General features: G+C 34.6%; 2 protein-coding genes and 1 long non-coding RNA gene across 5 annotated transcripts in view; all 3 read right to left on the reverse strand.

The window, feature by feature from the left end:
• Positions 1-4,041, reverse strand: part of LOC113285816 — a 4,872-nt gene extending 831 nt beyond the window's left edge. Inside the window, exons 1-2 of one of the 2 annotated variants that reach the window (XR_003328961.1) lie at positions 3,897-4,041; positions 1,128-1,523 (exon numbers count right to left, since the gene is read on the reverse strand). This is a non-coding gene — a long non-coding RNA (uncharacterized LOC113285816). Of the gene's footprint in view, positions 1-920; positions 1,524-3,896 lie in introns of those variants that run through there. The other variant, XR_003328960.1, reaches the window with a different exon arrangement.
• Positions 4,042-24,944: 20,903 nt separating this feature from the next.
• Positions 24,945-30,245, reverse strand: LOC113288208 (C2 and GRAM domain-containing protein At1g03370-like). 2 transcript variants are annotated; one of them, XM_026537168.1, is made up of 10 exons: positions 29,289-30,245; positions 27,892-29,115; positions 27,576-27,758; positions 27,130-27,413; positions 26,912-27,028; positions 26,511-26,773; positions 26,261-26,432; positions 25,911-26,183; positions 25,472-25,787; positions 24,945-25,380 (listed from the first exon to the last, which is right to left on the reverse strand). In XM_026537168.1, exons 1-9 carry the CDS (start codon positions 29,635-29,637, stop codon positions 25,593-25,595), a joined length of 3,060 nt encoding a protein of 1,019 aa, XP_026392953.1. In that variant the 5' UTR covers positions 29,638-30,245; the 3' UTR covers positions 24,945-25,380; positions 25,472-25,592. The 2 variants fall into 2 exon arrangements, with proteins under 2 accessions (XP_026392953.1, XP_026392952.1); XM_026537167.1 differs by having other exon boundaries at positions 25,478-25,787; positions 29,289-29,637.
• Positions 30,246-31,294: 1,049 nt separating this feature from the next.
• On the reverse strand, positions 31,295-35,416 carry LOC113288209 (farnesyl pyrophosphate synthase 1). Its single transcript, XM_026537169.1, has 12 exons — positions 35,182-35,416; positions 34,238-34,262; positions 34,027-34,142; positions 33,818-33,904; positions 33,554-33,670; positions 33,370-33,458; positions 32,845-32,896; positions 32,474-32,569; positions 32,338-32,382; positions 32,138-32,227; positions 31,976-32,047; positions 31,295-31,668 (listed from the first exon to the last, which is right to left on the reverse strand). Exons 1-12 carry the CDS (start codon positions 35,314-35,316, stop codon positions 31,540-31,542), a joined length of 1,053 nt encoding a protein of 350 aa, XP_026392954.1. The 5' UTR covers positions 35,317-35,416; the 3' UTR covers positions 31,295-31,539.
• Between the last annotated feature and the right edge of the window lie 36,673 nt (positions 35,417-72,089).

Below are 72,089 nucleotides of genomic sequence, written 5' to 3' on the forward strand. Positions count from 1 at the left end.
CTATTTTTTTTTTAAATTATTCATTTTCTGCACATAGTTCGGTCACTGGAAAGTCTTGTCTTCTTTATCGGTGATGAAGAACCATTGTAAAAAACAATCCGCCTTTTATACTCAGTATTGATAATTAAGTGATTCATAATCCTGAATTACAATAAATAAATCTCAACTTAAATTACAATCAAGACATGTGTTTGCTAACAGTATACAAATAGATTGTTGCAATAAATAAATCTCAACTTAAATCGCAATCAAGACATGTGTTTGTTAACTGTATACAAATAGACTGTTAATGGCTTGCTTATAAAAAGAATAACACTAGTCAATGTGGAAGTGTTTCCTCATGGTACCCCATCCAATCAAAATCCCATGACTATGATGTGGTCGGGCTACTTATTTCTCTTTTTAGTTTTTTGAACACTATGTAAATTAGTTTTTAATTAAAAAAATCCGTATAAAGAAGAAGTTAGTTTTGTCCTTAAAAATTTCCCTCTCTAAATTCTCTTGAAAAGAAGAAAAATAATCGAGTTTCAAAATGTGTCAAAAAATTAAGAGGGAGATATGTGGTCCGATAACATCGTAGCTGCGCAATAAAAATTCCAGGCTCCTCTAATGTTGACAGATTAAAACTAGTAACAATTAAAAAGAGGACAAAATATCTAGGATCAACCTTATATGTTTTCACAATATTAATTCTCAACATAGCCATGAAACAAAGTCTCCCAATCCTTATTATCCATGACATTCACCTCATTAAAATCTATGTTTAGCCAAATAATAATCTTGCATAAATCACGAACACCACTTTCAAAATTAAATTTAGTGCACAAGCTGCTTCATAGATCCACACGGTCTACATAAAACTACGATATGCACAAATTTACAATGAATATTTTGTAGAAGCTTGTAACTATGTACACACATGGCAAGCAAACTAAGAAGTTTATTTATGATCAAAGGCTTTTGTTTTGGGAGCAAATAATGGTTCATTTTGGGTAGATAATTTGTGAGAGAATCTCAAAGTCAGGTTTATGACACAAGAATACCACATAAAATGATTTATTTAATCACGGATTTGATGGTCTATAGAAGAAGAGACGTAGAAAATATCCAAGTAACAACAAGTTTACCATTAGCTATTGAGCATGAAGGGTGTCACTAAGAGGAGTAGCCTTATCAGTCACATGAACTAGTTCAGAAAGTTTAGAACCAATTGAGTTTCCACTTCGACTCAGCTCAGAATTCCTATGAAGTCTGCACCTAAATGATCCGGCATGAGTAGTCGGTGAACAAAGACAATTAGCCCTAACACTTGCTTGCTTTTGTAACCTGTTCCTCATGGATGGCGATGAAACTCCCATTGGAGATGATGTTCCCGCCCTCGGAGATTGAGACTGCGATGATGATCCCATTATTCCCATCGGAGATTGCTGGCGTAGCTCTGCAATGTCTAATTTTGGCACAAGTATTTCCGCGGGTACTATTACATTATGTTTTCCAGCCATCCTTAGCTATATATTCAATCCCTGTGCATAACGTACATTGAAGGTTGATCACATTGAGTAAAATAAATCATAAAAAACAAAAGAGAATGTAAGATTAAGTCATATGCCACAGTTGACAGTTTATCGATTTTGCATTCCCTACGTGACATTGAATTCAAGGATATTTATCAGGTTTACATGTGTTAGAATCACCAGCATGTCCCAATTCCAATTCATCTAAGAGGCGACCCAGAGGCTTGAATTAAAGGCCGCAGTGTATGGCCATTACGGAGGCTAGTTTTTGATGCATGGGTAGTATTAATGTTAAGACCCCGACACATATCAGTTTTGCTATTTATACACTATTGACGTTTTTATCACGATATTGTTGGAATTAATAATTCAAACTCATTTAATTAGGCATATTAAAATTTCTGAAATATATCAAAGTTATTGAATTCCAAATATTTATTATTTGATGGGGTAAGATTTGATATTTGAGAATGGAAAATAACGTGTAATATTTTGTTCCAGGTAATTAAGATATGTAGTTGGATTTAGTCTTTAGAAAACATGGGAATAGTCCTAGTATTAAGGAGTTAGTATGTTAGTTGTGAAATAAAGGGTAAAAATTAGGAAACCTGGGTCGATTGTGTTTAAGAATTTCTCTTGTGTAAAGACTATCTAAGCCAAACTTTTATTAATGAAAAAGTGTATCAGAGTTTAGCAATGTAGTCTCATGTGTCTCATAATTTCTGCTCTTTAAATTTTCTACATTTGGCATCGAGAGTCAGGTGATCTTTGGGCAATGGCGAACAAAAAAAATAGGAAACGTGGGCCGGTAGCGTTTAAGAATTTCTCTTTTGTGTAAAGACTATCTAAGGCAAACTTTTATTAATGAAAAACTGTGTCAAAGTTTTAGCAATGTAGTCTCATAATTTCTGCTCTTTAAATTTTCTGCATTTTGCATCAAGAGCCATGTGATCTTCGGCCAATGGCGAACAAAAAAAAAAATTGATTGTTTTTTGTGGGTTCAGAGTTTCTTTTTTTGAAATTTTGTTTTTAATATTTTTAATTTATTTATTTGTTGAAACAAAAATGATGTTAAAAAAAAGTCTTTTAAGTTACAAAAAAAAAAAGGAAGAGAAAAACAGGTTTAGAAATGTTTTGATTTCTGTACGAGTGAAGAAAAAAATATGAGAAGAAAAGTTATTATGTTGATAAGAAAAAAAAACGATTTTGGAATAAAATTTCTGTGAAAAAAATTAACCAACATTTGTGAAAAATATACAGAGGGATTCTAGAATTAGATTTTGTTCAAAAAAGTGGGCTAGTGTTTGATATTCTGTTTGAAAGAGAAAAATATGAAGGTGCAAATATTTAGTTTGCTTAATATGTTAGGTTAGTTGAAATGATGCATTGCGTCATGTTAATAAGCTAATAATAATTATAATGAGGATGAGGATGTTGATGATGATCCTGACGACGATCTTGTTGATGATGATGATGATGATGGAGGCAAAAACAAATCAAAAATATTGCTGAAATACATGATGATGGTGGATGGGTGTAAGGATGAAGACAATCATGAATTAAACGTGTTTGAATTAAGGGAAGGTGTAACTCATTTAATTAGGCATATTAGAACTTCTGAAATATATCAAAGTTATTGAATATCAGATATTTAGTATTTGATATGGTAAGATTTGATGTTTGAGAATGAAAAATAACGTGTAATATTGTTTCCAGGTAATTAAGATATGGAGTTGGATTTAGTCTTTAGAAAACGTGGGAGTAGTCTTAGTATTAAGGAGTAGTATGTTTGTTGTGAAATAATGGGTAAAATTATGAAACTTGTATCAGTAGTGTTTAAGGATTTCTTTTTTGTGTAACCAAATTTTTATCAATGAAAAAGTGTATCAAAGTTTTAGCAATTTATGCTCTTTAGTGGGTAAAATTTTTTCTTGTGCTCTCATATTTTAGCTATCAAATTTTTAGCAGTTTCTTATGCTATCAAAAAATTTCTTATGCTATCAAAGTTTTAGCAATTTTTTTACCAAATAATGGGTAAAAAAGATTATGCTCTCATATTTCTCATAATTTATGCTCTTTAAAATTTCTACGGATACTGTGTTCTATAATCGGCAATTATTTAGAGGATATTTCTATAATCTAAATCAATATCAATCAACATGTTTTACAAAATACGATAAACAAAAGACGTGTAAATCTCCATAGTTGCTATCTGATCACTGGTTCTCTATTCATCGAAGCAGCAAAAACCAGTAATGTTTTCGCAGCCAAACAAACAATACATACATATTATGGTATTTTCTTAGATATGGATTTTAATTCGAGAAAAAAAACGTTAATCAAAATCAATTCTACATTGTAAAATACAAGAACAATGTGCACCTGATTAATGAAAGATGAGGACCTTGGCTCAATACAAACAATTAGAAAAGGTTGAAACGCTAAGACTGAATTTCTTTTTTATGAAACTTGTGAGGATGACAAAAACATTTTGAATGATAGACAAAATAGAAAGAACTTAATGGCGGAGACGTTTTTCAGTTTAATGAAGAAGCAAAGACTCTGTCAATAATTATTTGAAACTCTTCCTCCTTTTTCGGTGAATTTTTAAATCAATCCCATATTTTTCGTAACCATTTTTATTATGAGAAAGTTCTTATTATGGTAAATGGATAAAAAGATTAAATAATTAATCTTTGGAGAACGATGCTTGATATGGGGTGATCTAGGATGAAAGCAATCAGTACCCCAAGCACATCTCGCACTCCATGACGTGCACGATGCAATCATGTTAAGAGTTGTGCTTATCCTTACTGGGTGGCGACGCAATCATTACTTCTGATTAATGTTCAGAGTTGAAGTCTGGGCATTAAACCGCAAAAGTTACTGGATTAGAGTCATAAATATGTATCTAATAAAAAAATTGAGGTAAGAATATTTACATATAACATATTTTTTATGTGGTTAACATATAAATATCTTATGGATGAAATAAAATATAACACTTTATCATAACATATTTTTATGTGGTTAACATATATAAATATCCTATAAATGAGATAAAATATAACATAAGTCAGTAAAGTGGTTAAGTACTTCGATTTTTGCTCCAAGAAAAAATAAAAAAAACTACTTGAACTTTGGTTTAATGGATCATAAGTCAAGTTCGATTCTCCCACCACCTAAAACTTTCTAGGGACAAAAAAAAAAAAACTACTTGAACTTTGATTTAATGAGTCACAAGTAGGGTTCGATTCTCTTACCACCGAAAACTTTCTAGGGACATTTAAATATCAACGCGTTGAATCAGTCTAGACAGCATTGGGTCGTATGGTTCACCGGCAGACATGCTGGGCCACATGGTTTACAGGATAGAAAACTATTTTCGAACAATTTACTGGGTGAATATGAACCTAACCGGAAATGTGACTACTGACCAGTTCATCGGTTGGAGCGGATGATGTGTGCCGTTATCGCAATATTTCTTTTGATCGGCTTAGAAATAATATATTCCTTTTGTATTCCTATCTGTTGAATTTTAAAATTGATGGTCTCGATTGGTGTGGGCCGTTGAGATTTGATTTCTTATATTTACACCACGTTTACATCTTATTCTTTCTTAAATCCCGTAGCTTCAACTTTTTTGATTTACTCGCATCATCAATCTTACGGGCATAGATGTTAAGACCTTCGTGCCACATCAATTTCATGGTTAAAATATGGTAGTTTATGGTTCCCTCCCTTGGTGGTTAGAATTTGGTAGTTTATAAGTCTATGGATTCCCTCAATTTGTAGGCATGTTTTAGAGTTGAGTTTTCCCGTGAACTTATGACGACTTTGGTTTGTTACCCTAGCATTTTTTATCAGAACCAACCACCACTCCAAGTTCGTTCCACTGAAGTAGAACCACCAGAAAGAAAAGGGCTATCGTCGTGCCGATTTCAATGCCAGGACAGTAATTCGTCCTGGAAGTGTGGTGGAATTTTAGGGCCTTAACCCCACATAACTTAGATGGTTTATAATTGAGTAGTTTATAAATTTATGGGTTCCATCAACTTATATATCGATTATAGAGTTGACATTTATCCATGCACTTATGGAGAATTAGGGTTAGTAGCATAATAACAATAAGCGACCACTGTAATGGATCAGATCGGATAAACTCATTATTTCTATTAGTATATAATATAATCTTTACAGAAAATATACTGAAGTGATATTGATATCTAGAATATATGAAAATGATGGACAAAATTTATGAAAACATGCACAATTTTTGGAGTTACATAAATAAAATGAGTAAAAGAAAATTACAACTATTGGATGGAAATAATTTAACAAATGACAAACTTGCATGAAATACAAAACAACTAAGGTTCAACAACAACGAATCTTCGCATAGATACACTTACAACATCATTATGAAAAGCCAAATAAAACAAAGATAAACATGTTTCCCATGCAAACCATGCCAATGTATCAGCAACGTTATTAGCCTCTTTATATCTTTGATTAAACTTCACCTAATCAAATGAGCCTTTAAACCTAGCAACTACAAAGACTTCATAGAGATTCGTGAAGCCAGGTCCAGTTATCTTCTCTTGATAACTTGAGTATCCTGATCTTGATCGATTGGTGGGATGCTCACATGATCAAGATAAGTAGTAATTTTCAAAGTTCTTTTCGTCTCTGACTTTGATGATTCCACATGTTTAATACTTGTGAGGTGAATAATAATCTAGGTTGCACTTCGGGTTGCATAAGTATGGATTTTGAGGTTACCTAGACTTTGTCTATTGTCATCGATTTCCATCACCTTGATCTTTGATTAAAAAAAAAGGAAATCAAATATATAGGCTTATCTGTGGGAAGAAGATTGGTTTAAATTCTTCAATTGAGTTGAAGCAACTCTTAGTTGGTGTGACGTCAACTAAGGGAATCAATTGTGCGGAGTCCCGCTGGGATTCAAGGGGCGTAAGGAACGCAACTGTAACTGAATTGATGTGAGGGCTCAATTCGATCTCAACTACATTCCAGTCCGAGGTTAATTAGTAGTAGGCTAGTGTTTGTAGCGTCTTAATACAGTTTGGTGTTCAATCTGGACCAGGTCCCAGGGTTTTTCTGCATTTGCGGTTTCCTCGTTAACAAAATTTCTGGTGTTTGTGTTATTTCTTTTCCGCATTATATTTTTTATCTTTATATTGAAATATCATAGTCAATCATAGTAGATAAGTGACTTGATTGGTTACTTGGGAAATTGATCTTTGGAATCACCAAATTACTCTCACACGTAAATCAGGTTCACGTACTAGTCTTTGTAAACTTTCTGATTGGGGGAGAAAAAGATATAACTCTGGATACTAATCCTAGATTGAGATTAATTAAGTTGAATTCTCGAAATTGTGTTTAAGTTTGTCCATACAGGTTGCCTACGAAAAAGTTGGTGGTGTATTTTGGTACCCCCCGCATTTTCAACAATTAATATCAACCGAAAACTAAATAACAATCTTTTTCCCATAATGGTACTTCTAGAGCTTATTGATCCCAATAACAAAACTTAAAATTGCAAAACTATTTTGTTCGGAACCAAATCAAACTTACCTGCACTGCGTTGAATAAATTAGCAATATCACACAAAGTGTGAGCCTATGATAAGTTTGTAAGAATATAAGCTCTATTATTTATAGTGATTAGAGCGTCGCTCGGTCGAACTCACAAGTTTTTCTATCTCAAGCTTCTTGTCAATGTTAGTTATACAAAACTATATGTTCATTTCTAATCTACTAAAGTCAAGTCTCGGAGCAGGGTTAGATCATGATAATTGAGTATCAGATATCACCGAGTACTCTATAAGATTGAAGTGCAAACGAGGACATTTGCGAGAACTCCATTAAAAATGGTGTGTAAAGACTAATTTATCCTCTATACTTAGTGTTTCTACCATTATATTTTATGAGACTATGTCGTATGATTTTAGATTGACTTGAATATTGCGGAGGAAAAAAAAATCGAGATCAAACATTGACTTGATAAATCCCAAAATATGTTCGAAAAATGATTGTTCATATATGTTTAATAATCTTAGTCAAGATCAGTTTATTATTCTATTGTCTAAATTGATCTTTTGAATTTTACCCAAGAAAACAATACATAAACTACTTTGGGGTATGCATGCATGCGCCTTTTAAGTATGTTTCTCAACATTTATATATGAGAGACAAACGTAAAAATAACTGCTTGGGAAATGCATACCGTGTCTATTTAGAAATAGTTCTGTAACCTTTTTTATAAACGCAAAAGGAGACGAACTTCCGAGGGTATGCATACTTTCTCTTTTAAGACAACGCTAAAAATTCAAGAACTAAAAAAGGGTATGCATATAACGTTTACCACGTCAATTTTGACATAGTTATGCATATTATTTTACAAAAACAAAAAGGATAATATTTTCAAACGAGCCTTTGTACTTTTGTACACTAATTACAAAGTGTCGTAGGGTAAAAATTGATTCTGCTGAAAATGGTAAAATGGGTAGGTTACCCTAAATAAATGTATTGCAAGGAGTACTTTATATTCGAGAGATCAACTTATACAATTCTGGCCTAAACCAAGAAATGGTCGTTCCGGTCTTGCCTCGGTCACAAATGAATAAAAAGGGTTGGTATTAGGGAGGGAATAAGAAGAAATGTTGAGATCTGAGTGGTAAAATCTGTGAGGTGTGATGGTGTATGACTGTATATCAGAAAATAGAACTAGCTTGTTGACGATAAGCAATGTGTTGTCTCTGTGTTTCTGGATACTTGTGGTGATGATTCTTTTTCTGAATAGATTGAAGAACCTATTCTTATAAAGTTATAATTGCATCACAAATCTCGTATGAAGTGAAGGTTGTGAAGTAGTGAGTGTGAAAATGATGAAACCATGCCCCTATTGTTTAGGGAAAACTGAACGGTTGCACATCCAATACTACTCTACTCTTGTTAAATGTTTGTTCTTCTTAACACTTTCTCATAATGGATGTGTTGCACACCGCATGTCGTATATCGCCATACCAATATCCTATTGAACATCCCTCATTCTTGACATTGTTAATGTCTCGAGTGTTTTGGTATATAAACTAATTTGATGTGAAGTAGGATGTGACCTGCATGACTAGGTTGACCTACATGACTTTTCACACCTAATTGATGAAGCTAACAAGTTGTGACGTATATCATGTCACAATTTTAAGAGTCTTGAACAAGTTGTGAGTGTTCATCTGTGTCAATCAGAGTTCACTTGCTTGGATCAACACGTGATGCGGAATGCGGCTGTTGAGTAAGTCAAGCACTGCTTTTCATAAAGATGCATGTTTTTAGAATATTCCACTACGACCTCTTGGGGTCAGTGATCGGTTAACTCGAATCACATGATAAGAGAATGTGTATCAATTTCTTTTCAACAGTATCAATTTATGTACCAGAGAAAGAACAGAATGGATGTTAACACCCGCATACCCGAAGATACAGAAAACGTATATTTAACCAAATGATAATGCAACTAACTATATCCAAAATATTCATCAAAAAATATTATTTAAACTTCATGACTAAATATATGGATTAAAATCTTGCTTTTACGTCACACTTCAGTATCCACGCCAAAGACATAAGTACACCTAGTCGATCATCAAAAGTCGTGCTGGAATGCTCAATGCTAAGAGAGTTTACATTCTCCACTAACTTTCTTTGTTCAGCACCAAAACTGAATAGATAGCACCAAAATCAATAACTACATTAATTTGTGGCTCGTATAACCTTTTCAGTTAGAAGGTAAAAATTGATAAAAGGCTCGCCGGGATCGTATAATGGTATTCGAAAACCAACCCTAACCTATCCTGAATTGACTAAGGCGGTATCTGGAATGTGACTATAATCCAGGATAATCCCAACAACAACAAAAACGTCATTTTTACCTTACGAGTAAATAGTTTTCATTATTGGTGGTGCTTACGGTATGGAAATTTACTACTCAATCTGGTTGAATCAACCCCAGCTTCAAAATGAATTTTTTCTTCCTGATTTCCTACAAGACTTGAGAATCCACAGATCTCAGTTAGCTAATAATGTATTGCAAGCAACTGGTAGTTATTCTTGGTCTTTATTCTACAAAAGAGAGCTTTCTCAGACATTGAGTTCTGATGGGTTCTTGTTCAACACAATTAAAGAGTTCGATCAAGTTGGGTTGACTTATTTCAGGTCAAAGTTGGGTCAAGATTCAGTTTAGGCAGTTGGTCATGTAAGTGATTATTCAATGTCTCTCAAATCTAGAGCTAGTAATGGTACTAGTTATGATTTTAGTATTCAATGGCTTGATAATCAAGAAGAGAAGTCAGTTTTGTATATTTCATCTGGGTCTCTGAACACAATTTCTAGCACACAAATGATGGAATTATCAATTGGGTTAGAAAAGAGTGAGAAAAGTTTCATTTGGGTTGTTAGACCACCACTAGGTAATGATTTTGTCACATAAAGCTACATCACTTTTTTTAAGTCATTGGGTATGGGAAAAGGAAGGTTGTAATCATAACATGAACGATCAAGATCAAACTCAATACAGAACAACGACTGATGATATAAAATAATTTTGGTTTGGTTTGATCAGCTTATAGGTACCCACCACGAGTAGAATGTCGGCTCCATATACCTACACAGTGCATAAATAGTTGCATAATGGTTTCGAAAGATAGGTAAGTCATCTCGTATGAAAAATAAGTTTTCAAAATTCCAATGGACAAAATAAAGATAGTAAGAGTTTTGTGTAACTAAGAGATAACTTCCATATTTAGTTTCTTTATGGGTATGGTTCAATATAACTACAATAACATTATTTAATAATAAATGTCATAAACACATTAATACAAAGAATCTTATTAGATTACCGAGTTTTGGCATGGATTAGAAAACAATGTCTTCTCCAAAAGAAAGAATGTCCAGGTATTGACTCGGTGATTTAGTAAATTAAATATTAAACACGTTTGAAATAAACTATAATAAGACTTGAAATTATAACTTAACATTTCCACCACCAGATGTAGTAAGATGGACGGTGAAGATTCATATCAGGATGCGATTTTGAAAAACAAAGAATTATGTTAACCATCCAAATCTAACGGTGAAAAAGTTAAGTATAAATTTAAGGAATGAACTTTAAATCAATGGATCCGTTTTGTCAATATCTATTTTAACAGATTAACAAATCGTGTGTGCAAAATATACAATCAAATGATGATACTTATTTGATCACTGAGTCAATGACCGATATCATACTTTTTTTTTGAACTGTACAAACTCGGTATCGGTGCCCAAAATTAATAAAGGTAATTAAAAATCAGACATGTTTATATGGAAATAGATTTATAGAAATATATAATTATTTTGTAATTAATATAATCATCGATGTAATCAAAATAATTGTTATAAAGATTTGAATGATTTAACTTACTAGTATACATGCATATACAGGCGAATGATTTCTATCGGAAGCGGTTAAAGTTGTCGTTCACGTACAAGCACTTTGGTTAGTTTTTTTTTGAATTTTCATCTATTTTCCATGTGGGATTAGTCGGTTATATACTACTTCAAGTATGTTGTTCTTGTTACTGTTTATTTTTGGTGTAGTTGATCACTATGTGACTTTTGTTTGGTGTTACCGGTGAAAACTAGAGGCTTATTTTTGGTGTAAGAGTCATACCTTTTTCTTTATTAGAAATGATAATAATAAATTGAGAATTTATGTGTTCTATTAAATCCTTGGACCTTTTGATAAAATTGACGATTTCCCGCATAATTTCATCATATGTTATGTAAAACATAAACTTAAGTAGAATATGTCATCTACTTCTTTTTTAATTTCTTAGTTTTTTTTATGCAACGCATATGTAATTGTAGTTTCTCCACATTTTATTGTTGAGAAGTTAGAAATAGTTATTCTAGTATGCCTCCTGGATTTTGCTTTTAAACGATGTTTCGATAAATTAATGCACCGTTGTTTTTTTGTTTGTTCCAAAGAGTGATTAGAAATCTATACTTCTTTCCACACAAGAAAAAAGTTTATAATTCAGTGACAGATATAGCATAATAATTTTGGACTAACCTAATTGATTTTTACTCAGTCAGATTAGACAAAATAGTTTTTTTATAAAATAAATTAAAAATAAAATTGAGTGCGGAGTATAGCATAATGCTATTGTTGTTATCCAAGAGGATTCTTTTCTTCTTTTTTTACTTTTTTTTTGGATTATAAGGGGATATCATTTTTTGCCCGTGAGTGGATCAAGCATTTTCATTTTTATGACTGATGCGTAAATCAGAGTGATGTTTTATCCATCAATGTTAATCTACATTAGATGGAATTGAAAAATATAGTTTGTTATTTAAATTTTTGGGTCTATACCTTGTTTGTTTACTCCTGACTCATTTAGATCTGAGTGAAATCACCTGATTTGAGTCAGATATGACTCAATATGTTTGTTTGAGTCATATCTGACTCAAATGACTCAAAAAAAAAAGTGAGTCAGTGGTTTGACCTTATGAGTCAGAGGTATTTTTTACCTGACTCAAACGAGTCCGAGTCAGGGGTTAGGTCGAGCCAGATCTCACTCAAAATTGAAACCAAACAGTCTGACATTTGACTCATCGATCTGACTTGCAACGAGTCAGGAGTCGACTCAGATCCAAATCACGGATCAGATGCAAACAAACATGGTGTAAGTTTCCGCTTAAATGATGTTTGGACATGTCAGGAGAATACCAATTGAGTTTTGAGCACTAAGAGAAAATATATTTACTAATTTACTGAAATATGCTCATCTCTTTCATTTGCTTTTTTTTTCTCTTAAACTTTTTGTGAGAAAAAATATCAGTAAAAAAATAATGCTCCATTTTAAATTATCACAAAAACTGAAAAAAGATCTTCATAATTGTTAATGTAATGAACCCAACAAATATAAACCTAGAAATAGAAAATCAAAAATGTGAATCGGTTAACGATCTATTTTATTTCTTACCCGTGCACGCTTGCTCTTCTTTGTGGTGACTATAGGTATAATTACAAAATCCTTTGCAAAAATGTCTCCACCAGTACCACCCATTGTTCCTCAACATGTAGAAATGGCACAACAACAACAACAACACGAACCAGTGGATCCCATGATCCAAAGGATGATGACGATGCTCAATACCCCAATGCATCACCCACCAGTAGAACATGCTGACAACTTTCAAGATTTGCAAACCCAGTCCCTCTTCAACTTGGAGGTTGAAAGAGGTCGTTGTGCAGGTTCATCTCAGGTTTCCGCACCCACAAGCTTCAACCAAAGTGCGGCAATTTACCCGAATTTCACCTCGGACGGTATATCCATGTGTCATATAGGTCAGAGTGGATCTTCATCAACGAATCCGACAACAAGTTTACCCTTGAGTGGGAACTTCAACCATGGAGTTGGTAAGTTGAGTGCGGACCAGTTGACCAACGAACTCAACCATGGGGCTTCAAGAGAATTCGGAGCCATGCATCCTAATGCACACACCAACCAAAACCGCCAGTTGGTTGCTCGTATCAGGGATCAACGATAGGTATTATGTTTGTTAAGAACGACCCGGTACGATAACAACGTGAATTGTTAGTCTTAAGACCACATTTTGATGGGAATCCAGTGTTATGCATATCTGCAAAGTTTTGCAGATCTGGACCTACACATGATACCAAAATCTGAGTTGAGTTACAAAGTCTTATGTATGCAACTGCTCCTCTCACATAATTTTTTGTATTTCCTGTGAAGGTTGCTCGTGGTCAGCTATCGCTTGCTAATTACGACCTTCATTCTCAAATTTGGCATCTTCAGATGCAGCTTCAGGGGCGAGACCGATTTATTCAAAATCTTAGGATGCTTCTTCAGGAGAAAAATCAATATGTTTAGGTAATTCTTGTTTACTATTAGATTCGTTGTTAACCATGATTGGCAAACACATAAAAACCAGAATATGTTGAAACTTCAGTAACTTGTGTTTTTTTCTTGCAGTTGTTGGAAAATATTGTTGTAGAGAACTTGAATCAGCAGGACTCCACTCCCGAATAAATTTTGGACTCACCGGGGATATCAGTGGAATCAGATACCTTATATCCGTCTGGCTTATCAAATTATGATGTTGAAAAATCTGTTCTGAGAAAAAAAAAGCTATCTCAGGGAATAAATAATACTCATCATTCAGTTAATTTTATGCTTTGAGGAATTGAATGCAATTTTATTTTAATGGAAATCTCTTCTCATTTGTCTATCAATATCAGTCTAAATTTATCTACTGGAACTCTGAACAAAAAGAGGATTGGAATGTTTTCACTGAAAATTACACATATTGTTTTCCAACGAACGAAATCGATCTGTACATATACAAAGTGCCAATTCTAAGAAACTGAACACGAAAAAGAATAAGATTAAAATTATACTTATGCAGACTAGCAAACTGCGCCTACATCAATCCTTCTTCAATCTCTTTCAAATGTAGGTAGATGTAGCACCATTATATTGAAAACATCAAGTTGATGAAATGTGAGACTGTTAGCCCATTGAGAACGATTAACTTGAAGAAGAATACGACATTGTTATAAACAAATCTGAACTACTGCTATGTGACGCCAAGGTAAACTCCATTTACTTATGTTTCTTATGTATGGAGCATGAATAAGCGACATATTGGTTTAACTTTACTTACTACATTGTAAGTTAATCATGATTAAATTTGTTTTCCCTATTTCCTAACCCCACTTTTCTATTTCCCATCCTCCTCGATTCCTATCCCCAATTATCCTAAGTACCACTCATGTAAAATTTTATGTGTCCTATATACTACCTATTGACTTTTTATTTACCTCCAACAATAAAACCACCTTACAACTAAACAGAAAGAAAATACCTAAGTTACGAATCTAGTTCCAACTTTTGTTTTTAATCCTTACCATCGAAGAAAAACGATCAAAATGAAACTTAAAGAAGGAGTGCATATAGTTATTGTGTTAGTTGTTATTATATTGTTTCACTCACTTATATCACTTTTTTTTATATAAATAAACCCAGTTCGGAAACCCATGGAAGGATCAGATCTTTTTCTATTTGTTGTTACCATGATGATCTTATGTCGTACTGCACCTGCAACATTGGTTATAGTCCTACCATGGCTTCGTATTTTTGATTATTTTTATTTAGTTTCGTGCATTGGCTAGTTTTCGGGACCTGAAAGTTAAAATCTCATGAGAAGTTCATATGGATCAAGTTACTACTTTATATGCAATCGATAAGGAAAGTGTTAGACGCTCTTCTTGTTGCTATGCTTTTGGGGATTTCCTTGACATGTAGTAGTTGCGATTGGATTCTTTCTAAACATTTGAGAACATTCTCACATGTATATAGATTGAAACAGGGTTGAGATATCCCTTAGATTTTCAATAGTGGAATCTTCTATGATATTTATCGATCAATCGTCGATTAATTCATCTAAATCTCGGAAAATTAAATGGCAAAAGATAAATAAAAATATGGGTACCACAACAATAATTAGAATCTAACCTAGGTATCTAACTTTTTTGGTTTTCTTTAATGAAAAAGAAAGATTGGGGAAGACGAAGACAAATAAAAATGGCAATAATCATAGTAAAATCAATTTGACTTTTATAGGTGGTACATAGGAAAGCAAAAATTGAAAATTAAATTGATTTTAGAAATTGTGAACGGGATGGGTGATGTGATTTGTAGATAATGGTAAAAGTGGTTCGATTCTCAGACTTGTGAAGGATATTAATTAGACTTAAATTCTAATATTAAAATAGAAAACTCACTAAAATTATAGCAAACTCAATCAAAGATGATAACAATACTAAAAGAAACACTGAGGCTAAGATTCCACTATTTTCCAAGTTCAAAGTGATTAAACCAATACTTATATTTATGCAATTTTCTTGTTTAATTTGATTCTAAAATATTGCAACAAGTAGATTTCAAAAGTAATAATTGTAAATACCAAGTATGAAGCATCAAAAGTCTTAAAACTAAGCATACTCCATCAAAATAGATCACAATCACTCAAATAAAAATCATATTCAATAATAGTTCAAGGCAAATAATCATATAATTATTGCAAATAAAAAGATAAAATAGAATATACCACTTTTTGTTGGAAAAATAGCTTCCTCTATCGCCTCAACAATGGGGTTTAGCTCTTCGTATTAATCATGATCTCAAAATATGTGTTTGTTGCTCAAATGATGATCAAAAGAGTGAAAAGTAATAACACAGACTGTTTTCAACAGTGTATTGGTGTTGCAAAACAACTGTTACAATGGAACTGTTACAGAAAAACTGTTGCTTTGTCGCTGAGTTTAAGACCCTAGAATACGACTTCCCTGAACAGCTTAATGTTCTTCAGGTGTTAAACAACGACACTGTTCTACGACTATTTACCGTGCGTCAATGTTCTTCGCGTTCTTCTTCTTCAGCAGCAGCAGAAACAGAGTTTGGTAAAGCTCCGATTTCTTCTTCTCTGGCTCTCCTTAGGTTCCCAAACTCTCGACACCTCTTCTATATGACCCAAGACATCTCTTTATATCAAAAATACCGATTAAATCTCTCCCAAATCTTCCAAAATCTCTTTCCTTCTTTTCACGGCCAAGTTGCGGCAATTTCTTGTTTTAGGATTTCTACGCGTTTCTGAGCTTTCCTTTTTATTCTAAACTCTTCCTTAGATAGATACAAATCTTTGGGAAGGTTTACAGCGCTTTAATCTCTCTAAAATTCCCTAAAACAGGTCACACACGTGACTTTCCATATTTTCTGTTGTGAGAAAAATCCGTCGATTGAGCCCAGTCTAATCGATTTAAACACCCATATCAGATTCCTAGACCCATAAGGAGTCTATCCTATGAAAATCAGAGGTTTAATCGACCTCAAACTCCTCCAAATCACGATTGCCAAAACTGTTCTTTAACTGCACTATTTTCCCGCCAAAAACCTGATTTTTGAAATGTTGAAGATGGTTGCCCCTTATCCAGAGTAGGGATGTGATTAGCAACTGCCTGGAAATGGGATGCCCCTTAGTATTAGGTTACCCCTTATCCAAAGTGAGAGTCTGAATATCAAATGTCCTCCGGGTGCTTTCCGACAACTTTCCGAGCCAATTTTTTCCAAAAATGTTTATTAGCCAAAAATACCTACAAATAAATAAAACAGCATAATAAGTACAAAAATGAACCCTAACAATATATAGAATCGAGACAAATCGGACATAAAAATGTGTCTATCAATGGAAAATAGGGAAAATGGAGATGGGAAATAAGGAAACGGGAAAAACCATTAAATATGGCTTAAAACCTACTTCTAACTCACGCTTCAGTTTCCACGGCAAAGTCATGAGTACACCTAGCCGATCTTCGAAAATCGTGTTGGAGCACTCAGTGCTACGAGACTTTACGTTCGCCACTAACTTCCTTTGTTCCGCACAATTAAATAGATGGTATCGAAACCGAGAACTATATTAACTAGGTGTTGTGCCCGTGCATTGCACGGGCCTAGATATTTTGTAGAGAAAGACCTATTTTGGTGATAAACTTAAAGCATGAAATAGAAAAGATAGGTGATAAAAATATTAAGATAATAATAATGTTAGAGGTCTGATTTTGCTTATTCTAGGTCTTCACTTTGTGAACTACCCGCAATTTCAATGTCAACTCTCCTGATTTATTTTCAACTGCATTCACCATTTGTAGCATCCTTTTCCACTACATCCCACTCTTTCTGCTATCTTTAGTTTCTTTCCTTAGAAATATATATCCTTCCTCTGTCTAGCTTTCGTTGGCTCACATTGTCTCTATCTTATCTTCGTCTCTGATCTGAAGTTCATATCTCCCTAATTGAATTCATGATTTCTATCACCAGACCCATAGGTATTATTCTCTGACCCCTATTTAGAAAAAAAAAAAAAAGCATTAGCATGTGAATGAAATAAACATCACATCGAACATATGCATGTGCATCAACAGTAATGCAATCACTAAAAAGTATTTAAAATTAGAGTGTTAAGAAGATAATTTTAGAAACAACAACTAACTAACTAACGCAGTCTAGGAAATAAAAAGTAGTGAGCTTCATTTTGGTTGTGTATACATCTGATCACCATGCTTTTAAATTCATATTCTAAAGATTAATTGGATAAACACTAAACAATTCACCTGAAGGGAGTTCTGTATTCCTCTTCTTAGTAACTTCAAACTAACACTGAATTCACAATAGTATGCTTACTTGTAGTAGTAATATTTATGGGACAAACATTGTTCCCCTATGAGAATTCCGTTTATGTATATCCTCCGCGTCCATTTTTTGACACAACATGGCCTGGAACTGAAACACAAAAGATTGACTCATGTTGAGAATAAAGCAGGTTAAAAACACGTCTCGTAAGTGTATGAGAAAAAAAGTATGTAGCGCTGATACACCTAATTGGTTGATGTAATTCTCAACAGTAATGTAGTTGGCAGTATCCGTACGTCCTAACTAAAACCGGATTAACGTCGATACACCTAATCACACTTGCTATCGAGGATTAGATGTATAAACACTAATCCAATTTAGTTAGGGAGTGATATACAGATATACCTATCTTCCATGATAGAACTCACCACCAAAATATGTATTTATAAATATGAAGCACTATGATCAACTTAAAGTTGACACTTCTAAAATATTTTTGAAGACTTCCAATGCCCTCCTAAATTAAAAAAAAAACTATTAGACTGTATGTACAAAAAGAACTAAAAACGTACCAGCAGGAACGAAGTTCTCTGTAGAAAAAAGAGTAAACCAATGATATTTGTATTTTCACTTGGTCAAACAGCCCGTTAACTCCATCTTCTTCCCAGATACTTTGATTAGGGAGGGTACTACCTAAGGAAGTAACTAGTTCACCTATAATGGCAAGAATTTTTGTTTTCCGTTAGTTCTTAGCCTGAGGAAAATACCATGTTCTGGTCATGCTACTCAAATCTAAATCTAACATATCTCGCCGTGATACTCACCTCCATTTTGATAAGTGTTGAGACTGTGATATATAAGTTATGAACAACCATAATAAAACCATCATGGATGAAAAACCCATACCCACAAATCCACTTTGTATATAGGAAAAGACCTCATTAATCAATTGGGCTTAACCCCAAACTACTGTTAGTAGTATCAGCACAATTATAAAGATTAGCAATAAGGAAGAAACAAAACCCACTTTGTTTGTCCATTTTCTTGAGCTTCATTGTTATATTTTACCTAAAGGGCCCACCCAAAAAGAATTAGGGGCCAACAATAAGATAAAATAGGGTCACCCAAACGTAAATTGAAGCTAGCCCTTATCTCGCGTATTTCATAATGGCAAAATTACCCTTCCACAATCGGTAGTTAATACTACAATCGGTAGTTTAACTACAATCGGTAGTAAAGTGTGTTACTTTAACCTCCGAATGTATTCAATTTTCAAATTTTGGTACTACCATAATCGGTAGTAAATTTAACTTCCGAATGTATATTGTTCCCAAAATGAGATTTTGCCAAAATTCTAAAATTTTCGAACTTTGGTACTACCATAATCGGTAGTAAAGTGTGTTACTTTAACCTCCGAATATACTAAATTTTCGAATGTTAGCACTACCATAATCGGTAGTAAATTTAACTTCCGAACGTATATTGGCCCCAAAATGAGAGTTTGTCAAAATCCTAAAATTTTCGAACTTTGGTACTACCATAATCGGTAGTAAAGTGTATTACTTTAACCTCCGAATATACTCAATTTTCGAATTTTAGCACTACCATAATCGGTAGTAAATTTGACTTCCGAATGTATATTGGCCCCAGAATATGATTTTGCAAAATCCTAAATTTTTCGAAATTTGGTACTACCATAATCGGTAGTAAAGTGTGTTACTTTAACCTCCGAATATACTCAATTTTCGAATATTAGTACTACCATAATCGGTAGTAAATTTGACTTCCGAATGTATATTGGCCCCAAAATATGATTTTTCCAAAATCCTAAAATTTTCGAACTTTGGTAGTACCATAATCGGTAGTAAAGTGTGTTGCTTTAACCTCCGAATATACTAAATTTTCAAATTTTAGTACTACCATAATCGGAAGTAAATTGTGTTAATATGTGATGCTTATTATGTGCCGATTGTGTTCATGGCCTCAAATTCAAATTTTCAAAACTTAACAAAAATTTCAAAATTTTCTACTTTCACAATCGGTAGTCTATGGTGTTCATTATCTATCGATTGTGCGTAACTTTTTGCACAGGGAAATTTTAATTTTTAGAATCAAGAATAATCGGTAGATATCGATCAATTTACCAACCGATTATGGTTGATGTTCTTAAGAAACGAAGAATATCAACCATAATCGGTAGGTAAAGTAGATTATTATCTATCGATTATGTTTCTGCTAGTGTAAATCCAAGAACATCAACCATAATCGGTAGGTAAAATAGATAGTTATCTGCCGATTATGTTTCTGCTACTGTAAATCCAAGAAAATTTTCGGATCAAATTTTTGATTTCAAGTAATCAAATCCAAATTTTGAATCACAACTACTATCATCTATTCGTTTTGTTTGTTGAACTCCTTTTTTTTGATGTTCTAAGTTTCAACTTTAAGGTTAATGAATTTTGGGTTTTAATTTTAAACAATCAATCATAACATTTGTTTGATCGACGATCTTTGTTTTCAATCAAAATTAAAATGATGAAAAAAAAATTCAATGGAGAAGAAGAAGAATGATATGATTATGAAAATAAATGATATAGGTTTAGATTTAGTATAAAGGTGAAGGATAATATAGACAATTTTCTATTTTTAAGACACCCCTTAACCTCCTTCAATGGATGGGAATAAAAAGGTGGCCCCTAATTCCTTTTGAGTAGCTCCTAAAAACGCAAGGATATTTTAGCAACAAAACCAAAATCCAAACAAAAAACAATGAAAGAGGATGTAATTCTTTTTACCTATTATGGTTTTCCTTTTTTCGTTTTGGTCGGTTGTTTATCTTTCTTTTTTTTCCAACAAAAATTGTACTTGCAAAATTAAACTTTCACAAATCGGTAAGTAGAAGAAATCCCTAAACAAACCCGTAATGCAAAAATCAAGAGTAAGTCAAAAAAAAAAAATCAAGGATCAAAACATAGCAGTAGAGGGAAAGAGTAAACCCTAACCTATGTTTTGTTCTTCTTGAAAAACCCTCACTAAGCCCGTTAGCACACCCCACCGCGGAATCTCCATTACCTTTAAGAATTTGTTTTTCTTTCTTTTTAGGTCCTACGAAATCCAACGAAACAACAAGATAGAGCGTTAGATTAGATCAACAAAAGAAACCCACATCTTTATGCTTAAAACAGTAGAGCGTTATATATATATAATGGAAAAGAAAAGAAATCAACATGCACAATGAAGAAGAAAGAAAACACGTAGAGTTAAGGAGGCGCCAAAGAAAGAGAGGATGGCAATTAGGTTTATTCTTTTCTTTTTATCGTTAAATCAATAGCAATTAGGTTTACACAGAAGCTTTTATACCCGAGGACCACCAGCGCACCAAAAATAGTGAAAGAAAAAAACTCGTTGGTGCTATTGGACGAAACATCGGTGGCGTGAATAAACGCGATTTCTTATTGGCTGAAATATACTCTGGTGGGACCAGAAGCTCTAAGAAGAGAGTTTTGTTCAGCTTTCAACCACAGCAGAGGAAATTCACCCGAAATCATATTATTAATTTGTGGCCCGCTTAACCTTTCCAATTATGAGGGGAAAATCGATAGAAAGCTCATTGGAATCGTACAATGGTATTTGAAAACCAACCCTAACCTGTCATAAATTGACTAAAACGGTATACGGAATATGACTATGGTTCGGGATGATCCCAGAGGAAAATAACGTTTTTTTTTACCTTACGAATAATGGAAAATAATATTTTATACTGATACATGAACGAACAAGATCAACCTCAATGCAGAACTACAGCTGATAATATAAAATAATCTTCGGCTTGGTTCGATCGGCTTATGGATACCCACCGCACTGAACCTAGTACAATGTCGACTCCATGAACTTATACAGTAGATAAACGGTCGGATAATCGTTTAGAAAGAAGGGTAAGTAATGTCATGGGTAAAATAAGTTTGCAAAACGCCGAAGGACAAAATAAAAGTAATCAGCGTTTTGTGTAACTATGATATATTTAGTTCTTCATTATTTCGTGGGTACTGCTCAATATAACTATTCTAAAATTATTATAATAAAATAATAAATGTCACAAACACATTAATACAAAGAATCTTATTGGATTACCGAGTTTTCGTATGGATTGTAAAAATGGTGTCTGCTTCAAAAGGAAGAATACCTAGGCATTGACTCGGCGATTTAGTACATTATGTATTAAACACGCAAAAAATAAACTATAATATGCTTTAAATTATAAGGATGGATGGTGAAAATTATAACCATATCAAGATATAATTCTGAAAAACAAAGGATTGTACAACCACCCGAATCTAACCGTGAAAAAAATTAATTATAATTTTAAGGAATAAAATTTGACTCAACGATCTCTGTTTTAATAAATTAATGAACCATGTCTATAAATTTTAAAATCAAAATATGACATTTATTTTGTCTCCGAGTCAATGACCGATATCATCTTCTTTTTCTGAGCTGGACAAACTCGGTATCGGTGCAACAAAATGTCCAAAGTTGATGAACGTAATTAAAACTCAGACCCGTATATATAGAAATAGATTTATAAGGAGATATAACTATTCTTGTAATCCATATTATTATCATTGTAATCAAAATAAATGTATAAGCATCTAAAATGATCTGGTTTACTAGTATATATACATATATAGTGAGACGGATGATTTCTATCAGAAGCAGTTAAAGTAATCATTCACACACAAGAACTCTGGTTAGTTTTCTTTTGATTTTTCATGTCAGATTATTCAATATATACCACTTCAAGTATGTGTTTCTTGTTACTATTTATTTTTGGTGTTGTTGGTTTCTATGTAACTTTCGTTTAGGGTGTTAATGAAAAATAAAGGCTTACTATCAAAAGAAATTTAAAAAAAAAACTAGTGTATATGATTCTTTATTTTGATAACCAATTAGTATAAAAATAAGAATCATATGTTTTCTTTATCAGCAATGATAATAATATTAAGAATTTATATGTTCTATTGGATTCTTGGACTTATTGATACAAAATTGATGGTTTCTCATATAATTTGATCATATGTTATGCAAAATTTTATATAACATGACATGAGCAATATATATCTTTTATTTATATTTCTTTTTTACTCTTTTTTTTCCTTCAGTAAGACTAAGACATACATAATTATAGTTTCTCCATATTTTCTTGTTTAGATTTTAGAAGTATTTACTCGAGTGTGCCTCTTAGATTTCACCTTTAAATGTTGTTTTGTTTGTTTGTTCTAAAGGTTGGTTATAAATTTGTATTTCTTTCCACACGGAAAAAGGTTTGCAATTTAGGGATAAGCACTGCTTGATAATTTTGGACCAAGTCCAGATGATTTTCAGCAGCCAAATTAGATATAATAAATAGAAACAAAACAAATAAAAAATAAAATAGAGTATAGTATAGTATTAGTATTATTTTCGTCATCCAAGGGGATGTTGTTCTTTTCTTTGTTCCGTGAAACACAAGGGGATGTCATTCTTTCGTGAGTGCTCCAGGCATTTTTGTTTCTATGATCCATGCGCAAATTAGAGTGATGTTATATCCATCAATCTTCATATTAATATGTTGGGTTTAAGTTTTGGTTTAATTGATGTTTTCACGGATCAAAAATACTAATTAAATTTTGCACATCAAGAGAAAATAGTATACTTATCAATTTATTAAGACATTTATTTTATATTCTGTAGGCATTTTTCTTTTTAACATTTATGAAAAATAAATAAAACTGTGGTGATCCTTTTTAAATTATCACAAAGAGTAGAATTATCTCGAATTTAGATGAAAAAGCTCTTATCATCACAAAAAATAGAATTACCTCCAATTTAGACAAAAAATCTCTTATAATTGTTAGTGGAATGAGTCCACCAGAAGTAAAAACCTAGAAAATCAAAATTTTGAAAAATGTTAACGGTCTACTTTATTCACTCTTATTTTATTTCTTACTCTTCTTTGTGGTGTCTATAGCCTATAGGTATGGTTACAAAATCGTTCGCAAACATGTCACCATCAGTACCACCCAATGTTCCTCAACAGCAACAACAAGATCCCATGATCCAAAGGATGATGATGATGCTCAATACCCCAATGCAGCACCCACCAGTAGAACGTGTTGACAACTTTCAAGATTTGCAAAGCCAGTCGCTCTTCAACTTGGAGGTTGCAAGAGGTCATTGTGCAAGTTCATCTCAAGCTTCCGCGTTACCCACAAGCTTCAACCAAAGTGCGGCAATATACCCGACTTTGACCTCAAGCGGTATATCCATGTGCCATATAGGTCAGAGTGCAGCTTCGTCAATGAATCCGGCAGCAAGTTTACCCTTGAGTGGGAACTTCAACCATGGAGTTGGTCAGTTGCCTGCGGACCAGTTGACCAACGAACTCAACCAGGGGAATCCAAGAGAATCCGGGGCCATGCATCCTAATGCACACACCAGAAGAAACCAAAACCCCCAGCTGGTTGCTCGTATCAGGGTTCGGCGACAGGTATTATATTTGTTAAGAACGACCCGGTAGGATAATAGCGTGAATTGTTAAAGTCTTAAGACCACATTTTGATGGGAAATATCTGCAAAGTTTTGCAGATCTGGACCTCACATGATACCAAAATCTGAGTAAAAATATCTGGGTTGAGTTACAAAGTCCTACGTATGCAACTGCTCCTCTCAAATAATTTTGTGCATTTCCTGTGAAGGTTGTTCGTGCTCAGCTATCGCTTGCTAATTACGGCCTTCATTCTGAAATTTGGCATCCTAGGATGCAGCTTCAGGGGCGAGACCGAGTTATTCAAAATCTTAGAATGCAGCTTCAGCAGCGAAACCAAGTTATTCAGGAGCAAAACCAATATATTCAGGTAATTCTTGTTGGCTATTAGATTCGTTGTTGGCGAACACATAAAAACCAGAATACGTTGAAATTTCAGTACACTTGTGTTTTTTTCTTGCAGCTGTTGGAAAATACTGTTGTAGAGAACTTGAATCAGCAGAACTCCACTGCCGAATAAATTTTGGACTCACCAGGGATATCAGTGGAAAAATCTGTTCTGAGAAAGAAAAAAAACTATCTCAGGGAATAAATAATACTCATCATTCAGTTTCATTTTATGCTTTGAGGAATTGAATGCAATTTTATTTCAATGGAAATCTCCTCATTTATGTATCAATATCAGTCTAAATTTATCTACTGGAATTCTGAACAAAAAGAGGATTGGAATGTTTCCACTGAAAATTACACGTATTGTTTTCCAACGAACGAAATCGATCTGTACATATACGAAGTGCCAATTCTAAGAAACTGAACACGAAATGAAGAAGATTAAAATTGTACGTATGCAGACTAGCAAACTGCGCCTACAGCAATCCATCTTCAATCTCTTTCGAATGTAGGTAGATGTAGCACCATTATATTGAAAGGATCAAGTGGATGAAATGTGAGACTGTTAGCCCATTGCGAACGATTAACTTGAAGAAGAATACGACACTGTTATGAACAAATCTGAACTACTGCTATGTGACGTCAAGGTAAACTCCATTTGCTTATATTTTCTCTATCTGGAGCATGAATAAGCGACATATTAGTTTAACTTTACTTACTACATTGTAAGTTAACCATACCCCGCAGAGAGAAAGTGGAGAAAGTTACCAGAACCTGAATTCCACGTTCCAGTGCAATGCAGAGAGTCTCTCGAGAAACACAAATGCCTGGAGGGAGTACTGCTGAAAAAACATGATATTAACACACCCACGTCTACTTGCTAGCGTATTTACTTTCCTGCTATATATTCCTTTTCAACTAGAGAGAATGTTTCTTTTAGACGATCTGTAAGATTTGATACAATGTTCTCTGTGATCCTTTTCTGGTTACTGGTGCTTTTCAGCCACTGAATGCCAAAGAACACATGGACATTGCATGCTTTTGGTTTTGAAAGGTTGTCCTCAATTTGATATCTTTTATGAAGCTGCAGAATGAGGGGAAAATGAAACTTAGCATTATCTTCAACCAAAAGAAACAAGAGACAGCCAGAGCGTACTTTTCAGAAATGCAATAACATAACAAGAGAATCGAGGAGTAAGCATCTTACAGTGTAGTAGTCACCAAGTGGAACTCCTTGGAGGGCCATGACCTCTTCAATAACCCATCCTTTTCTATCTGGTAATGGAGATCGTTGCTGAGTGCTGGTAACTTCTCCTTTGTATCCAGAAGAATTTTTGTCAAACTTGAAACAAACTTGTCTCTGATAAATATCGGACTTCACCACTTCCCATGGAGTATGCGAATAATCAACACAACCCGCCTTCTCCATCACCTTCAGCTCTAACTTTCCTCCAGCAAACAGTTCGGTGAAGAAGTTCGTCTGAGAAAGCAACAACTTTCAAATAAGTTTTTTTATGAGAAAGGCCAAACTTTGTTATGGAGAGAGAGAGAGATTACAGGAACAGGGAATAGTGAGGAATAAATTTCAGACATGCTGACATCCTCTAGACCAGTGAAAGTTCCACTCTCTTCACTTCGGAGGCCACCTTTAACTCCAGATTCTTCTTCAGCTATCCGAACCTTCTGCTCAAGACTCAAGGACTTGGACTTCCAAAGTGCCATTATAGTCCTGTACAATGAAGACGTTAGAAATGCCCCACCTCTCGAAGAGGACGTGTGCATAGGTCACTTGCTGTTAAGTGAGTACCTCTGAGCTACATTGAAGGATACGAAAGAGTGGAAGTGGAACTTCAGTCTGCCTTCCTCATCTAGTGTCTTTGCACCGTGTTTTGCATCCTTACCTCTTCCTCGACGCAGAATGATAATAATGGATGGACTTCCCATTGATGCCAGAGTTGGTGGAAGAATTTGAATGTCTTCTATGTCCTCCCAAAGAAAGAAGAATGTGGTTTTATGACCAAACATATTCGTGTGAAACCCAATTATCCTTGCTGAGAGAAATAGGCGACCCTGCATGGAAGCAACCATCAAAAGGTAAGATAAGATCGCTGCTTCATACTACAACAAACTAGAACTATTGTGTTTTACACAAATTGTGTTGTAATATAAGGACATCAATTCTTCTAAATTTCAAAAGACTTCTCCCACCTGGAGTAGCATTTTGCGCTTCAAGTGACAAGTAAAATCGTTGATAAGAAATTCCTCGGATGGTAAACAAAATAGTTTCTGGAATGCTGAATTTGTTTGAGGGGAACGCACATTTATCTACAAAAGTTTGAGTTGTGAAGATAATTAGCGAAATTGGAACAACATGGACAAACTCATGCTGCATATTTAAGGACATTGAAGCAAGGTCGGCAATTTACCTTTTTTCCAACCTCCTTCTCCATCTTCGTTAAGTACTCTTTGACAACACTGCTGCCTCTTGTATTGTTCAAGAAAACTCGCAAGTGCAACTTAGATTGGCAAGTCTGAGCTAACTTTCCTTGAAGAGGGATCCACACATCAGCAAGATCGGATACATTAGATTTTAAAAAGTTGATTTCTGCATGTCCTAGAGATGTAGCTTCATAAAAAGGCCCATCGAAGTCGAATACTTCCACCTCCAACATTGATGGGGGATCTTCCATTGCATCGAATTCGAATATCTCTGCAATCCAAAACAATATTTTGAAAGTAGGATCAAGTATGAACCATATTCAGCATGTGGAGATCACACAGTTCCCCTGCTACATGGTGCAGCTCATGTTTATAGAATTACGAAGATCAATACAACACACACCTATTGTGATTACAAGAAAGGGGGGCGTACCATTCCATAGAGGATCGAGTTTCTGAAACTTTATCGAACTGGTTCTTGTTTTACCATTGCAGGTAAACACCACATATGGGTCTGAGAATCCAGTAGAATCAACAGCTGCTAAGCTACTCCCTTCGATCAGAGCAATGGTTACTAACCAGCCATCCCCTTGTGCTTTGACTCCATGATCACTTCCTAATTTTTCAATGTGCATAAAAATGAATCAGTTCAAGACACGAACATTTTCTTTGGCTGACCCAGAGTGACAGACTATAGGAACATAGTTTGATGACGGAGATGGCCAAAGCCAGAATAGGAAGAGTATTACCTTTCCGCAATCTGGCCTGCATGAAACGTGCTACCATCTCCAGAACTCTTTCCCCTTGGAGAACCAGAATACCACACACAATCACTTCACCAATCGAATCTGGCAAGTCCAGGCCATCAAACTCCAGCCCTTGTATTTTGTTAGGCATGGCCAACAAGATGTGTGCAAGAACATACAGTCCCATCACGACAGTGGAAATTACAGTGAAATTCAGAAAATAATGGATCGCCAGCCTCCACATTGATTGTGGCTCCACCTGCATAGAAGCCAAAATCTGCTCTTTGTTGGAACCAGAAAGGTCTTTTAAATCGACCGCCTTAATTTTTTGAGATAACAAAGTTGCCACCTGCTCATAGCTATCCCTAAGACCTTGCCTAGCCCCACCTTCAATCATTCCTCTCATCATAGTGCTCTGAAGGAAATTCATTCGCCACGATATTACCAACCTTGCCGTTTTTTCTCCTGATGAAATTTCAGGTCCGGGGGTTATACAGAAGAGCAACTCCGTCCTAAAGGTGTTCCCATACATAACATCAGGTGTAGCAACGGTCACTGAAACGGCAAACACCGTTCCATCACCTTTAACATATGCTTGGTCTTCTGTCGCTTTCACAGCCTTAATTAACTTAGTTGGAGCCTTAATGTAAGTGACAGTTCTTTTTAAGCTCTCACCACCATCTTCAAATCTCCAAGGTCCTTCTTGTAGTTCCGTAGTTCCTTGGAATTCAGCCAAATCTTTTGTAAAATTAGAATCAGGTGAAAAGAGTAGCAAATTCAGGTCAGATGGTGTAATGACATAAGACTGGTCAAGTAGAATGCCAGGAAGATTAGTAGGCGTTTCAACTCCTTGATGTTTGGACTCCAAGCTCCTCATAACTTCCTCAAAAGTGGCATCAGACGAATTATCAACAATCTCAAAATTATCGAAATCCTTTTCCTCCGAGTTCACTGTAGTTGGTGTTCCAGGTGCACTAGTCGACCCTGTCTCTACATTTTTTAAAAATATTTGAGCTAGACGACCAGCAAAGGTTTGCACAGCAGACGGCTTCTCTTCTTTGACAAAATTAGTGTCAGGAGATGTTCTTAAGAAAGTATCTAAATGCACTTTCGGTGACTCGTTTCCAATTGACTCTATATTCCTCTCCATAGAGGTTTCACCCCCACTACTAAGTTCATCTAAGAATGAGTTGTTTTGTGATAATGAAATTGTAAGAAGTATTTCACCTGCAACAAACAAAAATAGAACCAAGATACAACATTCACAATCACATTAACTAAAGCAAATTGAGTTATACTCAATTCTCAAAGCATGAAGCCATGAACATAGCAAATGGATACCAATCTAAACTATGCAAAATCGAATACCGTAAATGTAAAACACTAAATTGAGTTCTTACCGCATTCTTTCTGCTTGATCTTCTTATTCTTTGGTTGTAGAGTATACCAACAAGTACCCAAAGTCTTATTCTCAGCATCAAAAATCTCCGAAATTGGTATTTTCACTTGACCAATAAAATCGTGAGCTAAGAATTTATCTTCATCAAAAACATTAATCTGAAGTTCTTCGTTAAGATCTTCAACTCTAAAATTGAAATCCTCATTCCATGATGGATTTAAATTCTTTTTGACTACTTTAGTTTTCAATCTCTGCTTCCCAAGTTGTAATTTGACGTAAGGGTCACTAAACCCATTTGGATCACAGGCTTTAAGATTTCTTCCTTCAATTACTTCTACTAATAACTTCATTACAGCTTTTATATCCAAAAATACATACAAAGTTAACAAATAAAAAGGAAAAAATCTTTTATAAAGTAGAGATTTTGGTGGGGAAAGAAGAGATCTTTTATGGCAAATAAATAGAATCAATGAAATTCTGATGAATTGAGAAAATGAGAATGAAATTTGAAAGGTACAAAAAAATTCAATGTTTTGGCTCACATTTGAAGGAATAGACGAAGAATGAAGATGATTCAAACAAAATAGAGAAAACACGAGAAAAGGAGAGTTGTTAAATAAGATTAGAAAAATGTTGACTCTGCAATAACCCAGATAGATAAATTTAACACTTTTTTACCAGTATATTAATTAAAGAGATGACGGTACTGGATTTAGACAACATTTTTGACTTGTACTTTTTTTCTAATTATTACGAAGTTTCGTCACTACCACCACCTCTGCTTAATCTAAGTTTGTACTTTGTCAAGAGATTTCTGATCCAAAGAGAGACCCAGAAAGAGATGAGTTTCCATGGCTGCTTTACAAAATCCTGATTCAGAAAAAAAAGGTTTACGTATTTGAAAATTTAAATGGAGGAAAGCGGTTACGGATTGTTACGCACGCGCATGCTTCTGAATTCTGATGCTGTTTGGCAAGCAACGAGGTTTTGGTACTAAAATCAAGGAGGAAAGCATATAGCTTAGATATTTTAAAATGACGCTCGTTTTGACTTTGTCAAACATTTACCAGGTCCGCATATAACATTTTCTCGTAGGACCTCAAAATTGATTTTGCAGTGTTGAGTCTCAAATAAATCAACATCTGTGACAAATTTTAATCTAAACACCATTTTGACCTCTTAAACCAAACTACAAAGAGTTGATAATCACATTTGATTTTCTATCTATTATTAATCTACCAAATTGGAATTCTATACTGTTACACAACATTTACTTTTCGTTCTACGACTCTGGAGATCATTTGATCTTAAAATCAACAACTTGATGATTTTCATGTGAGATCAAACAAGTTGTACAAAAAAAATTGAATGCCTTGGCAGCAAATTCATATCGAGTAAAATATAACATGAACATCACCATGAATGCTGGTAGGGTTGAAATGTCTAGATTAACAATTTATAGCCCAGTCAAATATTCAAACCTGTATGAGTATAAAGGACACAATGTCCCTATTTGCACAAGTATATTCGGCTCTTCTTTGTTCCAAAAATAAACAATCCACTTACTCTTGTAAAAGAGGAAAAAACAGAGGTGGCTTTTTCTTCAACTAGTATAGTAGTGGTTTAAAGTTTTCTTTAGGAGATCATGTTATCCACCCCATAATTGTAAATCAAAAAACGCGGATGATCTAATCCATACTAGTTTACTGTCGACCTAACAGTTTCCATCCAGCATTACTCACAAGCCAATGAATAATGCCCAAGGCCAAGTCTTTATGGACCTACTGTAAATGAAGTCAATGTGCAAAGGGATCTGTATTTGGTGCCTTTTGATTCTGTCACTTTTTCAAAGAGAAACAATCCAAAGCCGAAACGAGATTCTGAAAACATCAGTGCATAGACTTGACTTACACTCAACAAAGATAACAGTTTCGATTTGGTACTTAATTTTCTTGTTTAAATGTTATTTTTGTTTATGATTAGTTTCATGCTGGATTCACAATGTGGTAGAATTAACGGTTCGTCAAGTTCAATTTCAAATTTCAATAATATTTGGAGGCCAAAATAAGAGGAAACTTATAGCACCATACATGTTATACATTGCGACAATAGGATACAGGTTCATCACCGTGATATGAAGAAGGATAAAGAAGAAAAATCAAATCAACAAAAAAATTAGACCAATAATTGGAAATTCAATTCTACAACCAATTCTCCGGGTTTCTTTCTATCTTCATGGTTCCTTTGCTCCTCTACTTCTGCCTCTTATATATCTTCCCCAAGAAAGACTTCAACACTGCTTGTACTGCCTTGCTTGGATGCTCTTCGATCGAAGAGATTAGCTTCTTGTGGCTAGTGCTTTCGTACTCCTCAAAAACAGCCTAACAAGTAAAGAAATCACAAAAATGTTCAGAAAATATTTGACTTGGTACAAGCAAAAGAAAACCAATTGCAGATAAGATTTATAGACATAATCAATCTCAGCAGATAAGATTTGTATACCCTGATATTTCAGTAGCATAGAACGGTATCGCAAAGACATGGTTTAACCAGATAGATTGAAGAAACACATGAACTCTAGCTAGTTTTCAAATGTCAACAGTGGAATCAAATTTTGACATGACTTGGAATATGATAAATAAAGTTAGGTCTGCCAAATGAAAACCGGAGATAAGATTGATTTCAAACCTTAAGATTCAATTCATCATAAAGTGCCTTTATTTTTGCAACACAAGCTGGATCAACCTTCCCGTAGTTCTCCTGGAAACAAACATTTTAGTAACTAAATTCCAGAAACCCTCCAATGAAAAAATAGCAAATATACTAGAAAAGATAAGCTGTCACTCTTACGTATAACACTTTCTTTTGGTCCTCGTTTACCCGGTCGAGTGCTTGCACAACCAACCAAGAGCATTTAAAATCTTCAATGTCAGTTCCAATCTAATGGTGAAGGAAAATCAAAACAAAGGTTAGTCATACAGACCAGATACTCGCACTAATGTGTTTCTTCAGACTTAGATTGAAGGAGAAAAACTCAGGACTTCGCTTACCTTTCCAATTACTTCTGGAGCACCAAAACAATCAAGAAAATCATCCTACAAAAACATTGACACCAATGACTAATTCAATAGTGACGGAATACATCCCTGTATAGTGCAGTAGTTTCTCAATGGATAAAAGACATACCTGTACTTGGAAGTAGACACCCATTTCAATAAGGACGTTCTTTACAAGAACATGGTCATCAAGATTCTCACCCACCATAAGCAATGCACATGCAACCTGACAGTAATAACACAAGCACTAAACATCAAACAGGCTGATCCCATTAAGCTTAATACGCATTATTGATATCATGTGTCTTGGAAAACAATATTCAACTGAGTAAGTGCACCAGAAATCGTATGTGGCATGCATAATGTGATAGAAATTAGAACACCAAGTTCGGTAATCCAAATATTGTTAGCATTTCTTTCCAGAAAAAACCATGACATAGATTTATTTCAATCAGTAGAAGAAATAGATACGATAACAGAGAATGTATATGCTTTACTTACAGGGATATAAAATGAGTAATAGGCGGTTTTGTACTGAACAATGCGACGATGGCTGCATTAAATCAACATTTCAATTGTAAGATATGGGCTAGTTAGCAATATAATCCATACCATCTTCTGGAAGCAAGTATGAGAAATGTTATCAAATAAAGGAAATAAGTTGAACTAATTAGCCAAATTTCAAAACTTAATAAGCCAACACACACGATGCAGTGTAAAAAGTTATTGTCTACAGAAGACAATCAAGTCTAAGGACTCTAAACCTTTTATCACCCCCTAAAAACTCATCACTAATATAACCTATAAGTGAATCCCTGACACATCATGGCATGTATTCTTACTGCCGAAAATTTGTCTAAGCACACATTCAAGATTCAAACCCTTATCAGACGCCATCACATGCCACACCTCAATCGAGTAGTTGTGCTTGTTGCACTCCCATGTATATAAAAGCAGTCATAGGTCCATAAATGTTCCAAACTACGTCTCTAGGAATTATTCTAACTATTTCTCTATGTTACTTACACTGCCAATTTGTACTTCGCCAGATCTTTTTCTCCATCTAGAGTTGTAATTAAATCAAGCATCTGCCCTGAAGCTGTTTGAAATTCAACCTGTTGAAACATGCAAGGAATCGGCACTAACTTTGAGCAACTTTGTTTCAGGAAACAAATTTAGAGTGCTCAACAGAAACTAAAAACACAGCTACCTCATTGAATAGTTCCAGCAAATCTACATAATAAGGCTTTCCTCTAAAGTGCTTTTTGAGAATCCTGGGAATGTGATTACGAAGTAAAACTCCGTCATTTGCCGCAATCAAACCAACCTACAGTTTATGTTCGGGAATGTTAGTACCTTGTCTAGGTATTCAAACTCCAAGTACAATATCCTACGGAGCCGGATTACACAGAGGATGGTAATGACTAATAAATAATAAATACACAACGGAAGATGCTCAATACAGAATTAGCACCTTCTCTACTCTGAACCAACAAGGTTGACCTCGCCGTGTGTGAGAATTGTCCATAATATCATCTAGAACAAGAAAATATGCCTGCAGCTGCAAGTATCAATCAATACAAGAGTTCAGATTCCTAGCTCTACCACACTCAGACGAAGCAATAAATGTGAATTTAGTGCAAGAACAAAGTGTTTGTCATAGGAGGTATCTGCAAACTATACCCATTCAATGCACCAGCCAAGCACAGATGCGAGAAAAATTTCATCCTCAGACAAATCTTGTCCTTCTTTCAACAGCTTGTAGCTATCAATCACAGAGAGTCCACGATTCAGCTTCCCTGGAAAAATATGTCTCATTAAGAAGCTTACTAAAAGAAGATCGAACATCAGATTATCCTTAAGCCAAATATGGTTGAAGAGTTTTATCCCCTACCTCCAGGTACATTGTAGTCCAGCATCTGCAAAAGAAACAAAAAGAAGATCAAAACCCCACACAACAAATGAGAAACAATGAGAATATGCTCCTGCAGTACTACCACACATCAAAACCCCAAGATTCCTACTCCCATTATCACTAGAGAAAAGAACCAAACGTCATGTGATGTTTCAGGTCAATTATATAAGCATGCATACATCAAGAGGCATTCGAAGATGAGATCCTGAGTACATGCGCATCCAGACAGTGGGTCCCCACACCTATTATCAGAATCCATCTGTCCCCAGTTCAACTATCATTGTCTTGTAAGCATTTAATTGGCAGTGTCATAAAGAAGGTGCATCATGTACAAAGTCATGGGTCAGCTATCGTATTCAATGCAAGAAAATTGAGTACATCGAAACAATTCAGAGAACATGGAAACGAGCTCGACAAAACTACGGGCAACAGCTGAGAAAACAAACAAAAATTACCAACCCGATCCAAGAACTGATACGAGTCTAAATGGTTTAATAGCTGAGTTCCATTAGTAGCATAACAATTGCCACAAAAGAATTATCGCATTTCCTTCTTTTCCACTCATAATTGATAGCAAAACCCAAGTAGTGGTCCAACATATGAAAAACAAAAGCAAAATCCATGTAAATTTCATGATTTTGAGTCAAAGTTATCCACTTTTCTTCCTCCTCTTAACATTATCTACCATGAACAGGCAACAGAGTATAAGCACATCATAATCTAAGGTGTCTTAAAACAAGAAATTAAAAAGGCATAACAAGATTAGATCTAACATTGTTAACGAGCTTACAAATGTACAGAAGAAAGACGTTATTTTTTTTCCCTTAAATTCAATCCCAATAAGTTGGAAATTAAACATAAACAATGCAGATCTCAAACAAATCAAATAAAAGTGGAAAATGGGCAAGAGATTAAAATCTTACACGATCGACCCATTGCCGAGCATCATCGGTAAATTCAAAAGCAGGATCTTCAAGAAGCTCAGCTTTTAAAACAGAGTAAACATTCAGAAACTTAGATTTCAGATCGCTTGTCGATGAACCATTAGACCCCGCCATCGAAAATAGATTGAAAGTTAGTTTCAGCGAGGAGAGAGAGAGAGAAAGGGAAGTGGCGCTGGATTGTTTTGAGGTAGTCGGATGAGATGAGACGGATTTATATAAATAGAAAAGGAGGAGGAGAATACAAAGGAAGTCACTGTGATGGATGGAGGGAGAAATACAAAGAAGTCAGAGTCAAACTGTTTAAGTGCGAAAGGAACCAACTTTAGGCAGGATTGTTGGAATAACTTCAAAGTTTGCCATTACCTCTGTTTCAAAAGTATTTATTTGCGAAAAAAAACTCCGCCACCCAAACTCTTTCTCAAGTGACATGTCGCAAAGATATTGGTTGATGAATGTTTAATAGAGACCTCCCACGGGCCCAAAAATTTTACCACGTCCATGTGAACACATGAGTGGGGAATGGAGGGTATCATATAGTTTCAATTTTTTTATTACTATCACCTTAACATACGCAATAAGTAGAATAACCCAATGCGTTTTGGGGATCATATTGTTCGTGGATACCACGAATCCTAATGTGACATGAATTCATATATAAGTTATTATCATCATCAGACGCGACATAACTAAGAGTGAATCCATCAAAGAAAATTTGGGCCAACGCGTCTCGCTAAAAAAAAATCCCCACAATCAAGAACACAACCAATTTTATTAACAGTTTTATTCACATCGTTCAATTAGTATAACTAACATTATTCATAGCGGTCGGTCTCATTAGAGACCGGGCATAGAGATATTGCTTCGTGGAATATTTCCTTCCATAAAGTTTTGCCAATTTTTTTTTTTTTGCTAAGTTTTATCTCGTGTAATATTTTCTTCTATAAAGGTTTGCCAAAAAAAATATTAATAAAAAAATTGGTGTTAAACAAATTTCAAAATCAGATTATTCGATCGCCCAAAAGCTTTACCATTGTATTACAATGACATTGGCAAAATTTGTCAAAATATTTAATTTCAAAAATTAAAGGTCAATCAAAATATTAAAGTGATCCTAAAGAGGTTTGAGCATCAGACTTCTACGGGATACGCTTTATGATGACGTTGAGTTTTTTTTCCGAAGAATGATCATCTAGATATGTTTACTGGTGTTGATGGTGGATGTTTGACGAAGGATAAATTCGTAAAATCGCATAGAAAAATATGTATCTTTGACCAGTGTCAGAAGCATAAAAATTTATGTCTTCACATTCCGTAATAGAAGTGAAATGCAGTTTGGTAACCTCATCAAAGCAATAACATACAACAACAATATTAGAGTCTCTGAGGCAGAACTTTCACTATTCCATATATTTTATCATTTATGTCGAACGACTCAGCATCTCTTTCTGTATTTGGAATTCATTCAAAATTTATCTCTGGTGTTGTAACCCTTCTAGATGTTCACAATAATACAGAATAATATTCAGAATGAATATGGTGTTTCCATCTCATATTTCGATTCTTGAATCAATTAAATGTTCCTAGACAGATTGCAAATGATCATAAACTAGTGAAACACTTTTACCTGCGAACAACTGGTCTTGCGGATAATCACGAAGATCTTAGCATAGTGGAAGTTTAGTGCGATTCGTAGGGACTGCAAAATATTTTTCATCCAGTGATTTGGCTAGTTTTTTCTTCTTTACTTGTTGTTTTAGTGAAACATTGAGTTTTCCTTCATTCCAACTTTAAAACTTGTTTTCTTAATTCTTTTTGGGGTTATATGCTTTCCTTTAGTTGTAATTGTTTTCACGTGGCTTATATCCTTTTCAATATTATTATTTCTATCAATCAAGAGAAAAAAAAATTGTCCTTTAGAAATAAGAATGAGAGTCACAGTAGTCGTGATATAAGGCATTTTGTTTTCATGGAACCAATATTATATAAACGAAAAATATCATAACCTATGGGAAGCCAAGGGTATCCTAGAGTCCCAACTCTCATACGTGAGGTTATAAGTTGTTTAGGATTCGAGATGTCTTTTCGAGTATTTTCATAACTCTTAAAAGAAATATACTAACCTTGTAATTAGTGATAAGATATTTTTATTTGTTGACTTTCTCATTTATAATATCTTAAAAGTTCTCATCTTATATACATTTTTATTTATTTGTAATTATATTTTCGTCGACTTTCTCAATTATAATATCTTAAAAATCCTTATTTCATATACATTTTTAAAAATTATTAATGATAATTGACCCCAACAATAGTAGTTAGATTATGTGACGTTCCCCGAGAAAAGCATATTAACAGTATTGACAATTTTTGCAAGAAGTAAAATTTGGTGAAAGTTAAATGAAAATGAGAGAGTACCAAATACACCACCAGCAATTTCGTTCGACAACCAGTATGGACAGAACCTAATACAATTGCAAGTAGACCTGCTTAAAGATTCTTGACAATATGTATATGGAGTTTATATCTCTATCTCTTCATAAATAGAAAGTCAAGACAATAATGTCCGCCAACCTGATTGTATAGAAGAATACTTGGATGATCTCAAAAATCAATATTCAAGATCAACCTAGTCGTATCTAAATAACTGAATCTGAATTCTGCGAAGTATGAAACTTGTTATCTATCTTTCAAATTACGCATTCTACAAGAACGAGTCTCATAATTGATCACAATTAATACGTACTTATCTACTAGAATTGATTACGTACTACTTGTGTTATTCATGTTATAAAGATAAAACAATATAATTTGAAAAAGAAAAAACACAAGACACTAGATTTTTTGTTAATGAAGGAAAATGCAACTGCAGAAAAACCTCGGGACCTCGTCCAGATTTAAACACCAAACTGTATTAAGCCGCTATAGACACAATCCTACTATCAGACTTCTGACTTGAATATTTTTGAGACCGAATTCACCCTCTAAGAAATTCATCTGCAGTCATGCTCGTTATGTCTCTTGAACCTCTCAAGGTTCTACGCAGTTGATTCCCTTAGCTGGCGTCCTTTACAGCCTAGGAGTTATTTTATCCTAAGTGAAGACTTTTCATACCAATCTTCCTCTAACATATAAGCCTATTTTTTTTCCTTTTAGATCGAATAGATAAAAGCTTGGAAATCTGTTTGCAATAGATATAACTAGCAGATTTCACAAATTCGGAACACTACACTCAGCTAGATGAGAAGCCTGGATTATTAACCACCTCTCAAGAACAACCTTAAATCGATCTGTAAAGAAGAGCTTTAAATATTTAGCTTGGGGAATCACAAAGTCTAAGACGAAGAGAACTTTTACGATCTCTATTTATCTCGTTCCTGAAAGAGATTACCAAAACCTTAATAACAGAAAGAATAAGATCAGGATACACGAACTATCAAGGTAATAGTAGTCGGACCTGGTTTCACGAATCCCTAAGTGAAATTTTTAAGTCGTATAGCTAATTATGTTTCTCAGAAGAAACCAAGATTCATAGAGGACGACTCTAGCAAACAACTAGGACACAGAAGTGTCAAACATTGAATTTCCTGGTTGTTTGAGTCTGTGTATTTATATACTTTCAAGACTGGGATTGCTTAGAACCCAAGATAAGATACATTGATATTCAAGAAACTACTTTCTTTGTTTAGATGAAATTCTGGTAGGAGTTCATGTAAGCATGTGAGAATTTTGTCTTGAAATTACATAAAAGAGTACATTATGGTCTGGGTACCGGGACCATGTATATTGATATTTCATGGCAAGTATGCCTTTAAAATGATAAGCATAATGCATTTAACACTTAAGACTTGAATCAAGATGCACATATACAAGGTATTATAGTGATCAAAGATGTCTTAAAAATGTCCACAAGAGTTGTAGCAATGCCAAACATATTCGTGCAAATAGTTCATGAGCATATGTTAATTCGTACTGGGTAGGTGTACCAATGAATCAGTTCGTGAATTCAGATGGCCAAGGTACACATATTTGCATACTCTAAGGCTATTCACGAACTCATGCCTATGAGGTACGCGTACTGGGTATGCAACCAACATTTACTTTTTCTGAGTTGAAACAAATTCCCCATATTCACGAATTCAGAATACCATGGTATGCGTACTGGGTATGCATACCTCACTACACCACATTCAGGATTTAGTAACTCACTATTTCAGTCACAAAATGGGGTTGTAACGCGCCCGAGCCGTTACAAAAGAGGGTGTAACAAATTTTTGTAACCTACATGTTGCCATTACGAATTTCGGGTTGTGACTGATTTAGTAACTGAGGATGAGCCGTTACGGATTTAAAATTAGTAAGCACCATACGACCGTTTCTAAATTTTTAATAGAGTTACGAATATATTGATTAAGTCTACGTTGATTGACTTCAGTTTTCTGGTAAAATTTTAGTAACCAAATATTTTCTGTTACTAAAATTTTACTAGGGTTACTAATATTTTTACCAGGTCAACATTGACTGACTCCTATTATCCTGGTAAAAATTAGTAACACTTTTTTGCTGTTACTAATTTTTTGGTAACTGAAAAAAAACTGTCAATTTTCGTTGACCTGGTCAAAATTAATTCCCACCCATTTTGTTTTACCTTGCAAGTATCATATCCCCTGGATTATGTTGTTATTCAATCTAATCTAATTCAAACATTCATTCACAAGAAGTCATTCGAACATTTATTCAAACATTCATTGTTTCAACATTCAACCATTCATTCATTCTACATTGGAAAGAAGCAAAAAAAACTGCTAAGTATATGATACTTGTGTTCATGGTGAGTTCAACTGTCAGATGATTCATAACTGCTAAGTATAGGCAGATGACTTTTTTACCTGAATCCACTTGTTTCTTTATTCAATATCCACTTGTCCTCAACATTCTTTATAACCACTTCATCTGCAAGCAAGTAAACAATGCATTTAGAAATAAAGTTTCGCAAACCCTCGCATACCATATTGACACAAGACAACATTTGAACTTAGTATGTTGGATTCACAAGATAAGAAACAAGTAATACACAAGACTATGCAAAACTAGACATTATGCATTCTACAAGATTTGGTGTAACATGACAGTTGCCATTTTATCAAGGTTGTTGCTGGTACTGGTGATGTGGTAGACTGACTATTTACTTTGATCAACATTGTAAAATGGTTTGTACAGTCAGTTTTACATGACATGATTCCTTAACATTTAAGATTAAAAACATTCAAGCCAAAGGGATTAAAATATGTCTAAAATTCTGCCTGCTTTTGTTACTTTCTATGTTTTTACCTTATTGGTTCGATGCAGTTGGAAGTAATCACCCTAGGACGACATGCACCTTGTGAATCCAAGATGCAGTTAGCTCTCTGCGGCTATTAATCATGGGTGTAGCTTATTCACAAGCATTCTTAGCTGAGTCTGGTTCCTTTAACGTCACCTGCATGTATAAAAATGCCAATGACACAAAATTATCCATGATTATGATTGATAAAAAATACGAGTTGCAGCTTCAGTTTTACGTTATTGCAAATAATACAATAAGGGTCAAAGTGAGTAGTAAAACTACTAAGTTTAGCTCGCACAAAAAACAGCATCAGCTGCAATTCATTCTACAGCTCAAACATTTATTCTCCATTCAAAAGAAGTAAAATGAGTAGTAAAACATTCTTCATTCCACAGGTCAAAGTGAGTAGTAAAATTGAAGGTTAAAATGGTTCGCACGTCACATTTTCTTCTTCTTCTTGACATCAAAGACATGACATAAAACAAATGCGCTGCATGATGAGATATCACTTTGACGAAAAATTGGAATATGTCTTGCATTGTGATGATAACCTAATGCCTAATGGCCAATGTTCATTTAAGATTAAAAACATTTTTTATTCTACAGAGACATGGTTGTGCACGATGTCAAGAAGATCACAAAAGAGACTTACCAGATGAAGGTCACCAACAGCATAATCCAACCACAATTCGATCATTAAGTGTTATACCTCGCAAGAAAGTGTAAACTGAAGGTTAAAATCTTAACTGCAGTCGAGCATAAACAAATCAAGTAATACTATATCCATGAACAAGCAGAAACAGATAAAGTAATTACCAGGGATTAATATTGCCCTGGTGGCTCCTATTGCTTCAGCAAACCTTAACTGCAATCACCCGCACAACTAAAAACACATACATAGCAACAAAAACTATACTCATACACAAATTAAAGTTCACAAAAAGATATATCAAAGTCATTCTCAGTTAAAATTAGTACTTCCTTATGCACATTTGCATAAGAATCTCCCTTACCTATGCAAAACAGCATATGATTACATATCAGCATGTTCAGCATACATACAAAAGTGTGAACATTAGCAAAAATAGCAAAAAAGATGGTTGACATAATAGCAAAAAAGCATAGGCTGATGACTGAGATATCTTCATGATTTCCAAAAAGACAGATAGACCCTTATAATCATATCGGACGCAGAATTTTGGATGAACCACATAGCCACCAATTCCAACTTTTTGAAAGGTCTTCACAAACTTGTTAACTTTCATGGAACTTACGGGGCAATGTATTTCCATCAGGAAGCAACTCCTTAAACAATTCTAAGAGTGCAGTGACACAATTGTCAGAAAATCCATATTGGGTCTTTATGTTGTTTAGTTTAATAGCAGCATACAATGGTGTCTTTTCCTTATGACATGAAGGATATAAAGGTTCTCTAGCACGCTCATAAAAATCTTTTTTTTTCTTGCTACTACTAGTTTCATCATCTTTTTGAACCCTAATTTGTACGCCAACATTCTCATCTACACTACAAGCAGGATTAAAGTTCTCAGCAAAATCTTCCACATTCTCAACTGAATTTCCTAGATTGTCAACTCCAATTCCTACGTTTTCAACTACAACTCCTAAATTATCACTTCTAGGTTTATCTTTATGTGACTTTTCCTCATGGAAATGCCACATTGTACAGGTAAACTGAACACCATTCTTGACCAAATGATAATCAATTTCACCTAGAGACGAAGGTCTTTTACCATTCTTAGAACTGTTACAAGGACAGGAGAACTTCATTCTGCCACCACCATTTTTACGCACAAACTCTATGAATGATCTTACACCTTCTTTGTATTGAACAGAAGTACGCGCACATTTCATCCAGCCTTTATCAACCATTGATGACATGTTTAATGCCCTACAACTGTAATAACTAAATGATATCTATGTTAACATTCAGGCAAAGTACTAACTATTTTAACCATACTATTAAATCAATATCATCAAAATGTCAATAACTACTAACTTAAAGAGAGACGACTCATTACCAAAAGACAATAAAAAAATATATGTTATTCAAGTTCAAGCTCAGGTCAAAAAAAGCTCTCATGATCAAGACGTGGTTACACAGGGGACTTGCACATATGTATTTGCAAGTTTCCCTTAGTATATGATTCAACAAAAATCTAGATTCGTGTAAATATTTCATCAACAAAGAGTGTTCAAGACTACATGAATTGCTCTACACCTTTTATATATTCAACACACAACACTTAATGGATAAGGGCAGCATATGATTCAACGAAAATTTAGCTTCGTGTAAAGTTATCATCCACAAAGAGTGTTCAAGACTACATGAATTGCTCTGCACCATTTATATATTCAACACACAACACTTAAGGATAAGGGCAACAAATTATTTTATAGATCACTGAACTTTGACACTCACTGAAAACACTTATCTTGATATTATACATCTAGCATAGAAAACATTTAAACTTTGACACTCACTGAAAACAAGTCAAAATCGAAATAATTGAAAACCCAAATCTCAGTTACAACCAACTGACCTAAAAATTAAACCCAATGAATAAAACAAAGGCATGAAAAGGGATAATACCTGGGTTATTGTTTCACAAACAGCTGCAGTAAAATAAATCCCAGAGTAGTGCTTCTACCTGCAGTAAAATAAATGAAAATCATTAAAATCAAAACCTAATTATCAAACCCTAAAAGAAAGATGACCTAATTATCTTGCAGAGGTATCAAAACCCTAAAAGAAAGATGACCTAATTATCAATCGTGCAGAGATATCAAAACCTAATTAAAATCAAAACCCAATCATCAAAACCCTAAAAGAAGATAACCTAATTATCAATCTTACCAAATAATTACTGGCGTATCTAGATGGAGGTTAATGACAACAAATAATGCACAGCATAGAGTAGTTGAGATGGAGTTAAGAAACTGACATGGAGACGGAGAAGTAAATGGAGATGGAGTTTGGGAGAGAAGACTGAAGAGAGAAAAGAAGATAAGGTTTTTGCGGTGTAGGAAAAGGGGGGAAAATGTACACACTCTTTTCACACGATGCTCAGGAGGGTGTTACCGAGTGTTACTCTGCACACGGTTCTTTCACACGATTTTTTCCTAGCAGTTACTAACCGTAACCCGGGCTGGGCCGTCACTAAACTAGTTAAATTTCGTAACTGAATCAGGGTCGTTACTAAATTTTCGTAACCGAAAATTCCGGTCACGAATTCGTAACGGCTACATGTTAGTTACGAATTTTAGTTACTTTTTACAGAATATGGTGTAGTGCCTACCTATGTTCCGGAATGTCAAATAACCATGGTACTCGTATTGGGTATGCGCATCCTCCTGAGTCCAGATTTCAGGGGTTCTGAAAACTCTCTTTCAGATGTCTGAAACGTTCCCAATCGCCATAGATATAAATATCATTGCTTAGAAAAAAATTCAAGAACAATAAATTGTTTCGAACTAAGATTGCTTAGGATTTGTTAATATCCCATTGTTTGAATACTTGAAGATGTTTAACAAGAGAGGCTTCTTTGCAATATCTACTAAAAGTCATACGATATAGTATTGTATAGGTAGAATGGTAATACTTGTGAGTAAAAAAGAGTTTTGTCTTCACATACCTCTTTATTGATGAAGTTCTCCAAATGTTTTCATTTGATCTTCAGTGTTCAATATTCGAGGTTATTCAATGATGTCTGATACTCAACTAACAAACTCTAATCCTAGTCCAGAGTTGACTTGAGTAGACTGGAAATCAAGCCATAGTTTTGTACATCTAACATTGAAAATAAGCTTGAGAATCAAAACTTGTGAGTTCGACAGAGAAGTGCTCTAACATTAAATATAAAAGCAACCATTATGGCAATGAGAAACTCCCTATCCAAGGTTGCTTTTTTGTAAATGCATACACTAAGACACAAAGGGACCTTGGATGAATCATTTTCACGGTTTGACCCTCTAAAACCGCAAAACCAAGTAGAGAAAGATTCCCTACAAACATTGATTATCTATTTAGGGTTTACGCGAGCTAGATTATCAATGTCCATAGTATCTATGTAATTTATGATTCCAAATACTGGTAAATAAAATTTAAAAGATTCTATTTTTCAAAGAAGACTGTTACATGATTGCATAAAGGAATGATTCTTTTGTCGATCATCCAAAATGATTTTATGGGATCCATCTTATATATATTGTGTTACATTGCTTTAAGCCTTAACAACACATGGAAACATCAATATGGATTTTACTTGGAATTATGAAGTTTCATCATGTAATGTTGTATCTAGAAATGGATAGGGGAAGTTTATAAGTGATGTAATATCAAAACGGGATTGAACTCGCTTAACTTCAGGGTGCTTTCATCTCTTGAAGACATCGAGCCTAAAAGGATGATAAAACTTTTTTGCCCTTTACGACACCAGTAACTAACCCAAAACGCCCATTATATTTTATTACTCGAGCACAGGCGACCGCGTATAGTATTGTCCCAATTTTCCCACGACAATTACCCATCCGGGTAGTTTTATGCACGACTATTAATGCGGTCATATGACAATATTTTTGAGGAGGTTGTCCATGTCTTAGTTATTCACTCAACTTTGGATGTGCCTATTTAGGAGTTAATATATTAGTCTTATTGTTTTTACTGTTATATAGGGGAAGTTTAATAATTAGTGAAGTAATATCAAAAATGGTTTGATACCCCTTGATGTTAGTGTGCTTTTATCTCTTAAAGACGCCGAGCTTAAAAGGCTGATAAAACCTTTATGACCCTTGTGACACTGGTAACAAACCCAAAAAGTCCATTATATTTTATCACTCGAGCACAAGTGACCATGTATTGTATTTTCCTTATTTTCCCACGATGATTATCCATCAGTATAGTTTCATGCAAGACCATAAATGCGGCTATCTGACAACAACTTCGAGGAGGTTGTCCACGCCTCAGTTATTCACCTAACTAGGAATCTATTGAGGAGTTAATATATTGGGCTCTTTTTTGCTAGTCCACTATCTAAATATATATCATCACATCATTTGTTTCAACCGTTATAGATTTGTATTAGTTGATTGAAATTGGCTAGCTTATATGTTGATAAGTCGAGTCAAACTAAATGAAATTTGAGTTAGTCTACACTCGATAAATTAAAAACATTAGAAAATTTAGAAGGTTTTTCGTGCAAATTGCAAACCTAACCCTTTTTGTTTTGTTTGTTCATCTAGTATTCTACAGGCGAATTATAGTTGTCCACTAGTGATTTGTTGTAGAAAGAGATAAAAAGGAATTTGATACTCAGACTTGTGAAGATTTGATTTTAGACCTAATTATAAATTAAACTGGTAATTAATTAGAAGATGATAACAACATTACGAGACACTGAGACTCAGGATTCCACCATACATCATATTTATGCGATAAATATATTAACTCCAACTAATTATAGCTCAAATTATTGACTCTGATTCTTTGCTAAAATTAGATTTCTAAAAGATTAAATATAAACCATAAGCATAGCACATCAAAAGTACTTAAGAGGCCATCAAACAAAAACACAACTAATTAATGAAAATCATAAATCAATTGAAATCAACGCAAAAAGTCATAAAGAATCAAAATAGTTATTAATCAGTTGTGAAATATGGTTTCCTCCAATGTCCCAGTGATGGGGTTTAGCTCATCATGCTTAAAACACTCTCAAAATATTGATACATGGCTCCAAAATGTGTTTATAAAGAAAAAAAAGAAAGAACAGAAATTGTTACATAAATCTGCAACGACTATAAAAGAGGATCGAACAACAACATATATAAGTGTCTCTTTTATGTCACTGAAAAGGACATAAAATATCGCAGCTTAATAACGACTATCTTCTGGATTAGCAACTGAGTCCTTATGGTTCCTCTTCTTCTTCTTTTTCCCTGCTGGTGAAGAACTCGCCTGCAACTTTTTATTGTTCGAACTGAGCCTCCAAAAAGTCTCTGTAGTATCTCTAAACTTTACCCATACTTTCGATAAACTCTTTGTGACTTGACCCAACTCCTTTTATACACCACGGACAAATATCTTGCAAATAAATCCTTCTAAATCTTCCTTTATTATTTTACAGAAATATTTCTTTCAATCTCTGTAAGCGTCTTCCCTAGGATAATTTTCCAAACTCCTTTTTAAGGATAAGACCAAATACTTAACCCAGTGGTTAGAGTATTGCTTTCATACGTCGGGAGTCATTGGTTCAAATCCAATAGTAGGTAGAACTAAGAGGGAAGATAGTCTCGTAACTTCCAAAAATAAGACCAAAATCCCGAGATACCCTCATTTCCTATTTAATCGATAATTGACAGAAATCTTTCGTTTTTTTACATTGCATGACAATTACCAACCATGTTTAGTCATGACAGGTTGTTACCAATCCATATTCATGAAAAACTCGCACAAAAACTTCCCAAAAATCACCACGGAATCTTCGCAGTTGACAACGTATTTTCCCCGCCAAAAACTCTTCAAACCGTGAAGAAGAAGGATGCCCTTATCCAATCCATGGGTGCTTATATCCACTGGGTGTCCTTAGTAAATTTTGGGGTGCCTTCAACACTTTTTCAGCCAATTTTTCCACACATTTTTATTTCTCGAAAACACCCACAGATACGCCTAATAAAATAGGTATTGATAATATAGACAATTGAGATCAAAGTAAACACATAAATGTGTCTATCAACTAATTATGTGATTCCATCAAACAAAAAATATCGCAGCCATCGACCACCTTGCCGATCTATGATTTTCCAGCCCTACCTAACCAAAAATCCTAGTTTTGTCCCTTCACCCATCTCAGTTAACTGAGCTTTTCATGCCTTGGCTGATTATATCCAACTAATCGTTACTTATATTTCATGCCTTTTATTAGTCCTAATGTGTTATGAAACACATTGCTTGTAGTCTTATTGTCTCACATTGTGCATGTCATAATACAGATTTGTCAATCAGAAGATAACTTAATGACCTGATTAAAGTAGATACCTACAAAGTTCTTGAAAAATGAGGTAGCTAAAAACTACAAAAATGTTTGAAATAATGAAAATGGGCTAGATTGGATCAGAATGGGTTATCACAATTGTTGAGACAAAGACAATTATGAATCAAGAATATAAAGCACAGTTTGGCTAACTTTACTTATGTAAGTTGCGGTTCAGATTTGTCCTCACAAGAGATAAATCTAGGGATGTAATTGTTTGTTATAAGTGATGGTTATGATTGAGATTAGAAATGCATCTGACGGACAAAATTTATCATGTCATTAAGGTTTCATAATTCTTCATAATAAATACTCTATTAATTTGCCATGACAATATTTTATTAAATGTCAATTAAAATTAAAAATGATAATATATAATTATTCTACTAATGATGATAATAAATATATTTTTATACTTAGGATTAATTGGTATTGCTGCGAGCTTTACAAAAGTGTTTTTCCGATGTACGTCACTGTGTTGAGATATATAAAATAAACAATTGAATGGTTGGCGATGTACGTTACTGTGCTGAGCTCTGTAGAAAAAATCAATTGAATGGTTGGAAATTATAAACTAAAGCTAAAACTTATTTTAATGGGAAAATATCAGGTTCAGCTATAGTTAGTGAGAAAATGACAAAAACAGACATATCTCTGAAATTGCTTATTCTATTTTATTGTGCTTAAAGTAAGTAATTTTTTCTACTATTAGAGTACATATATGTAATATTAGATTTACTAATTAATATTATTACTAAAAAGTGTTATTTCTCTTAACCACTTTTAAAAAATCAATAATTGTTTAATATTTATTGCTGATAAATTAAAGTATATTTTAGTAATACGGTATAACATAAAATGTAATTTGAAAATAAAAAATAATTATCTTTAAAGAATAAAATATAACGAATAAAAATTGGTGATACATAGATTCAAGGATAATTTTTGTCAGTTATAAAATAAGATGGGATAGAATTGGCAAATAAAATATGAAATTAGGGTGAACTATAACATTTGCTTTTGAAGCTTTTAAAAGCTCATTCTCCCCCACTTTTAAAAGAACGCGCAATCGGGGGATAAAAAAACTAACTGGGGGATAGAGGAAAAAGACAAAAGCTGGATTTAAATATCAAATCAGGGTCACCCCTTATCTAAGCATTTTATCTAATTCCTAATCTACCCCTTACTAATCATGTTTAGTGGTTAAATATAATTAGTTAAGTTAATAGATTAGTTTGATAATCATTAGAATAAATCATTATCATTGAATTTGTTGATTCAACAACATCAAATTAAGATATTTATGATCATGAAGGTTTAGGCGAAGAACCAACCCAGGAAAGTAAACTAGCTGAACATATAAGTGTTCCAATTACTCATATATAGGTATTAATGTGTTGAAATTTGATTTTTTTCATTGAATTTGTCATTGTTGCGCCTGAAAAACTCAGTGCCGGCATGGTAAAAGTATGAATACCATGCCGACAGTGACCAAACCGGCATGGTATTCATACTTTCACCATGCCGGTACACAATATCCCCCAATTTTGAAAACTGGAAGTACACTACCGGCATAAAAAGTTCATTATCGAGCATGCCGGTAGTAGTGCCGGCATGGTTGATTCCCAAGTGTATCGTGTCGGTTTCAAGACAAAAACATACAGAAAACTTGTCTGAAATAACAAGTACCGGCATGATATTCATCCTAAAAAACCATGTCGGAACTAGTACCGGCATGGTATTCATCATAAAAAAAACCATGCCGGCATTAGTACCGGCATGGTATTCATCCTAAAAACTACGCCGGAACAAAAAAAATAGTAGGGTATTCATCATAAATTAACACAAGCCGGGAGTGGATTGGAAGTTTATGATTCTAACCCAAACAAAGTTTTAAAACAACAACAACACTTTAAATATGATTAGGTATCATGTACCTTCTCAATAAAGCCATTTCTTCTTCTTCTTATTCTTTCTCAAGAACAATTCAATTTAACCTATCTTTAAGAACTTTTTAGGGTTTGATTTTGATTTTGATATTTAGTTTTAAATTTTAATCTAGATGGAAGGGTATTTTGGTATTTCTGACCCCAAAAAACACCCCTTAACGGATAGTATTGGATGGGGTTAGTAATTCATATCCCCCAATTAGTTTTTTTATCCCCCAATTGCGCGTTCTTTTAAAATTGATAGATTTTGGAAATGTTTTACATAAAAAACACTTTATGAAATCTTTACCAAATACTTGGATGAAAAAAATATTATTGTAAATATATTTTCAAAGTACTTTTATTTTTTTGAAATAAAAAAAGCAGTACCAAATTTTGTTAGATTGGCTAACAATTATATAAGTGGACCATAGTGATGGTGGAAAGTATTGGTGCCCAGTGAGTAATTTCGCATCGTCTCACATATTTCTTGATAAATCGTTTAACGTCATTTTTATTCAATGATGATGGATAATAGAGTTGATAGTTAGCAGAGAGTTTATTGTTATTAGGTTAAGTACTTAACGATTTGACTTACTAACTAATCATGGTTTTATTATTTTTATGCAACGAATAACCTCACATTAGCGTAATGTCATAAAATGTAATGACGTGACCCTCTACTGATAATGTCCTCACTTAACTACTGCGGTCATCTGACAGTATGAAGTTTTCAATGGTCACAGTTATGGTCATCTATCAACAGATTCTCAGCAGGTCACCCATCGCAGGATTATTCATTACCGAGCATGTTTAACTATTGATATTTTTCGCCAACTATGAAGCCAATTATGTTGAAAGGGTCTCGGTGTTAGGAAAGAACAAACCATTACCTATATTCCATTTGAAGAACCCTACCTGCCAAGTCGGAGTACTATAATACCACCAACTTAATTTGGAGTTGTCCTCGGCTCTGGAATATGTTCAATCCTTGATTCTGGCATTTTTTCTCACTCATGAGACCCTTTATCGACACAATACGTCAAGCGTACTCTTTCACCCTCGACAGGTAACCCGTGGTTGGCTCTAATGCCATTTGTAAGGACATGATCCTCCGCCAATACTGTTCCCACTAAGTCACTGCGGTTATTCGACAGTATGGGATTTTCAACTGAAACTGAAGCGTTCATCCATCAACAGTTTTATGGAAGGTAGCCATAGTTATATTACTCTCGCCCGAGAACGCATAAATACAGTGCTTTTTATCAAATCTGGATCCAACTATGATGAAAATTCCACAATGTTACGAAAGGACAATCTATTACCTATATTCCATTCGGTGAACTCTTCCTGCAAAATTGAATTACGTACATAATATATCTAGGAATTTTGAAAAACTTGAACTACATCGTATGTGAGAAAAATGGTTGTCATCGGAAATGACTAAGCATTTTAAAATATAATAGGTTAAGTGAATGAATTAGCTTTTCATTATGTCGTTGAAATAGTAAGAACACACAATATGTTTTGTATTGTTGAGTCAATTCTGAGTTTTACTCTTTTCAGACTATTCATAAAGGGGGAAAAAGCAACAAGGATCCGAACACTGTTAATATTTATATAATTATTCTTGAGACAAATGAGTTCAGGTGCTGTCATTTTGTTACAACTTACATAGTTTAGTTTTGGTTCTGCTCGGTTGTTGGAGTATGTTGCGCGACAAACCACATATGTATAGTTATGGATAGTCCCTCATGGAATAAAGATGAATACATGTGGAGCTTAATAAGCTTGGGAATCTCCATACATATCACTAAGGCCTTTTAGTTAAAAACCCGACACCTATTATCCCAAGGTGGTCAAGTGGGGTTCGGGGTTATGTGGTCAGGCCCTAAGTAGTGTTCAATGGTCTGTGAGGATCCTAACAATTGGTATCAGAGCCATGGTTGGGGATATTATACGTAGAAGTGGTTGTGGATGTCACTCGGTTTAGGGCGCAAGTAGAGTCAGGCTCAAGGTGAAGCAGGCATGGCCGAAAGTTGAGCAGTCGCTCAAGGTGGAGTTAGTGTCTCACCCATTAACTCAGGTGGAGAAGGGTTCTAGATCAGAAAGGAAATGCTCAAGGTTGAACTGACGCTAAAAGTGGATTCAATGTCTCACACATTAACTCTCAAGTGGAGCAGGTATCTAGGTAGGCAAGGAAATGCTTAACGTGGAGTTAGTACTTGCCTTCTCATTAACTCAAGGTGGAGTAGGATTCCAGGGCGCATAGTAACAATAATCATGATCTATGGGTAGCATATACAGATGGTAATCATATAATGAAGTCTGATTGGACTGGTGAAGTGGTTTAATCTCGCCAATGTGGATATTGTTGGAGTGTATGGCGCGATAATCAACATATGTATAGCTAGGGATAGTCCCACATGGAAGAAAGAGGAGTACATGTGGATCTTAATAAGCTTGGGCATCTCCTTATGTAGCCCCGAGGCCTTTTAGATTAAAACCGCACACCTCTTATCCCAAGGTGGTCAAGTAGTAACAACATCGGTGCTATGTGTTCGGGCCTATAGTAGGTTCCTACGGTCCATGAAGATCTTAACATCGCTCACTAAAATAAGGAAGATGCAGAAATGTAATACCGTTTCAAAAGATCGATAAGATATCTTTGTAAACTAAAAAAAACATATCAAATAATGTTTTTCTTGGGGGGACAAAATATTTATAAATTAATTCCGGTATAATTTCATGGATGGCTTGAGGATGCAACTCGAGAAAGGAGAGACATAGTATGAGAGAATGTCAAGGCGGAAAATGCTAGAAGGGATTTGTGAAGTGAAGGATAAAAATATTTATTGGGTTTTTCTTTACTTTTGTAATGATAAAAATGGTAAATTTGGTATCAATAAATATTATATTTAATTTTTAGTATATTCATATGTCGGAAAATACAGAACTGGATAAAAAAATTGTCTGTGCCGTAAGGTTAAACCCTAGTTTTAATACATGATAAAAGAAGCTTTAAAGAAACGTGGAAGAAAGATGTAATCTGTGAATATCCACGTTAGGATTGTAACCATGACCTTCAGGGAACATCTTTGCCTTTATAAATTTATAATTTGTCTAATCTCTGAACCAATAATAAAACTACATCTCCATGGATGTAGATGGAAAAATCATGTAAAAATTAGCGTTCTACGTTAATATCCCTTCTGCAATCTTAATAATGGAATTGTATATTAAAGACTATACCAAAATATCTCATGAATTTAACAGATCTTAGTCGTAATTACTTGAAACCAAGTAATAGTACGAAGATACCTACCCAATTGTCCTAGCATACTTCCGACATTGTTAAGTTAGAAAGAAAGAAGAAAACAAAAAAATTAGGAGGATTTCTGCTAAAATTAAGGATAAGTTTTTGTTTCTTTGTTTGTTACAAGTATGTGAAGATTAGTATTTAAGTAGGCACAATCATTTACATGGTATAAGAGAAAACAAAGTCTATTTTTTCGGTACTAAGTTTTTTTTTTGTTACTTCTACTGTTTTTAGAAAAAAAAGTTACTATCACTTTTTTTCATTTTAGTCTAAAAATAGGTCAAATTGAAAAACTGATAGTATCTCTTTTTCAAAAACGGAGGGGTATAACTTTAGTCAAGTAGGTTACATATGTAATTGTGACTATAAGATTGATCAAGATTGCAATGTTGCAATTGATTTAATTGTGCTTGGCGATGAATAAATACAACCAAAGTTAGGTTAAATACAACCATAATTTTACTATTATAAGTTTTTATTTTAATTTTAAAAAGATAACTAAATACAACCGCTAAAAAATCCAAACCTTATTCATAACTAACTAAAATAACTGACCATAATCGTGTGTGTAACGCTATAGCGCATTTATTTTTCTTCACCAAATCAACTGTTATTCCTTCCCTAGTCATAACACTGACCTATGAGTGATCTCATTTTTAAAAACCTAAGCCAAACCCTAGAAAAACCAAAACAATCATGGCGTTCAGTCAAGAGGTAAGTTTAAGTGTAATGCTATGATTTTTTTTTTTTTTTTGATAGTTATAATAAATATTAAACGGTGAAAATTTTTATAGGAAACACTACTTGCTCGATTTTGTGAAATTTTTTTATAAGAGAAGATGGATTTTTGGGGTTTTGTTCTCCCTCTGAATGTGAAAGTGGTTTTAGGAAAGGGTTTTTAGATTTTTTTTAAGGAGAGATATGTAAAAGAGCTCTTTGAATAATAATATGTGTTTTTTAGTGACGATTCTCACTCTCTTACAAAAGGAAAAGAATGTAGGAGATTAAGTTTTATTAAGAAACAAAAAATTTATAAAATCTTTATTCAAATTTTTCAAACATTGGTCTGGTTGTAGTTAACAAAATTGTTGAAAGTAAATAGGATTGTATTGAGCTAATTCCATATTTAAGGGGGATGTATGTAGTTAGGGTTGCATTTAATTAAAGCATGGGTTGTATTTAGTAATTTCTTTCATATTTCATATTTGATTGGAAATGGAAGACTAGTTGAGACGTATATAAAAGTAATAAGAAAGACAATACTATTGAGAAGCATATTTTGGTGTTGCCATTTATATGTGTCTCTTAAATTCATAACAAAATAAATGTCTCAAAATCGATAATTGGTGTGACGCCACTCAGTTTTAATTCATGTTTTTTCGCGATAGTATATTGTACAATATCATCATAACGCCATTACATCAAAAACCTTTATATGAAGGGGACGAGAGTTAAACTCACAAACTCTCTCAACCAAAGGAAAGGTGATATAAATCCACTGTACGGCTATGTGCTTCCTACCTAGTTTGAAATCCTAGTTTAACCCATTTTTTCTACAAGCACCTAATGAGTATTGTATACGTGAGGCTCAATGCTTTCTCAGATAATAGATGCTAACACGAGTTGTGAACTCTAGGATCGTCTATTATGAGCCATTAGATTATACGGGATGGTAATTGTACCATCTTGTGTCATAAACAATGTTGATAGTCACATCTTACATACATACAATTTTTGTTTACCGATTCAGTATACCGTAAGGTTTTTAAATCGTAAAGCGAAATGTGACTCGTTTTTCAATGTTAGGAAGCGAAGCCCATATTAAATCGTTAAGCGTCACTTCATGGTTGATGTTTGAAGCGTCTATAAATGATAATAGTTGTTCTAAGTTAGATAATATTTATATAAATAAAATACAAATCCAATTATCATCAAAAATGTAGTCGTGGCTCAATGGTTTAGACGAGATTAAGTGAGTAGCAAATATGGGGTTCGAATCCAGAAAATCTAACACCCCCTGCTTCATAAAATATTCGCTTCAGCATTGCGATTCGAAACGTGAAGTGTACGCTTTTAAAAATCATACGTGTTTACGCCAACATTAGAAGGGTGGATTCGCTATATTATACCAGGTAATATCTGTTCCTTTGGTCTATAGTCTTGGGGAGGAGTATAGAGTTGGATTTGTGTCATTTGTAATAAGAAGTGTTTGGATTTCCCATTGACTCTAATTTTCCGCATGGATATTGGCACGAGAGGACTTTGTTGGTGGAGATGGTAGTTGAATTAGGGGTGAGGCTAGTCCAGTTGGGACCATTCAGAGGAGTTATGTCCAGCTATGATGTGACCAAAAAAAAGAAAATGATAGCATGCTTTTATTTTTGAAGGAGAAGAAAACGAGCTTGAGAACTTGAATGTGGGATGACGCACCGTTGAGATATTGGCTGGTCTTGACGTTCTCCATGTGCAAATTTAATTTTCTACAACTAAACTAATAAACTTTAATCATGAAAAAACAAAAAGACACCTAAAACAATTAATAACTATATATCTAATCTAAGGAAACACACAAATATGAAATATTTAATAATGAAGTCATAACTATTGTTATTGTACCATACTAATAATCTTGCCAGTAGATGGTTCTCTGTAACTTTTTTTTTTCTTTGCCATCACAACAACTCTATTGAGTGAGAAATCTAGGATTTCATGATAATCAAGATACAAAGAATTGTAAGCAAAGAAGATGAAGAAAAATACTTTGTATTACAGACAGAATGAATACATTGAAAGACACACAATTCAGACATATTTATTACAAAGATTTTAATGTGTCTGAATCAGATATATTACTCAGACAGAAAACTTATTCTGATTCAAAGTCAACTGACTCAAAGAACTAAGTCAAGTCAAAATGATTTGACTTGATTTGACTTCCTATTATCCCCCCTCAAAATGATAATGAGAAAGAATCAGTTTGAAAAACAGTAACAATGTTTAAGGGACAAGAAAAGATACATTTTTAGGAACAGTCATACAGTAATTTGCATCAGAAAAACCATTATCTGCTGAAGAAATAGAACCCCTGACTGCTGAAGAAGTACCCTGACCAGTAGTGGTAGAATCAAGCTGTAAAGAAATAGGAGATCCCGGTAATTGCTGAATTAGAGAATGAAACACTGTAGCACATAAGCTTTTAGTGAAAAGGTCCACTAGCTGATTTTCTGAAGATATGTGATAAACACTAAGAAATCTACTATGAATCAGCTCTCTAACCACATGATATTGAATTTTTATATGCTTAGTCCTGTAATGAGAAACAGGATTAGCAGATAAGTAAATAGCACTTGTATTATCACAATATAGTGAAATTGGCAATTTAACATTAACATGTAACTCAAACAGCAAAGAAGAAAGCCACTCCAAATCAGCTGTAGCCACAGACAAGCACTTATATTCTGCTTCTGCTGTTGATCTTGCAACTGTGGGCTGCTTTTTACTAGACCAAGAAACTAAATAATTACCAAGAAAAACAACATATCCACAAGTTGATCTAGGAGTTTCAGGACAACTTCCCCAGTCTGAATCTGTATAAGCTGTCAATTTTTCAATATCACCTTTTCTCAAAGTAATACCATATCCAATAGTGCCTTTTAAGTATCTAAGAATCCTTTTGACCAACAATAGATGAACATCTGTAGGGGCATGCATAAATTGACTTACATAATTAACCCCAAAGCATATATCAGGTCTAGTTAAGCATAAGTACTGTAACATGCCAACTAAAGTTCTGTAAGTTGTTGCATATGACAATAACTTTCCTTCATGAACTGAAACTCTAGGACCCTTAGCTACTGGTGTTGAGCAGGAATTACACTCTGTCATGCCTGCTTTAACTAATAACTCAAGAGTGTACTTTTTCTGTGTCAATAAAATTTTATGATGTGTTCTTGTAGCCTCTATGCCTAAGAAGTAATGCAAATCTCCCAATTGCTTCATTGCAAACACAGAACTTAAATATTGCACAAGATGATCAAGCAAAGTATTGGAAGAACCAGTAAGAATAATGTCATCTACATACAACAATAGTACCATCATGTCTGAACCAACAACAAAGACAAACATAAAGAAATCTGAAATTATTCTAACAAAACCATATGAAAACAATGCTGAGCTGAACTTCTGAAACCAAGCTCGTGGCGCTTGTTTTAAGCCATATAAACTTTTCTTAAGATGACATACTCTATTTGGAAACTCTGAACTGACAAACCCTGGTGGCTGCTTCATGTAGACATTTTCTGTTAAGTCACCATGCAAAAAAGCGTTTGAAACATCCAATTGCCTTATAGGCCAATTTCTAGTAACAACTAAGCAAAGGAAAACTCTAACTGTGGTAGACTTAACTACAGGACTAAAAGTTTCCCCATAGTCAATACTATCTTGTTGATTATATCCTTGAGCAACTAGTCTTGATTTTAGCTTATCAACGGTTCCATCTGACTTCAGCTTAACCCTATAAACCCATTTACAGCCTAAGATATTCATGTGAGGCTCAGGATCAACTAAGTCCCAAGTTCCATTATTCAGTAGTGCAGTATTCTCTTATGTCATGGAAACAAGCCATTTGGGATCTTGCATTGCCAGTTTGGAGTTTTTCAGCTCAGAAGGAGTTTGAAGAATAGAAGTAAGAGCAGAAGAATGATTAGTAGAAACATTCATGACATGATCAGGAGATGTTCTTGGCTTAGTAATACCCCTTTTAGATCTAGTGATAATAGAAGTAACAAATGAAGGAGCACAAATAGATGACACATTTTCTAAAACAGGAGAAACAGAAGATGGAGCAGAGTAATAAAACTCATTTTCAGATAAGATAACATGTCTAGATATGTAAATCTTTTTAGTTACAGGATTAAAACACTTGTAACCCTTATGGAGAGTGATATAGCCAACAAAAATACATTTAATAGTTTTTGGAGATAACTTGTCAACTCTTGAATGTCCTAAGAAAGGATAACATATGCATCCAAAAACGCGTAAAAACGAATAATTTGGCAGCTCATAGTAAATAACTTGAAAAGGGGATTTATTATGAAGAATAGGAGTAGGAGTTCGATTAATAAGATAAATAGCAGCTAAAAAGGCATCAAACCAATACTCTTTGGGACAAAAAGCATTAAAAAATAATGTATTTCCCATTTCAACAATATGCCTATGCTTTCTTTCAGCAAGGCCATTTTGCTCAGGTGTTTTCGGACAAGAAATTCATAAAAGAATACCAGAATTGCCTAAAAAAGTTTTAAAAACTCCTTTTACTAGCTCACTAGCACTATCTGTTTGAAAAGCAAGAATTTAAGTATGAAACAATTTTTCAGTAAGAGTCTTAAAGTGTTGAAAACATTGCAAAGCCTCTGATTTTACTTGCATTGGATAAATCCAATGAAATCTACTAAAATCATCAATAAAAAGAATATAATATCTATGCCCTGCTATGGAAGGAACAGGAGAAGGGCCCATCACAATGAACAAGTGAAAGTGGAGATGAAGCATGAGAAGAAGAAAGATGAAAAGGAAGCCTCTTACTTTTTGCTAATTGACAGGGATGACAAAGAGAATGAAAATTAATTGCCTTGACTATAATACTCTTGTCACTATGAAGTTGCTGAACAATCTTTGAAGAAGGATGACCTAATATATTGTGCCAAATATCAGAAGAAGCAACAAGAGAAGAAAAAGCAAATTGCAGCTCGGTAGAAGTAATATGATACAGATTATTTATCATTTTACCATGTGCAAGCAAAACATGATCATGTAAGCTTATTATCTCATATCCATATGGATCAAAAGTAATATAGCACGAATTGTCTTTTGTAAATCTAGCAATGGATAGCAAGTTGTGTTTCATATCAGGTACATGCAACACATTGTCTAGTCTAAAATTGGTTTTTGGTGTAACAAGATTTACATAACCAGTAAAAGAGATGGATAAGCTCTTACCATTTCCAAGCATAACATGATCCTTGCCCTTATAAGTAGAAGTATTATGAAGTAAATTCCTATCTCCAGTCATGTGAGTAGTGGCACCACTATCAGAAATCCAAACTGTGTTTGATGAAGAAGGATCATCATTGACTGCAGCATCATTAACATTTAAACTGGTGAAAGCATGTTGCGAAGTACCAGCAGAATTAGTTGAAGTTGAATGATCCATTGAAGCATCAGAAGTAACAAAATTAGCTTGAACTTTCTGACCAGTTGAAGTACCAGATGGTGGATGATATCTAAAGAAACACCTTGTTGCAATATGCCCAGTTTTCTTACAAATTTGGCAGAACAATTTTGAATAATCCATATAAGGCCTCCTGTCACTGTTTGAGCTAGACCCATTTTGATAATTGCTAGTAGAATTATTAGAAGTGGAACCATGTTGATATTGACTATTCTTGTAATTTCCACCACCATTATTCCTATTATGTCCACCATTTCTTCTGTTATTGTTATAAGCATTAGAACCATTCCTTGAATAAAAAGCTGTGGCACTTTGGTCATCATATAAAGTTGCACTTTGATGTTGTCTTTCTGCTAAGAATTGCTCATGAGAAAGTAGCTTAGCTTTCACTTCTCCAAAAGTATAAGGTGTCTCTCTGCTTTGTGAAGATATAACAAAAATATCATATTCACTGCCCAAACCATTCATAACAAACATCATAAGATCTGTATCATTGACTGTCTCACCAATGGCAGCCAATGAATATGTAATACTCTTAATTTTCTGAAGATATTGCACAATAGACATGTTACTCTTTTTAATACTATGTAATTGATTTCTTAGCATACTTTTCCTATCAAGAAATTGAGTTCTAAAACTCATTTGAAGGAAATCCCAAATTTCTTTTGCAGTAGATAATCCAAGAACATCACCACTAACAGTTGGAGTAAAAGTAACTTTAAGACAAGTAGAAACAAATCTATCTAATCTCCTCCAAGAAACCCATTCTGGGTTAACAATCTCATTACCATCAACCATTATTTTTTGAGGTGGTTCAACAATTTCTCCACTAACATAACCATATAAATCAGAAGAGAACAACACACCCTCAAATTGGTCTTTCCAGAGAAGATAATTTGAATGATCTAATTTCATGGAGACAAAATTTGATATATTTGTAAAAGGAAGAGAAGTTGATTACCAGTGGAAGACATTGTATTTTGATGTTGAGTGTTCTGTGAAATTTCTAGATCCAAAATTGAAGTACGACTAAAAATCTCGATTTGTATTGTTGTTGCTGTAATCAGTTGATCGTGTTGCTACCATAAAATCTTCCAAGAACCCTAGAAATTGATTTGTGGGAAAAATTTCTTGAATATGATATTACCCAAATTGAAGCTTTAAAAATTGTTGATAAAATTGTTATAAGCTATTTGAAAGAACCCTAAGAACGTAACCTATCTGATACCATGAGAAATCCAGGATTTCATGATAATCAAGATACAAAGAATTGTAAGCAAAGAAGATGAAGAAAAATACTTTGTATTACACACAATTCAGACATATTTATTACAAAGATTTTAACGTGTCTGAATCAGACATATTACTCAGACAAAAAACTTATTCTGATTCAAAGTTAACTGACTCAAAGAACTAAGTCAAGTCAAAAGGATTTGACTTCATTTGACTTCCTATTATTCAGTGGAATTCTACCAAACACAGTCCATGTAGATGTAGCCATTTTTTGGCTACATATGTTTTTCTGTTTTCGTTTAACTTTTTTTTATTACCTATGTTTGTTAAAGAGAGATATTCTTACTTTTTGATTTTAGCCTAAAAATAGATCAAATTGAAAAAAATAAAAGTATCTTTTTTAAGAAATGGAGGGATTAACATGATAATTCAGTCAGATTATGGCCCGGAAAATGGAAACTAGATGTCTCCTGTTCAATTCAATCAAACTCTAGCCGTTCCCTGTTTATTATCTAGCCAATAACCGTGTTTGCATTATCCTCTGCCATGAAAATCTAGAGTTTGTGGTTTCACTTTAAAAAACGAGATGATTCTTGTAACTGTCGTTCAAATTTGGTGGTAATACACAGATGCAGGAAAGATTTCATGTTTCATACTTATGTGGCAATGAAAGTATCTCCGGGCCTAAATAAATATATTACCAATCCTTTCGTCTTCTCATCCGAAGTTTATAAAGTTCGTAGCAGTGAAATAATGCTACTCCAAGTCTCCAAGAGTATCATCTTTTTGAACTAGTTATTCTTATTCCAGTGAAAAAATTTGTTAGGATTGATATTTCTACATCCAAAAAGGGGTGGCAGGCGGTTATATTCAACTATAACGTACTAGTGGGTCAAGAACTAACCTTTTAGTTCATGCCCAATTCATTTCCGTAGTGAATATCAGAGAATCAGACTTTTCTTAGAAAGTCTTTCCCAAGGCTGCTAACAGGGGGTACACAGAACCCCGTCTTTAACTCTCAACTGATTAGCTGAGGGATTATCGTACTAAATCATTTTGGTGTGGTTAAATAACTAATTTGTGTGCTGGTGGAGTGAGGTGGATCACGAGTCTTAATCAGTCTGTATGCGCCAAGTGTTGAAATTCTATTGGATTTTTGTGGGACCATGGTTCTGTCTCTTCAGTGGGCACAGAAAATCAAAATGTTTTTACCACGTGATCATGATCTCAAAATCGCGGGAAAGCATGTATAATACTTTTCAGGAATCTTGTAGGGACTCCTACTGCTGGGACAGGCCATTGGATAAACCTGGAAAGACATAAATCCACTTGGACTCATTCGCACGACGTTAGGGTGGATCAGGCGTATCATTGCCGTAGAATTCTTTGGTAAAGCATATTCCTTTTGATGCTATTACTAATGGGCCTGTTCCAGGATACACACTTACTAAGAGAACCATAATATTGGGCATAACAAAAACTTTATAGGCATACAAAGTCATTTTCCTAACCAGGGTGTATTGATAAGGGGTGTCTAATGGGTATGAATGACTTATATACCCTTAAACACTTCGAAAATATTGATTTATAGGCTTTAGGTTCGGCTGACTCGTGTTGATGAGTTATCAGCCGAACTTCCCGCTGTAGACTGAATTCTTCCGATCTTGTTTTGATCATAACTTCTTCGTCCAATATCGGAATGACCTCATTCTTTTTGCGTTATCTTCGTATTTTCATTCTCTTGAAGATGAAGATAAAATCTACTTGATTTTAATGGGTTAAAATCTACGATTTTCATTATATAAGCTGAACCATTAACATTTTTTATTCCTGAACTCTCAGGAATAGGTTCGGCTTACATCTATGAGCCGAACCAACCCATTGATGAACAGTTCGGCTTACATCTATGAGCCGAACCTCACATAATTTTTCTTCCAGATCACACATGACTAGGTTCGGCTCATTATGATATTTTTAAACAAGCCGAACTAGTTGGTTCGGCTCATAACAATAACACTTTCAGCTTGCCGAACTGTTCATTAGTTGTCAATATCCAGGTTTCAGATCAAGGTTCAGCGCATAATTTAGGTGAGTTGTGAGCCGAATCTAGGTTCGACGCATAATTTAGTTGCGTTGTGAGCCGAACCTAGGTTCGGCGCATAATGTTGTTGTTTTTTAAGACGAACGGTTCTTCAAATTTTCAGCCTGAAAGTGTATATGAACAGTTCGGCTGATACGATTTTCATTATATAAGCCGAACCATTAACATTTTTTATTCTAGAACTCTCAGGAATAGGTTCGGCTTTCTAGGAAAATTTTATACAAGCCGAACTGTTCATAAAGGGATCGGTTCGGCTCATAAATGTAAGTCGAACCTTTTCATCCTCCATTGAATCATTCTCGTAATCTAGGAAATCAACCATTTGGGAATCATTGTTGTAGTTGATGTGTATTTTCCTAGGTTTTTTAGATGATATATGACACTCCTCATCCTCCATTGAATCAAGAATTATAATTTTCTCACTTTCTCCTTCTCTTTCTCTCCTTCTTAACCAAACCAAAACTTTGATTTTTTTCCCCAAATTTTTCATCTAAACAACTCTTATAATTCTGAAAATTATTTTAATCACTAAACAAAATATTTAATCACTAATCAAGATTAGTAACACTAATACGTAAAGGGCAGATTTGTCATTAAAAAAATTTGGGTTAAGGGGTTATCTGATTTTGCTATTTCACAACCTTTTTTGTCTTCATTCAGTATGCCTTGGAAGATTTTGGTATACCCAAAATTATAGTTCAGAGGGTCATCTGTAAACCCGTCATTGTGTCGAACAGGCTTTATATGAGGCCCGTTTGTATGCCCAACGAGTTTTTCCCTTCTTTTTTTTAGTGGAAATTGAATAGTGAAAACTACAGGGAAACCCAGTTTTCAGATTTTTTCTACTGTGAAACCCACGTCCAGAAAAACTCAAGCGCGCACCCATTTTCTGTGAGAAAATTTCTCACAAACCCAGAATTTATAAAATTATGTTCCGGTCTATTTTTCTCTTCTCTTCTTTCTCTCGTTTTCGATTTTTCTCTTCTCTTATCGTCTCTCTGTCGACCTTAATTCAAAGGAATTGAGCTTGATTTTGTATGAATAATCTCTAGGAAGTTTAGTAGCTTGATGAATCGAGGGAGAAGGTGATGGTGGTGAAGTCGATTGAGCTTTGGAAGAAGAAGAAAAGGGTAAACTAATTTAGGGTTTCATAAATGATTGATATTTTATGTGAAATCGATTTAAATCGATCAATTGTCGATGGGTTTGTTGTTAATTGGAGTAAAAATGGTTGTGAGAGGTTTAATTTTGGTTTCTTTAGGAAATTGAATTTCACAGATATGGTTTCAATGAATTGAAGATGAAGATGGAGAACGACTCAGAATTCAGATCTCAGCATACCACCAACTTTGCACATCAAGTGTTCGAGGAAGTGACTGAATTAGTTAAAATTCAACCAAGGAAGTCAATGTTGTTGCCGGTTAAGGAATGAAGCCACTGATGCTCAGTCATGATAAGAAGAGAAGACTTTTGGTTGTTGTGTTCAAGATGTTGCTGCTGTTGAGTTGAGCTCGAGACTGAAATGGATTTCTGCTGTTGTTAATAGTTGAAGCAATGGAATTGATGGTACTGGATTGTCAGAAACAAAGAATAATAGCTACAAGCAATGGTGCTGAGATTTTAAGAAGGTCTAAGCTGAAGTCGTGGTCTCGAAATGGTTCCAGTGATTGTATGCTTGATAGCAGTTACAAGTGATGATGTTGGTGGTTGCAACTGAGGTGTTGGTGGTTGAGCTGGCGGAAAGTGGTATTGCAGATGCGATGCAAGTGGTGGTACTGGACTGGGACTGGTTGCAAGGAAGCTGCGGAAATTGTGCGAAAAAATGAGCAATTGCAGGTGATAGACTGAGTTTGGCTGTGACAATGTGTGAGTTGAGTTGCAATGGGAGTTGGTCTTGCTATTATGAGTTGTTTCCTGGAAGAAGAATTGGTGGTACTGGTTATAAGATGAATTGGTGGTGCCGAGAATAAAGCTCAAGTTATGAGCTGAGGTTTAATGGAATGGCTGTGAACTCAAAGAAGAAAGATAGGTGCAGCTCTGGTGGTGTATGGCAGTGGCAGCTGATGCACTGAGCAGGGTTGTGTTGCAGAAGTAGAGTTGAGATGGAAGCAAGCACAGGACTGGTGCAAGACAGCAAGATGAAATTGCAGATGGGTTTGGTGTGCGTGTGACGTGTATTTAAAAGAAAATGGAGGTGTGAATAGTGATGCATAACAGGTTATGCATCTACAAATTCTGTTGCATAACTTGTTATGCATTCTCGAAATTGATTGCATAACACGTTCTGCGATCCTTTTTTTTTTGCATAACTTTTTATGCAGTCCAGAAAACGGTTGCATAACACGTTATGCAGCTACTATTTTCTTAGTATTGAAACCAACAAAAAATAAGGTTGCATAACTTGTCATGCACCTACCATAATATCTACATAACATGTTATGCAGTCGTGAAAATGGATGCATAACCTATTATGCATCCGAAAATATGACTGCATAATGCATTGAGAAAATTGTTGCACAATCTTTTATGCATCGAGAAAATAGATGCATAACCTGATATGCATCCGTAAATATGGATGCATACTGCATTATGCATCACTTTTTTATGTAAGCACTAAAATCAACCAAAACAGTGGTTACATAACTTGTTATAGATGCATAATTTGTTATACAGACGAGAAAATGGTTGCATAATTCGTAATGCGTCTGCGTAATGTGTTATGCATCGTTTTTGGTGGTTGCATAATGGTTATGTAGTCAGTTTTCGAAATTTTGCCTGAAATGAAGATCACCTCCGATATTTTCGTGATTTTTTTTTTGATGTTGTTGTTTGTACTCGTTGCGTAGCTCTCTTAAAAATATTTCCAACGATATAAAATTTGTAAAATTCCAAGGCGCAGATTTTAGATATGTTATATCCAAGTTGCGTGGCCAATTATACCCCTGATGCATAATCCGTCATGCAGACATTTTTAATAATTTCATATAATTATGGGTGTCACAGAACTAAAGATTAATTGTGGGCCTGACAATGAGAACATTATTTTTTTTGGGCCTGCGCCTAATTTTCCCATTGAATAAATGTCTTACTTCTGATGGCGTTCAGAAATACCTTTAAGCCTCTTTACAAATACCCCTGATGGCATAATTGAAATTTTTATTAAAAACATAATTTCAATAATCCCATATCTAACCTTCCATTTCTTCTTCGTTTCTAAAAATAAATCTCAGAAACAATTTTGAGCCGCCACCATCTTCATTGATGCTCATATGAAAAACACACCACCACCATCTTTATCGCCACCACGTCAACCAGTAGCATCACCTCCGCCTCTATTATCAGCAAATTTGTCACGTTTTTGTGTTCGTTTTTCAACTGATTACAACTTGTTATTGATTGATCTTCATCTGCATAGGTTAAAGATGATTTTCAAAACCAGGTTCAGGGATCATTTTTGGTTTTCAATTTGGTAAATTCGAGTTGAAGATTCAGATTCAATGAATTAAGCTCGAGATTTGTTGATTCTGAAACTGTTATGATTTAACTTTATTTTTTGGTTTAGGTTTTGAAATTTTTGAAAACTAATTTTTGTGTTTTCAAAAAACTTTATGATTGAATTCATAGAGTCAATAACGATGGTGGTGGTTTGGTCACGGACTGGTGGTAGGTGGTAGTATTGGTGTTTTTTCAGCGGTACTGGTGGATGTTGCATCATTGATGTCGGTGAATGTTATTCTTTGTTGTGGTTGTGGTTGTGGATGTTTGTTGCACTGCAGGTGATGATGGTGGTGGTGATATGGTACCATTTTGGTTTGTTGTTGGTGTTGTTATTTTTGTTGTTGCGGAGGTGTTGATGGGGAAAATTGAAAGTGAGTTTGATTCTTTTCTTTGTTTTGACAAGTATATGTAATTGAAAGGTAGTGCTTTGTTCTGATGAGGAGGAGCAACCAGTAGTGAGGTATCATGCATTCATTCACTTTTATTTTTGAGTATTGCGGCTTTATTTGTTTATGGGAAAAGGATCTACGGATTTCAGTTTTTATGGGATCAACTCCTGTTGTTGACAACATTTTTTATCGGATTGACTACTGTTGTTGATCCGGTTTACGGGATCAACTCCTATCATTGACAACATTTCCCTTGATTAATATAGTCATGCTTGTAGTTTAAATCATGTTTGTTAAAAGAAAATAACTTTGTTCTTTCTCCTTTCAACACGAGTACCTAAAGTGCTAACTTCATGTTGCGTATTACCTCTCTTACATTAACATTAGAAAGACTAATGGGGATTCAGGTTCCACGGTGGTGGGCCCATGGTGGATTTTGTAAAGATAAGATGTACAATGCACAATCCTAACTTTTATTGTGTCTTAATATTTTTCAGCATTTTTTACTAACTCTGTAAAATGGCGCATGGTGATGAAATTTGACCATTTGTTGAATGTTTAGGTGAAAATATGCTAGAGTTAATATGCACCATAAATGGGTAACACACCTATTAGATATGACTGTGAAAGAAGCAAATACAGGGTATACATAACTTGTCAGTTTAAACTCTATATGGACTTTTCTTCTTATTGTTTTTTATGATTATTGCAGGTATATAATAGATGCTCATTTTCGTTTTACGGATCGCATATATTGGTGCTCCAATTCTTGATCCTTGAAAACTACAGAGTTTCCCTCTAAGCCAAATCTATGGTGCAATGGTAGCATAACTGACTCCACGTCAGAAGATGCGTGTTCGATTCACGTTTGTTGATGGGGAAAAATGATTTGCTGGTTTTTAGGAAGTGAAGAGACAACCGTGCGGATGGAGACTCCTCGACCAAGCAAACTGCTTAACCTCAAACAGATACACTTCACGGGAGTGCTTTGAGTTTGAGAGATCAATCTATAAGACTCCGGCCTAAACCAAGAAATGGTCGTTCCAGAGTCAATTCGGTCACAAAGAGGGAAGAAGGTCGATATGTATGAGGGAAGATGAGAAGTGTGTGAGATTAATGATGATCAAGAATTGTGGATGTGTTGTAGGTTTCTGCAAGTTTCATGAACTGCTGAGTTCAGATGAAAAATAAGTTCTAAATGATTGAGTGAATTCTGCTGAGAATTCTTGGTTTAGACGAACGTTATCTGTCCTTCTTCAATCATGAATTCAGAGACTTATTTATATTGCCAAAATGTAGACACATTGATCTACAGTAAGTGTGACGGTTTCTCGAGTGAAAGAGTGGAAAAGTGGGAAATCGTAGTTAAACCAGCTCCAGGTCGTGCGGAGACTTGGTTGATTGTCCACCCACTATTTTGCTAACTGCCTCAACTGATTGCACGACTTACTCACATTTCTCATCGTGGATGAACACACGTACCGTAGGCCGCCAGACCAAAACCCTAATTAATGTCCCCCCATGTGACGTGATCGATGTCTCATGATTAAACGATGAGTCTAAGTATTGTTCAGTCGAGCATGATTGCAGAGTGCTCTATGATGGATTGAACATGTCTGCTGGGACATATGCATAGATCTCGAATGAATGTTGATAATTGGATCAACATGATTAATATTAATAGTCTGAGCAAATATTGCTCGTCTGAGCGAATATTGCTTGTGTAAGAAAATATTGCTCAATTAATGAATTATTAAATATTTATGGTTGAATAAATATTACTAGTCTCGCCTGAGAAAATATTGCTCGTTCGATCTTCGATGGATCACTGAATTTGATATTCGAATCAATATTGATAGTCTGAGCAAATATTGCTCACTGAAACTCCCGATTTTGCTCGAATGAGCAAGTAAAACTTTGCTCGTGCGACCAATATTTTGAGAATATTAAAATAATAATATCTTAATATTTGTCGTGAGTAGCCTAGTCGGTCATGTGACCATTTGACGTTTTTCCCTTTTGATGGTTTGAGCAATATTTGAGAAAATATGCAAAACCAGGGTTTTTGCTCAAATGAAGAAGTTTCATAAGATGAAGGAAATAGTAGTAATAATAAAATAAGGGATTATAGGGTGTGGAACCGGTCACGGCTAGGGCATGGCTGGCCGGTTAGGTGGCCCGGTCCCGTGACACCTTTTCCTATTTTTTATTATTATTTTTCATCATTTGAAGGAAAATATGGATAAACTATAAGCCTGTTTGGTACAGTTTTTAAAAACAGTTTTCTGTTTTCAAAAATAGAGAAAACAGAAAATAGGCGAAATCGTGTTTAGTAGGGACATTTTTAGAAAATGTTTTGTTTTTGTTTTCTGTTTTTGAAAACAAAAAAAATGAAAACAACAAATTATTGTTTCTGTGTTTTCCTTTTTTTTGTTTCTTCTTCTTCTTTTCAGAACAAAGTAAGAGATCGGGGAAAAGACTGTAAGTGAGCCTGGCAAGTATCACTATCTCTTAGACGAGTCTTTATATTTCATCTGATTTAGTTGTTTTTCTTTGGTTTTCAAAAACAAATTTTATCCTGCCAAACAATTTTTAGAAAATGAAAACAAGGAAATAATGGTATGTTTTTAAAACAATAGAAAACTATTTTTGAAAACTGTTTTTAAAAATTGTACCAAACATGCTCTAAGATTTTTCTCAAACAAGGAAATTTGCTCAAACGAAGGAGTTTTCATGAGATTAAGAAAAATAATAAAATAAGGTAAAATAATGGAAGAGGCATGGGGACGGCCAGACGGTGGGCCCGGTCCCCTAGGCGTCTCTTTTATTATTTTATTAATATTATTTTTCTTCCCTATTTTGCATAGGTTTCCTCGTTCGTCCATATTTTTGAATGCTCGTTCGTGTGTTCGGGTTTTCGTTTGTGCATTATTTGTTAAGTACACTCGCACCATTTTCTTGGGGCTTACTCGGTGGTGGCCCAGATGCACGGTCAGTGAATATTTACTACTCATTCATGGAATTCATCCGAGAATCAGCCATGAAACGGAGCAATAAAATAAAATGATTATCTATTACTAACCAAGGGAATCCAGTTGAGGATCAGCCATGGAACAGAGTAATGAGACAAAATAATTATCTATTATTAATCCATGGAATCTAACTGAGGATCAGACATAGAACAGAGTAATGAGATAAATAGATTATTTTCTAGGAATTCAATTGATGAATGACACGCTAGAATTAACCTATGAGCTGCAAAATCGAGGTATGAGATAATGGAAGCATCATACTCGTTATGAGGGGGTGTATAGTGAGGGAACAACAAATAATGTGATGTCCTGAAGATATTAGCGCTATATACTAGCATGCAATATGTATAGGAGTCGTCCAATCATTAAGAGATTCTATACACGTTTTCTCTACATAGTTAGGGAACACCAAATAGTGTGACGTCATGAAGGCGTTAGGCTCTATACTAGCATGCAATATGTGTAGGAGCCGCAAAATCATTTTGATTCTATGTAGAGGTGATGATGAAATGTGCGAAGTGCCGAAAGCTCAGCTGAGAGGCTTTTCGAGGGAAATATTCATCATAGCTTTGATATGAATGCTCGCCAGCCAGAGGTCGTGAAATGGTTCACGGATCATAAAATATGAATTGTCACATACATTCCTGAAGCCGGGTCAGAAACATGCAGTATCATGATTTTACGATTTTAGTCCTTGTCGAAAATCCACCATCAACATTAAGTCCTTTGCTTAGTGGGGGACAATCATGTTCCGCAGTAAGCACTGGATGGTGATTTTCCGGTAGACGAGATAAGTAATTTAACTCAGTCGTAAAAAGGCATTACCAGAATCCCAATTTGCTCCAATGACGTCATGTACGAACAAATGCTTGAATAAGGACTCTTGCAGTATGATAGAATGTCATCTCGTGAGCACGGAGAGATGAAGCACCGCTGAATAAGGACTCTTGCAATATAATATGCTTTGAGCCACTTGTCGTTGATTATGTTTCCTTCCACTCCTCCATTAACAACCAAGATTTTGTAATATCCACTGGTGTGAATACCAATATTCTGTGGAGCACATGTCACAGTTTCAGTGGTCGCATGCAGGATAACTGTGTATCCCTCGCTACACAGAGGAATCTGAGTAACAAAAGACACCTTCGCAGATCTACTTTATCCCATCCCAAGGAGGGATACCTCGACGGCTAATATGAAAAAGTAGAACCTAGTCTAGAGGACGGCAACTGACGAAGGGACAGAAGTAGATGACGTATCCAATCAGCATTTAATGCATACATCTCTTATCTACATGCCAAACTAAAGCACGTGGAGAGAGATGAGGTGTCCGAGTCCGAATGGCGGAGACTAGCGGTAAACGAAGGTACAATCTGTACTGGGGCTGGGTAGTTTTCGAAGGAACATGGGTTAGCTGAGGTGGCAGAGTTCGATTGGAGAGAGCAAGCAGTGAATGAAGGTACCATTTGTACGGAAGGTATATCAGAGGAAGATGGACCCAAAGACAGCAAAGATATATCTGGATCCGAAGGGACTATAAATACCAAGATTCACCAACAAAATAAGGGCATTCAATACCTAGGAGAAGAAGATCTAGTCTTAAGCTTATACCTCTTTAATGTTTAGAACTTAAGTATTCACTTCAACTTGAGTTCTCTATATTAATTTGAAAAGCATTTAAGATCTTTGTAACTACCACAACTTAATATAAAAAAATCACTTATTACGCCATGGATGTATACAAAAGTCGAACCACGTAATCTCTTTTGTCTCATGATAACTTAGTAGCATTTACTTCATGTTGTTGTTCTATGTTATTATCGTGATCTTGGGTATCTTTTATCACTTAGCATTATCATCTCAACATAGGTATCAATACTACTTAGTATTCGATTCTCTGAGCTATATACATTACGTAGACTATGGGAAAAATTAGTAGTCATAGTTTGGCGCTAGAAGGTTTTGCTCAACAGCTTGAGTTTTTAAGTTCTTTTATTTTTTAAACGTACACATCTTCATTGACGAAGAGATCTGAGAGTAACCGCGATGGATCTCACTTTAGAGTGATCCGTTCATCCGTTATCTACGTAAGTTCTTTGAGTTCATAGCCTCTAAATACTTGCAACCTTACAGATCTACAAAGTTTTCGGCAAAAACGTATTCACAAAATGTTAAAACTTTTGTTTTATACTAAAACAACTTTTTCAGACAGAGTATCCTTTGGATCTGAGTACCCCTGAGCACTAGGGATTCTCGGTGAGAATTTAAGGAGAAAAGATCGTACAAAACATTTAATAACCCTTTTTTTCTTGGGTGATCTGACACTTTTTTTAAATTGTTTTCAACATTTAAGGTTGTTTTTTCCAAGGGTGTCATAAGAAATTAAATACCCATCTTTTCAGACGTCATTCTAGTATTTTTTCTGAAAAAGCTGCTTAGCCGTCTTCTGTGTCAGAGCATTAATTGCTACTTTTAATGAAGGCACCCTAACAGCGAATTTTATCGTTTTTTCAGTGACCGCAGGATAACAAAAAACCTAAGGCATGCAGAAACCAAGTGATATACCAACAAGTTCACGACCTGTTGTTACAAGGGGCATATCTCAAAAACCATCTCGAACAAATCAAAGGAATGAAGCAGAGGATGGACAAAGCGAGATAGCAAGAAGAACGGATGCTAACAAATCACCTACTCTTACTTAAGGGATGGGTCAAACATCGGGATCACAACCACTCTACGAAATGCCGTTACCGGAACGTCCAATCGTTACGAAGCCACATGCGGAT

The sequence above is a fragment of the Papaver somniferum genome, chromosome 6 (assembly GCF_003573695.1).
Source record: "Papaver somniferum cultivar HN1 chromosome 6, ASM357369v1, whole genome shotgun sequence".
Classification (NCBI taxonomy): Eukaryota; Viridiplantae; Streptophyta; class Magnoliopsida; order Ranunculales; family Papaveraceae; genus Papaver; species Papaver somniferum.

Bases quoted from the DNA above. Each gene is read 5' to 3' on its own strand.
- LOC113288209 (XM_026537169.1), bottom strand. From the start codon at position 35,316: ATGGCGGGGTCTAATGGTTCATCGACAAGCGATCTGAAATCTAAGTTT. The intron at 33,905-34,026 runs GTATAGTTTGCA...TGATACTTGCAG, and splicing joins TTGGCTGGTGCATTGAATGG to CTGCAGGCATATTTTCTTGT. The intron at 33,671-33,817 runs GTGCTAATTCTG...CATAAACTGTAG, and splicing joins GTTGGTTCAGAGTAGAGAAG to GTTGGTTTGATTGCGGCAAA.
- LOC113288208 (XM_026537168.1), bottom strand. From the start codon at position 29,637: ATGAAGTTATTAGTAGAAGTAATTGAAGGAAGAAATCTTAAAGCCTGT. The intron at 27,029-27,129 runs GTAAATTGCCGA...AAACTTTTGTAG, and splicing joins AGAAGGAGGTTGGAAAAAAG to ATAAATGTGCGTTCCCCTCA. The intron at 26,433-26,510 runs GTACTCACTTAA...TTCATTGTACAG, and splicing joins TCCTTCAATGTAGCTCAGAG to GACTATAATGGCACTTTGGA.